Source organism: Centroberyx gerrardi, chromosome 22, assembly GCF_048128805.1.
Source record: "Centroberyx gerrardi isolate f3 chromosome 22, fCenGer3.hap1.cur.20231027, whole genome shotgun sequence".
NCBI lineage: Eukaryota > Metazoa > Chordata > Actinopteri > Beryciformes > Berycidae > Centroberyx > Centroberyx gerrardi.
The window spans coordinates 10,566,573-10,625,858 of record NC_136018.1 but is presented as its reverse complement, the minus strand read 5'-3'; the positions used below and the strand labels follow the sequence as shown (position 1 = coordinate 10,625,858).

The 59,286-nt window shown below is 41.9% G+C and overlaps 5 protein-coding genes across 8 annotated transcripts in view; 2 read left to right on the top strand and 3 right to left on the bottom strand.

Moving 5' to 3' along the window:
• Nucleotides 1-1,559: 1,559 nt before the first annotated feature.
• On the bottom strand, nucleotides 1,560-7,477 carry sec22c (SEC22 homolog C, vesicle trafficking protein). The gene is made up of 7 exons (XM_071913765.2): nucleotides 7,244-7,477; nucleotides 6,771-6,982; nucleotides 6,327-6,490; nucleotides 5,913-6,092; nucleotides 5,629-5,747; nucleotides 5,026-5,091; nucleotides 1,560-4,871 (listed from the first exon to the last, which is right to left on the bottom strand). Exons 2-7 carry the CDS (start codon nucleotides 6,950-6,952, stop codon nucleotides 4,671-4,673), a joined length of 912 nt encoding a protein of 303 aa, XP_071769866.1. The 5' UTR covers nucleotides 6,953-6,982; nucleotides 7,244-7,477; the 3' UTR covers nucleotides 1,560-4,670.
• Nucleotides 7,478-7,562: 85 nt separating this feature from the next.
• nktr (natural killer cell triggering receptor) lies at nucleotides 7,563-24,946 on the top strand. 4 transcript variants are annotated; one of them, XM_071913753.2, is made up of 17 exons: nucleotides 7,563-7,675; nucleotides 10,183-10,261; nucleotides 11,096-11,170; nucleotides 12,644-12,751; nucleotides 13,399-13,443; nucleotides 14,622-14,709; nucleotides 15,703-15,732; nucleotides 15,944-16,089; nucleotides 17,399-17,621; nucleotides 17,902-18,069; nucleotides 18,212-18,299; nucleotides 18,792-18,940; nucleotides 19,053-21,833; nucleotides 22,069-22,152; nucleotides 22,517-22,576; nucleotides 23,250-23,357; nucleotides 23,962-24,946. In XM_071913753.2, exons 2-17 carry the CDS (start codon nucleotides 10,204-10,206, stop codon nucleotides 24,029-24,031), a joined length of 4,281 nt encoding a protein of 1,426 aa, XP_071769854.2. In that variant the 5' UTR covers nucleotides 7,563-7,675; nucleotides 10,183-10,203; the 3' UTR covers nucleotides 24,032-24,946. The 4 variants fall into 4 exon arrangements, with proteins under 4 accessions (XP_071769854.2, XP_071769852.2, XP_078147408.1 ...); XM_071913751.2 differs by having other exon boundaries at nucleotides 19,029-21,833; XM_071913754.2 differs by lacking the exons at nucleotides 7,563-7,675; nucleotides 10,183-10,261; nucleotides 11,096-11,170 and adding an exon at nucleotides 13,769-13,792 and having other exon boundaries at nucleotides 12,692-12,751; nucleotides 19,029-21,833.
• Nucleotides 24,947-27,274: 2,328 nt separating this feature from the next.
• Nucleotides 27,275-44,257, top strand: zbtb47b (zinc finger and BTB domain containing 47b). The gene is made up of 6 exons (XM_071913791.2): nucleotides 27,275-27,387; nucleotides 38,965-40,338; nucleotides 40,989-41,136; nucleotides 42,013-42,128; nucleotides 43,476-43,620; nucleotides 43,812-44,257. Exons 1-6 carry the CDS (start codon nucleotides 27,385-27,387, stop codon nucleotides 44,255-44,257), a joined length of 2,232 nt encoding a protein of 743 aa, XP_071769892.1. The 5' UTR covers nucleotides 27,275-27,384.
• Nucleotides 44,258-49,335: 5,078 nt separating this feature from the next.
• On the bottom strand, nucleotides 49,336-53,533 carry klhl40b (kelch-like family member 40b). Its single transcript, XM_071913747.2, has 7 exons — nucleotides 52,385-53,533; nucleotides 51,831-51,991; nucleotides 51,282-51,389; nucleotides 50,933-51,118; nucleotides 50,594-50,743; nucleotides 49,848-50,434; nucleotides 49,336-49,813 (listed from the first exon to the last, which is right to left on the bottom strand). Exons 1-6 carry the CDS (start codon nucleotides 53,525-53,527, stop codon nucleotides 50,323-50,325), a joined length of 1,860 nt encoding a protein of 619 aa, XP_071769848.2. The 5' UTR covers nucleotides 53,528-53,533; the 3' UTR covers nucleotides 49,336-49,813; nucleotides 49,848-50,322.
• A 1,251-nt stretch (nucleotides 53,534-54,784) lies between these two features.
• Nucleotides 54,785-59,286, bottom strand: part of hhatlb (hedgehog acyltransferase like, b) — an 8,840-nt gene continuing 4,338 nt past the window's right edge. Inside the window, exons 5-12 of the mRNA XM_078291383.1 lie at nucleotides 58,543-58,737; nucleotides 57,723-57,932; nucleotides 56,918-57,089; nucleotides 56,444-56,588; nucleotides 56,283-56,318; nucleotides 55,940-56,141; nucleotides 55,716-55,857; nucleotides 54,785-55,387 (exon numbers count right to left, since the gene is read on the bottom strand). Of these exons, the coding sequence (XP_078147509.1) occupies nucleotides 55,182-55,387; nucleotides 55,716-55,857; nucleotides 55,940-56,141; nucleotides 56,283-56,318; nucleotides 56,444-56,588; nucleotides 56,918-57,089; nucleotides 57,723-57,932; nucleotides 58,543-58,737 (1,308 nt within the window). The 3' untranslated portion in view covers nucleotides 54,785-55,181. The remainder of the gene's footprint in view (nucleotides 55,388-55,715; nucleotides 55,858-55,939; nucleotides 56,142-56,282; nucleotides 56,319-56,443; nucleotides 56,589-56,917; nucleotides 57,090-57,722; nucleotides 57,933-58,542; nucleotides 58,738-59,286) is intronic.

Sequence of the window (59,286 nt, the reverse complement as noted above, 5' to 3'; positions counted from 1 at the left end):
ACTGCACTCATCACACTGCACCACATCAGCTCTTTACCATATCAGCAGCAGCAGACAGTACAGGCAATGTAAATTCAGGCAGAGTGATAAGCTGCTTTCCTCATCCTAACTTTTATCAAAGCCCAAGTCAATCATTTCAGATAAAAAGTCCTTTTCCTGAAAGAAAGCCAAATCAAAACACTCTTACCCTTTTCATATACCCTTTTGAAATATTAGTCATTTGAAAAACCCTTCATGCTTAGTTAGGTGGAGTCTCGGCAGGTTGTAAACAAAACTCGCACTCAATCTCCCAAGGATTCAATCTTACTGACCTGCCTGTCTGCTCTACAGTGTAAACAGTTTATCTGGCAAAGAAAGAGCATTTCTTCTGATCCCACAGAACAACCTACAGTCCTAACTGTAAAAAACAAGCCTGCTGTAAGACCATTATTCCTCTACAATGCTACTTGTCTTGTCTGTTGAACACAGGCTGTAGAGACATGAAATACACTCACACACTGAATAGATGTAGTTATTACGAGACTGTCACCTCGTCAAATCAGATCTCAGACATTTGTCTGGACCACTTGGCTATGAGTGAACCTATACGCCTCAATTCAGGATTTTTTTATCAATTCATATGAATAATGAGATCAGGTTAAGGCAAAAAATTTGACCCTGCTTTATGCAAACTCACCGTTCAAGCTGTTTATACGTCACTGAGTGGCCTATTCAAATCAGGGTCAACAGTACTTGAGGAAAAAACAAAAGTATTTGCCAGTTAATAAAATGTGTCACATAACAAAAAGAACTTTCTATGCTGTGTATTTTATCCCCCCCCCCTCACACCCCATCTTTAGTATCCTGTCCAGTCAGGCTTGATTCAGTCTCAGAAGTTGAGAATCACAGCCACATTAATCAACTTCAATGCCTGCAATGTTGTTCAACACATAACAGAGCTCTTATTATGGTTTTTCATTCATCTGTAAGATTTGTTTGGCCTATAGACTAATGTAAGTTTACTCTGCAGTTGGGCTATATTAAAGTTTAAACTGATAAATGTTATAAACAATAATGTTAAATGATAGCCAGCACAATAACAAAATCTGTGGACAACCACATCAATTCGTATGAACCCCCAGATGACAGTAAGTGGTGTGGTAAGGGCTCCATCTGCTGGCAGAATGCAAAAATACAGTATTGAATTTACATTTGGTGTTATGGTTGTGATGTAAAAGTAACAGCAATGTGTTTTTTTAGTAGCAGTGGTGGTTGGAAGTCTTTTTTTGCCATTTCTTTCATGTCGATCCGTTTTGGTTCTAGTGCAGGTTCCAGCATTAAAACTATTCTTATTTGATTACTTTGTTTATAATGAGAGTTTATAAACACGGGACCTAAACTTGTGGATGCTTTCTGAGGGGAACTGGGCCAAATTGAGATTTTTAGCTAATTTAATATTCTCTATTTCTGTAGTGTCCCATCACTGCTGAATGAATGTAGAGGAGACACTGATTTAGTGCACACACAAATCAAAGACCAGCAAATGAAAAAAAGACACTATTTATTAATGAAATGTCAGTCACCACTGCAGAAAAAAACAAAAAGCCCTGTAATCATCAGTGTATTTGGCAGTTACAATGAATGACATTGTTACATTATTTGCCGTTATTATGAACGGGCTACAGCCAAGAAACCCACTGTATCAACCTTATGTGACAGAATTCAATTACAAACAAATGAGATCCTTCCTGTGCCCGGGCTTTGTATTCAACAAGGGAATGAAACTGGCCTAAGAAACCGACACAACAGGGAAACCTACTTCAGATTGCCCTTCTGAACCTGAATGACTTGCAGAATGCTTTAACTGTATTTAATTCAGACTTATGTTAATAAGTGAAAAATAATGAGATGGTAGCCACAACACGTCCCAATTATACAGTGCAGTTCCACTGTACAGTACATACAATGTATTCATAATCAACACACAATCATCCTTCATTTCCATTTAAGTACTGCAGTCTGCAAGTACAATTTAAGACTAACTAATATCCCCTCCACATTATTTGGTTCTAGATCTTTAGAACATCTATGGCAACAATTTATTACAATTCATTTGGTCAACAACAATAATTATGCACTTCATGTAGTCTACAGTGGCAATGGTGAGTTTGTCAAACCACTTTGTATCAAAAATATTACAGCATCACCAAAGTCCTAATAGACAAAAGATCATGCAGCATAACAAATTATACAAAGAACCCCTTCAACAGAAAACTCATTTAGACTTGTTTTCCTCAGTCCTATGGTGGAATGTGGCATATAAGATTAGCTGACTAATGCCACGCATTATAAGAAAGAAAATCAGCTGAGCCAGTCTTATGTTCCACATTGTGCCAAACTACTGGGTAGCAAAATCTAACTGAGGCCAAATTGAGATTTGAACAATAAGGGTTCACTTATATCATCTGCAGGCACAGGACTTTTTTTGATGATTCATTTGTTGCATAAATTACAGAAATGTAGTATTCTTTTGTAATTAGTTGCTATATCACATCATCTTTTGTCTATAAGCACTAACATGATGAGGAGTTGACAAACGTTGTATTTCCACTGTACTTCTCTACTGAAAACATTTGACTGAAAGAGAAAGCACAATAACCCTCACCCTCTGTAAACTACAAGCTAAAAACTGCATTTCTAAGCTATTGGTACGGTATAGTGAAGGACATGTCTAATACTGGGCTGCGTTTGGATTGTCTGAAATGTAACCGCTTTCCTTCCCTTAAAAATTTCCCTCAACTTCCTTGACAGAATTAGGGAATAGTTACATGGAAAGGACGGACTTTACACAATTCCACTGCAGCCACAATGCTATTTCTTTGACATTAAACTCCACTGTTAACTAAGTTATTTCCCACACTTACTGGACATCAAGTGCATCATTTGGACTACATGTTAAGAACTGAATATTTAAGCAGCTAACTATACAAAATATTAAACTGAACAACAAAAAAAATAAATTAAAGATATATACCTAGCCTATTTATTAGCAGCACTATTATGTTGACATAAGATGTTCTATATTTAATCATGAGAATCCGAGAACTATAGCTAGGGAGCACTATAATAAACCAAAAACAAGAGTGAATGAAAAATCAGCCACCTAAACCTTTTGCAGTATCAATCAATTCTAACAAGGATATAAAAATCACTTCAGCCGAACCTGATATGTAACACGTTTGCAAACAATTGCCGTATCCAAAACAAAAAGAAATCTAGACCTAACAGTAGTGCAGAGTCATCATAATTTGTTCAACAAATGTCAGTATCATCCAACACATCAAAGTCAGTGCTTCCATTCTTATAGCCATAGTAGAAGGCTGAGTATCAGTAGAAACGGTTGGAATAGACTAATTCAAATACCTAGGTTTGTTTTAATTGTACAAAAAAAGCTTAGAATTGGAGTTGCTCTGATTCTACTATTTTCTCATTGAACATAGTGTTGAAAATAGTATACATTTAAAAGGTGATATCAAACATTCTGCCTTACGCGACCATAAGATCAATCACTTTCCTGTCTGTATAGAATGTAATATCTACGAGGTCATGAAACAACAGAGCCCTTAGATTTCAGCGTTTGCAATAAGTAGTCGAGCACTTGCCGGTATATCTGTATATAAGACAAAACAAGTAAACAAACTAAAGATATCGACTATATTTGCATTGTCACACAGTAAGGCATGAAACACCTCATAGATTTACATTTACATCTTTGCATCAGGTTTTTATCTTCTAGCCTAATTAGAAAGGAATTTAACAAAAGCAGCATAACAATCGCTGCATTGTCAACTTTGCTTGACTGCTTCATTTGATCATAAATCAAAATGCTTTGAACCAAGTTGAATAAATAGGATATGTATCACGCTATTTCAAGAAGAGTTTAACTGCCTAATTATTTGCTAATCAGGAATGTATACCTACTTTAAAAGGTATAATTAAATATGTCAGTTTACAATCGTGATACCTCACCTAACGATGTAAACTCTCGTCTTAACCCTTGATTACTTTATGCAAAGATAATCAATAGCCTGTGGTAGCAAAAATAATACTGGGCTAAATGAGAAGAGAAATGCATCCTAATTATAAAATCTTAAGCATAGCCAACTTGAAGACTTAAGCTAGGACAACATTGTTTTCCTGTATGAAAACTTTGGTGAGCATCCTTCAACTGCTTAAAAAACGTTTTGGCCTTTTTCGCCTATTTTTTCCAGACCCTACTGAAATCAATAAAGAATGAAATACCCTGACTGGCCAACATTGTTTTTCCTAAAATAAACATTCCCTTCATCACATCCTAAGCCTCTCAATCAATACCCGATAATTTTTGAGTCGTCAGTCAACCAGAACTGCATTTCGCCCTATGCTCTTTACAGTATTGGAAACAATGTACACAAAGTGCAACTACTTAACGTATGCAAGAAAATATTAACACCGTAATCGTTTAGGTCATTCATGACACAAAATTCATGAATATGTTTTCTCTTAAAAAAAATCCACCGGGCATCTTCATCAAGGTTCTCATGTGAGCCAAGTCGATTGCTTCCCTGTCGTTCTTACCTGCACCGAAAACTGGAGAGACAAGTGGACAAAGAGCTGGGAGTGGTGCAACACACTAAACTGTCCTCCATTCCTCAGACCCCACAGTCATCGGTTCTGTCTTGGAGCTTCCGAGAGAGGATGAGGAGGGTGGAGAGGGAGGCGACAGACATGTGGAAGATCAGCTGCCACATGTTCCTCATGCCAAACAGATAGAAGTTGCATAGGACAATCACACTCAACAGAGTGAAGGACTTCGGTTTCTTCAAAGATGAATGGAACAGGTACAGGTGGCACTGTTGGCATAGAGGTCAATCGAATGGATGGTGATCAGGAAGGGTTGGTTTAGTTAATTCAACTTGCAAGAAAAAATGTGTGGCCAAAATGGACAGAAGAATTACAAAAACAGTTGCGTGTTTGACATGTGAACAACATTTACATGTGCTGTACCTGAAACACACAGCAAACAAAGGCCAGAAGAAATGCCGCAACATTCCATATTCCTTCATAGTCATCCTGTGTAAAAAGAAGGAATTAAAAAAGAAAAAACAAATTAGTGATTCTTCATTCAGGTTAAAGCCCACTTTTTTAAAAAATGTACAAAATTTCGGATCATGAAAAATGCACTCAGGGAAAGCCTTTTAGACAAATAAATTCTATGTTTGGCTGAAAGCATTCCAAGAGTAACAATATTTGCAGTTATATAAACAGATCCCTCATCACTATCATTTTCTGTATGTACACAACCACTGTTTGCACTGCAAAATGCTTAAAGCACTGTAGCCAGTTCCGCCAGCTTTACAAATCATTGTTAGCTTATGCATGACTACTTCCAAACAAAATTCTTCATTCCCAACCACAAAAGTACTTTGTTAGATGTAAATCAACATTCCTATGACCATAGCAAACCTGTTCCAATGATTACAGCACAGCATAAATATACGCTGGAGTCATGAGCCATCAGCATGCTGGATTTCTTTTTAGATTTACCAACTAATGCTGAAAATGATCTATTTAAATGAATTGTGATAAGGGCCTGGCACTGGCTCATACCTGGAATGTGTACTCTATGAGGTGGACGCCCCGGATGAGGTTCAAAGACGCACACATGATGTTAAGGACCAGGGAGAGGATGCCTGGCGCTGTCACTGGTTCCAGTCTCAAATTTTGACCTACGAAACAAAAACATGATCATATAAAATTGTCTAAAATGGTGAAACAATGACAAATTACATGATAACCGTTTCCCAATTCTAGGTCACCTGAGCATGAAACCATCAACCAACATATACAATGTATTGTGCTGTCAAAAGCTGTTAGTCTATGCTAAGTCTTACCAGATCCAGGAACTTGCTCCATATGCCCATTTGCTGTCCCGTTGGTTAGCTCCATCTCCTCCAAGGTAAGAACCTGTGGGGGGTGGATCTTCAGATCCTCCTGAACTTCTGCCAATGTGACCTCCAGGGCCGGACCACCACTCTGGTTGTACTGCTGCTTCAGCTTCTGAATGGTGCTGTCTGTCATTTGGCAGCAGGCATAAGATAAGATAAAAACAGATATACACTAATATATATACATATATATACACAGATAAATCCACTCATTTAGGGAAGGGTCAGCACAAGATAGGAGCTTTGTGTGTCTTTCAACGCATCCTGTTTTTATTTCTAAAAAAAATCCTATGCTCTGCCAAAATGTCAACAGCAAACCTAGTTGGTATCAACACTAACACCATTTCTCTCCTTACTCACCAAATTCCAAAAATGGATACGGCCTGGCTGCCAAGGCAACCACAGTGCTATTGAAGCATGCTGTGAACTCCCAGCGCAGATCTTCCAGGAAGCAGAAGGCCTTAGCAACAGGGAGGCTGCAGTGGCACACGGTCATGTAGGATACACCCTCAGAAGAGACGAAGCTGAACAGGTGAGAGGAGAGAAGGTGTTTAGTAAACAAACAGCCTGGCACAGCTTGACCAGGATGCCCCTCATATCAAATGGACAGTGTTCTGTCCAGCCTCTGCACCACAAAATCTGTCACCACACACACTGAGCCACATACGACTGATTTAACGTGATCTAAAATAAGCCATTGATCTAATGCCTCAGTATCATGGGAACAAATTAATTTGGGATCCTTATACAGTTTCAGAGGGCATATGAAACTGTCCACTGCTGCCTTGTTTCCTGAATCCTTACTATATGTTGAGGTCCTGGCCCTTGACAGTGCCTCTGTCAGGGAACAGGCCCAGTGCCTTGCTGATGGTCCTGAGCTGCTGTTTCCTCTCCTGGAGCTCTCGGTTGTGTTCAAAGTCTGTGGAGGCTGACAGGGGGAGTCCATCCCTGACCCGAACCACGAAGGCAAACAGGATCAGAGACATGATCCACAGGCTCCATGGAGAACACACTGTCTGCACGGGGTAAGAGGAAAGATTAGGACCATCAGTATATATTAGGATACCACCCAATATGATCAACCACATAGATATGTAACGTTATTGTGGCAGTTATTGTATTGTGCAAGTTTTTCTCAAAGTAGAGGGGAGGAGTCAGTGGCACTTGTAAATCAGTACTCACTGGAGTGAAGCTTGTAGTCTTGGTTTAATAATATTATTGTAGTGTAATTATATATACTTGTAGTGTAGTAGCCCCACTACTTGTTTACCCCTTACCTTATTATATTTTGATTCATGCTGCAACTGGTTAAGAGTAGCTAGGTTAGCTGACTAGCTACAACATCATGTGAATGAAACACAGACCAAGTACAGCTAGCTAGCACCAACTTCAGCTGTGCAATACGAATGTAATTACATCTTTTCTAATGTTAGCGATATACAGAAAGTAGAGTAGCCTACTATAACATGTACGTAGTAAGTCAGTCCGATTAGCCGACAGGCTATCTCCCAATCTTCTTCCTGATAGTGCAAACCACAACAAATGTCGCACGGAAAGTCGAGGGGGACAAAATACTCGTAGCTTGCAGCTTCCCATACTAGAGCCGTTCTTGCAGCGCACCAACCTTTTTCACAACCGCTTGAACTTAGCACTAGCTGTTTATCGACCGTCAGTGACTAGCTAGCTACCGGGCTAGCTACTGTATATAGGTTAGTAATAATAAATTACATCATCTATAACTTTGCATGAGCAACACTTTGTTTTCCATTGTTAATTATGGATTGTCATTATTGCGGTTGAGAGACACCTCTAATCTAGCTAACGTTAGCTAGCTACTAGCTCTACCATGTTAGAAGCGCTAAAATTCGCAGTTATCTAGCTATCTAGCCCATACAGATATGCTATTTGTTTTTTGTGAGCCTTGTTTGCAGTACTTTGGTTTGAGACACAACTGAGCCAGCAAGTCACACTGGTGTCGTGCTCACAGTAATCTAGGTCGTGCATCTCGGCATACTCGGGCTAATGAAATGTCGAGTTTGTGATGGACAGCAGTTCCTGGTCTGGTGTCAGGACAGTTGTGATGCATTGTATTTAGCATGCTAGCTAACTTTAGCCTTGCGTTTGCATGCTTTCTCAGGCTTGTTAACTGTTGTGGTCATTGAGGAAAGTATGGTCTGCATTACTTGGTGATATATATAACACATCACTTCTGTTTGATCTAAACTACTTTATATGACTTCTTGCTTTAGCTCTGGGTTCTCCTAAAGTTGAAGGTGATTATTGTTGTCTATAATTAGCAAGGAACCTTTTACAAGCTGACAATGCCTTGCCCAAAGCATCCCACATATTCAAGCTTTGTAATATGATATGAGTTAGGCTATTAATACAATGCACTGCTGATTTTGGGTTAAGGTGTGCTAGCTGACATGATGGGGCCAATAATGTATAGATTCACTATAATAACATCCCATTTTCATTGATAAGGTTTACAGTACTGCCTCTGTCACTGTCCATTTGCTTAAAATTAATTTAGACTACATAAAAAAACAAGAATTTAATTTGAAGCTGGTTTAATACATTAACTTTCCAACAGATTAAGTGTATTGTTTCAAATTTTAATCACATTCCAGATCACAACAATTTTACCTGTGCTGCCCTGCCAGCTACTTTCCTTCAGCAATGACTAGTGGTATTGTTCTTGTCCATCGCTCTATAAGCCCTGTTTGGTACTAAAAGAGAGTCAAGGAGGGTATCTGTATCACTCCAACAATGAGGCCTGTACTGTAGCAGGTGTACATTGAGACTTGTTGCTTCATGTAGGCCAAATGGGCATAGTGTTTGCAGAATTACTTCATTGTACCCGTCTGACACTTGTACCCTTCTGAGCCTGTTTTTCTGTGTCACATTAGTATTATAGTTATGTGTTTGACAACTATTTGCATCAAGTGACAGTCTGGTCCGTTGTGGTGTGAAGCTATCAGTGGGTTGTAATCCTCCCACCCCATGCGAGAGTCTTAACTGTTACATGTAAACATAGAGCCACATTTGTTGAACAATATGTATCCTTCTGCATAAGATGAAACTTGATGATCCCCGTGGTGAAATTGGGGCATTGCAGCAGTAAATAGTAATAGGTTACAGCAATCAAATAGCCGATACAGGAGAATATAGCAAATGAGGGTGATATGCAACCAACCATTTCAACACAACAACATGTTAAGTAGAATGCATGAATAGAAAGCATGACAAAAGTATGCATTACATGTGGATGTGCAAAATAACATCAGTAAGAAAAAATAATGCAGAATATGTACGAATATGGCATGAAAATATACTATTAATGTCAAATATATGCAGTATCAAATACTGTAAGTGGAAAAAAATCAAAATATAAATATATGCAATGTATCGTAATGAGAAGGATATGAGAATGAAGAGAACAAATATGTGAATTTACAGCATATATACAGGTTATGCAAAGATGTTATGCCAATGCACATTTACAGGTTTACAGAAAGGCCATACATATGCACAGAAAGTGTGTACATGTAAAAGAATATAAAAGAATATCCACCTTACCACTTTATTCAAATTACCTATGGGGTAGGTGACATATGTACAGAATGTGCCGATTTGCGGATGTGCATTACCAGCTTAACCTTATCAAAAACTCCTAATGGAGGTAGCATGTGTACAGAAGACGTGACAATGTGCAAGACGTATCATATGGTGCAGTTTCTTAGTTAATGAGAACTTTGACACCGCCGTGGTTTAAGTCTCTGCAACGTCTGTCCATTCCTAGATTCATCATGCCGTTAACCAAGCCCAGTAGTGGCGGTATGTGACATTTCAGTGCCTAAGCTCTGACATAGTGATAACCAGGAGGAATGAGTGGAACGAGAGGGGGGAAAAACAGGCAGCAAGCAGGCTGTGCTATGCTGTGCCTGGATTTGCATAACTAGTCCATTTCCCCATAGACTTCACACGCTCGCTCTCCTCCCTCGTTCTCTCTCCTCCCCCCTCTTTCTCTCCTCCCTCTCTGTTAGTCTCTCTACGGTGTCTTCCAACACACACTTCCTTATATACTCTTCCCCTGTACTAGGCTTACATTGAAAAGAAAAAAGGGAAATTGGACTGGGTGCATACTGCTGCTTTAAGAGAAGACAGCCTTATTATTCTTACCACTCAGTTTTTTTGTACTCTTTGTACATTTCAGGTCACCCAGACTTTGATCACAATGGGGGTGAAAGACCGCCCTCAGTGTTACTTTGATGTGGAGCTCAACCGGGAACCAGGTAAGAGAATTTAAAATCAGAGGAGAGGTGTAAGGATTATTCAGTCATGCATACAGTCTTGCCTTAAAGTCTAATTTCAGAGTCGATTCCTTAGAACCAACATCTTCAGTAAAGATGGTTAAACACTGGGTATGTAGTTTGTTATTGTAGCCTTGGAGCATGTGAATGATTTTCATTGGGGTGTACATTAATTAAAGTGGTACACCCAGTTGCACATGGGCTAGATTGCCTGATTTGATTGTGTTGAAATGTGTCTTATTTGTATTATTTGTCTTATTTGCAAGTCTAACCAAAAGAGGCCACTGGCATTATGTATTTTGCTAGCAGAAACTACAGTATGTACAGCTGATTTCTCTCTTGAATGTAAGAATGACCAGGGCTAGTTTTTCTGCCTCTGGCTGAAAAATACAATTAGCTTATGTTTGGGTAAGGAGGGATAAAATGACACCACACCCCCCACCCGCCCACCACCGCCAACACCAGCACCAACACCAACACCCCCCCCCCTCACCACTCCCGTCTCTCTCTCATGATTTGCCACTGGCCATGGAAAAGTTGCTATAATGTCTGGGTTTCACCACAGGATTCTTCTAATTAGATGTTACAAAACAAACAGTAGTGTAATAACATCAGCATTGCTGGTATAAACTGCTGTTTTACTGTTAATTGTGTCCTTGGCCTATTTATTTATTTTTCTTATAATGATCACCAAGTTGATATTGAACATGCCTTTCAATGTCTGCAAACATTTCCATTTCTCTCTGCTGGCTGGAATGATTCTTCTTTGAGTAACTTTTATTTTATATTTTGTGTGTGTGTTTGTTTGTTTTGCAGTTGGGCGCATAGTCTTTCAACTTTTTTCAGATATTTGTCCCAAGACAAGCAAAAACTTTCTTTGTTTGTGCACTGGTGAGTAATGTTCAGTCCTGTACACGTTTTACTGAAATGTTATTGTGCTTTTCCAACATGTAGTGCATCGTGATGTCAACAAATAATTTAGTTTCACAAAGCCAAAGGACACATCAAAACCTGTGTCAGTGGATAAGATGAAACGAGCCAGCTTTTAAGGATTTTGAATGCTGCTAGGTCTGTGTGTGTACCTTAGAAGTACAACTGACAACTCAAAACTGAGCGTGCCAATATTCCATTCCATTTCCGCTATTTCGAAACAGTCGTGCTGAAAATGTGTTCTTGATTTCTCCAATAAAAGAAGAGAAGTTGGGGGCGTCCTGGTGGCTCAGGTGGACAAGGCGCATAATTCCACAATTCCAACAATTCCATAATACGAAAAAATTCTGTAAAAATAATCTTAAAAAAAAAAAAACGTGACGTGAAAATAATAGCCACAGCACCACCATCCACATCCCTATCAGTAATAGGCATGTCTTTTGTAATATATGTAAAAGCGTTCACATCACATCTTCTCACTTAATGAGGAAAGGAGCCTAAGTCTGTAGGTATGGCTGCAGTGTAAATCGTCTGGTGACAGATGGAGTCACTGGGTGGACTGAGGGCCCTGGTCCGTCTCCCTAGATAGCTCATTCCACTGACCAGAACAGAGTGTACTGTAGTGGTGATGGTCTGCCTAGAGATGGTCATAAATCTGTGAGCAGACGGCAGATCAATCCTCCCTCTCATTTTTCACCCCACCTGGCCAATGGGAATGCGATGCTGGCAAGGGCAGACATGGGAGACGGCTGGTTAGCCTGTCTCTTTTTTGAACACACACACACACACACACACACACACACACACACACACAACACAATGACACACACCGTTCAACTGTGCAGTTTGCTCTGGCTCCTGGCTCTCTGAAAGCTTTCTGGAGCTGCTCAGCTTAGCCCATAGGAAACCAAACCCTTGTAACGCTGCAGGAGCCAGTGAAGTAAAATGCTGGCAGATTAGCAACCTAAGATGCCCAGTTGCACAGCCAGCCCTCTGTCCTCAAAAAGCAACCCAACACACATCTCATAAAAACTCCACCTTCTCTCCTTTTACCAGAGGGGAAGGGAAATACTAGGGGGTAATAGTTTTGGTCCAATATCCTGTCCCCGGTTACTGGAGGGGAAGACCTCTTCGGTTTTAATGAATGTCAGTCCTGCACTGGAGAATTAACGATGAGATGCCTGAACAAAGTCATCTAGTTCATCGAAACCCCTTCCACCCGCTCCCACCCCACCTGTGGTTTCATTGCCATGTTTAGAATAAACCCCATGTGGGAAGTCAACGTGGCAACGTTCAAGAAACACCATTTCTAAACACCTCCCGTCCCTCTTTATCAGGCTTGTGGTATACACAAACGCACATGCTACAGTAGCAGGCCTGTTGTATGTTTCATGTGTTTTGTTTAGGGCTCGGTTAACCCACATCTGTTTGCAGGTGAAAAAGGAACTGGGAAAACCACAGGGAAAAAGCTGTGCTTCAAAGGCTCCACGTTTCACAGAGTTGTAAAGAACTTTATGGTCCAGGGAGGCGACTTCACTGAAGGTTAACCTGCATATTAAAATAATGTCCAACTTATAACCTGTCATTTACTTTTAAAGTGTGTGATTCATAACACATGTATAATAAATTTGACAGAATTGATTTTTTCCCGTACTCAGTTGATTTAGGCCGTGTTCACACTATTCCGCCTTTTTCAAACTGCCAGTGCCGTTTTTACATGGAAGCCAATGGGGAGCAGCTGCTTTGGAAAAACCTGGTTTCTTAGAGCGAAATGCTTTAAGTGAGAGTTTTTAAAGGAGCGCACCTCTTTTCAGGGGTTTCACAGCATGTGACAGTTTATGACGACAATAACGACAACAAGAATTAAAATGGAAAAAGTTGGTAGTAGCTGTTAATCTAATCAATATAGTCAATATAGGAGCCAGCACATTGGCTGTGGTGTGGGAGTTTATGGCAAGCGTCCAAGAAAATGTACCTAAGTACTTTTTCCTGATAATAACAGCCACACAGCTAGTCGTCAGGGAAACAAATTACGCAAGCCGTTTTTTCGTTTTCAGCGCAAAAGGCAGTCACTTTTCTGTAAAAAACAAAACAAAAGCAGAATAGTGTGCACATGCCCTTAGTCTGTCTTTAAATATAATGAGGATGAGTTTTTTTGTTCTGTTGTTTAATGTTTTTAATCTCTGCAGGAAATGGAAGAGGAGGAGAATCTATATATGGTGGCTACTTTGAAGGTAATGGGAAGCTCAAGTTATCTGATAAGCTGTATAGATTGTTGAAGTCTCATTTATATATATATACATCTAAATATCTGTGAACCTGCAACTTAGCTACTTTTGCATGAGCGTAGAGATGCATGTGCCTATTGTGGTAAGCATGGTTTTCCTGCGAATTTACCTATGTATGACTCCCTTGACCTTCACTTTCCATTGTCTAGTTCTGCCTTTAATTTAGTCAAAGTAGTGGGCTTTTTCAAATCAGCATGGAGGGTAGGCATTCTCTTTATTGAAAGCTCCAATCTTCCTGCCTAAAATTTTCAACATATTCTTTTATTTATAGAGTGGTCTTTTGCAAAATGAGAAGGTAAGAGATGTACACGGCTCAGTAACACCATGTCAACATTGTTCCCCACCTTCCTCAATCAGTACAAAGGCTCCAAATGTTTGCAAGGGTGCTGATGGATATCGGTATTGAAGGGATCTTTTAGGATTTTCCATTCATACAGCTACCCTATTAGTTAGACCCCCACCCAAAGCCTTGGGCTGCTCATATTACTGCAAATGTTACCTATATGGTATATATATAGCATAGCTATTCTCACATTGACTGGTATGACATGTAGCCAAATACAGAGTAGTGCTTTCTCTGCTCAATACGAAGACTCCATTATGGGTCATTGTGGAAATAAGAAAATAAGATAGCTTGCTCGCTAGCTAGTTTGATAAAATGTGTGTGATATGGTTTCCTTGGAAAAGTTTATTGCATATAATTATTTATTTTTTAATTGGGACAAAGTCAATACAGGTCTGTAATTTCGGCATTAGGACACATCTTCATTGCCTGTCCATATTTGAATGCTTTTCATATAAGCAAATAGCTTCATAAAGATAAGTTTGTCTGTTATGTTGAGTGCGACACTGAAATGTAATCAATGGCTACTCAGATGCAAATGGTTTGTTTTCTGTCTCATTGGAACAATTTAAAAGTCGAGTAGAAGTCAGTTTTATCCCAAAGATCATTGTAGGTTTAGAAAATGGTTAGCTTGATAGTTGGGCAGGTGGGTGAGGCAAATGTAAGGTTTGATGGATTAAAATACTTATTCTTTTCCCAATCCACCCCTGAACATGTCCTTTATCACTAATCAGGAGACACAGTCTGAGACTTCTCCCCCCTCTTTCTCTGCTCCCAACAGATGAGAACTTCATTCTCAAACACGACAGAGCATTCCTGTTGTCGATGGCCAACCGTGGGAAGGACACCAACGGTTCACAGTTTTTCATGTGAGTATGCATGAGAACATTTAGCAAACCAAATCATGCTGCACTGCTTCCACCTGTACGATTGTACTGCACAGGTCATGAGCATTATTGATTTACTTTTGTGCATGAGAGTCAGTCCTTTATAACATTTTATTTTAGGTCTTGCTTTTTGTCCCTTTTCTCTCTGTTTTGATTCATTAGAGTAGAATTTGTCATTCAGTGTGAGCGTCAACAACCCCCTCTCTGTGTGCAGTTAGAATTCAAAGTGCAGAGAAACATGGATTCATTCTTTTTTACCTACAAATGTGTTACATTTTTTCTCTTGCCGTTTTTGTGTAAAATTTGCAGAAACTCTAGCATCCTGCTCTTCCAAGGTAATGTGTCTCCAAGGCTGTGTTTCTCTCTCTCCTGACTGTATTTATCATTCAGTAGTTTGTATTGGCAAATATGTTGCAGAGTAGGTTGACCATTTTGGGTATATGTAAATGATATTCACCAATGGCTAGCACTGACACATATAATTACACTTTGTAGACTCCCTTTATCACTGTAACAGGTTGTCACCACAACTTAGCAGTGTCACCCATGAATAAAAGCTCAGGTCAAACATCTAGGAGAAAATGTTGATAGACCGGCCTTATTTGCATAATCCAAGCATGATTGCGTAATTGCCCAGTGCCCAGTGTTGTCACAGTGTATGATTTACATACAAGGATACACTGTTCACTGAGATATTTAATTATATATCCACCAACACTCAAAATGTCAAGTGTTTTTTTTTTTTATTTGCTATATAATCGTGTATAATTGAACAATGGGTCTTATAAATTCTTTACTTTTTTAGATACATTTCTCACATCTACACATCTATATACCACGGTAGCACCCGCACTTTGTTTAAGTTACTTGTTTATTCTCATTCTCTTCCTCTGTTTTTCTCCTGTTTCATGACCCCACCATTCCCCTTGTTTGACCCACCCTGGCTTGATTGATTTCTGGCTATTCCACAAACAGCACAACTAAGATGGCACCTCATCTAGATGGGTAGGTTTGACCAGGGATGTACATTCAATTAATACATTGGAGGTTACAGAAGACAGGCCAGTTGATGTTCACAGTTAACACTGACCCTTAATTTCAGTCCTGATTTTCCTGATTTTTTTTTTCCCAACTGAGCACTTGAAGATACTGCAATATTATGCAAGTCCCTGTATAGTTGTGATTCCAGGTATCAATCCTCTCCGCCTCTCTGCAGAGTCCACGTCGTCTTTGGCCTAGTCATCTCCGGCTTCGAAGTGATAAAGAAAATTGAGGGTCTGAAGACTGATTCAGCTAGCAGACCCTATGCTGACGTGAGAGTGGTTGACTGCGGGCAACTCATCACCAAGTCTGCTAATGATGGTAGGTGCTCTCATCATTAACTGATCTTCTTTCTCTTAAATCCACGCTGGAGGAATTTTGACCTATACTATTACATAAAAATATCTCCAATCCAAGACTTTATATGTTTGATTAGTTAGTTATTAATGTAGTTCAACCAATGTTGCCTAATTTAAAGGGGAATTGTATGCAGTTAATGAATTCCTAGATGCTATTCCTATGATTTAGGACAGTGAAATCAATAAATATGATCATGAACGACTCTCCCCCAAAACCAAAAACCAGAGAACTAAGACTCATTTATATCAGTTATGATAAAGTTTGGAGCTGTAGCTGACCATGTGCTCTTCTCTTTCTGTGGAGGAGGGCAAGTGAAAAGAGAATTTTCTTATGGGGATCAATGAAGTGTCATGATACTACAAAAATTCAAACATTTGAGGGTTCACAATATCAGTCACCCATCCACTGTCTGTGGAGCTGCTCAAGGTTTCATACCTGATGGAATCACAGGGTTAGTTCTCTGTGAGTCTTAGTTCTCTGGTTTTGGCTGGAGAGAGTTGTTCATGTTGACAAATTCAGGTTAGATTGTAGTCAATTGTATGTATGTTTCCATTGTATGGAATATACATTATATATTATATGTAATTATAACGTGTGAATTCTTAATTTAAGTGTAAAACTGGGTGTTCTCCTTTCAATTTATCCTACATTTTACTTGCTCTCAGGATTGTAAAACCTTTCATACCTAGCAGAAAGGACTCTTGTTGTCCACAACTGAATGGTTGTATAACAATTGTTTTCACTTTCAGAGACTATAAATAAGCTTACGCCTTTTTTTTATTTTCTCCTTTGTTTTTGTCCCCAGTGGGAAAAAAAACTGTGTTGCCTATCAATGTAACTGGGTCATTTTTTGTACTCATGCTGTAAGAGGTTGGCATTTCAATGCCAGCATTTTCCCCCACTGGCATTAGAACGGGGCATGTAACCTGATCTTCTATTTAATGAGGATCAGCGATGTGATCTGTGTGGAGTTGAGTTGGCAGCTGCCCATCTGACTCTGACAGGCCTGCTTTCATTGCCTCTAACATACCAGGAAGAAGCCTGTGTTGTGGCAGCATAATGCCACCCTGAATATGACTCCTGGCACTTGACTTGTGTGTATATTTTTTCAAACATAGACATTTCTCAGATTCATTTTTGTAACTTTTGGTGTAGACAGCAGATGGGCAAAATGCCAAAAATGTCTTCATCTCATGTGACATGTAGCCTTAAAAATGAGCATTCATTCATTTGTGAAATGACATACATGCTGTCATATTCTTTACTTCAGTACTTGAAGGCAAGAGGAAAAGAACTTCCCATTCTGCAGACTCTTCCCTCAATTCCCATGAGTTGTCCTCTCAGTTCTCCTCTTCCATGGAATCTGAAAGTGAATCTGTTGAAAAGCGCAGACATCGCAAGCACAAGAGACATGCTAAGAGTAAACGGTCAAAAAAGAAAAGGAGAGAGTCAAAGAGGGACAAGCACATTGATGTTCTACCTTCCGACCAAAGGTAATTTCATTGTTCTTCATGGCCACACATTTACTGTACATGCTTACATAATTATTCAGATGCACCTCAAATGTACACTGTCACAGTTGCCTCGAGCAGCAACATTTAATCAGTAGCAAACTCAGATTCTCAGAGACCAGGTTTGATCCAGACTGATCAGTATATCCAAGTATAAATAAAAGCATAATCCAAGCATGAACCAGTGTCTGCCTCAATCGGTTGGTTGTTTACATAACAAAATGATGTTTTCCATTGTGTTTTGTTGGTGCTGCTTTCACAGTCCTGTGGCTGGAGAGATGGCGCAGGGAGAGGGTGACATGGAGGGAGAGAAGGAGCAGGGTGGGAAGAGAGAGAAGCCTGTAGTTCGGCCAGAGGAGATCCCACCTGTGCCAGAGAACCGCTTCCTGCTGAGACGGGACATGCCATCTCAGGAAGATAAAACAGAGATGTCAGTTCTGCTGCTCTGCTATTATTATGTGCCGTTATGTGAGAAATTGGATGTACTGCAATCTTTTTTTTTTTTGTTGGTCTACATATTGAGCGTCATTTTTTGAATAGCACCTAATTAAAATGAAACTTAATCTTTTCAGAACTGAGCAAGAAGAATCATCTCTTACAAGTGATCTGAAACCAGCAGTGACAAAGTCTGGACGGAAAATCAAAGGCAGAGGAACAATGGTATGCTCACCTACCTGAACTGTTATCAAAGATTTGTGACTAAAGGTCTATTCATTTGGTGTTTGATTATGTATTGTAGCTAGTCTGCTTTTAACTCTACCACAGTGATTCCAATGGTGAATGGTGAATTATCTGCACAACACAGTTTCTATTCCATTCTTTAACTAGAACTCTGATGTTTTTACAACAAAGCATGCCTTAAAAGTGAATTATGTAAAGCGTCGACCTACGCATCTCTCAGATTTCTCAAGGACCACAGACACAAACTGAAATTTGTCTCTTTTCTCCTCCCTCATCTCTGCCTGTTTACACCGGTATAACCTTCTGCCACTTATCTGCACTGTGAAATTATTTTTAATCCTCACATAATCAAACTTGAGTCACTTCAGGCACAGAAGGTAATCTATAATCACAGCCTCAGTGAGCTATGTGGAGAGTGTTGAAGTATACTGATAATTGCTGCCATCTTAATTTGTTTTCTTTTTTCGGCAGAGATACCACACTCCCACAAGGTCTAAATCCCGCTCTGCATCTGTGGAAGAGCGCGGCAGCAGTGAAACCCCACCGCACTGGAAAGAAGAGATGAAGAGAACCAAAGTTTATCAACCTCCCAGCGTGGAGAGATGGAGCAAAGGCGACAAGTACGACTGTAACTTAATATTTTACATGGTGAATCCCTTTGTATTATCAGAAGTGTTTTTTTGCTTGATGTGTCTTTTGACTTAACAGATTGAATGACCATTCTTCAAGCAGATGGGACGACAGAAGTGACTCTGCATGGTCCCAGTCAGCAGAGCGCTCTTCAGACCACAGCTCGGAGAGGTCCAGCCTGCACCGCCAAATCAAGAAAGAGAAGAAAAAAGCCAAACACAAGAAGAAGGCCAAAAAACGTAAACATGGCAAGAAGAAGAGCTCCAAGAGCAAGCCGCAAGAGCCTTACCTGTCAGAGGGTGAAAGGTCAGTGTCTTCAGGAAGAAGATCCAAGTTAAGAAGATCTCGTTCCCCATCTCGTTCCTCCTCTAGTCAGCGACGCTCAGCCACTAGCAGGAGACCGCGATCCTCGCTGTCCTCCAGAGACTCACGGTCCTACTCTAGGTCCTATACATCAAGTCAATCCAAGTCTCGAGGGAGGTCCAGGTCCAGATCTTACTCAAGATCCAGGAGCCTGTCTAGGTCTAGAAGTCGGTCCCTGTCTAGATCCAGATCTCAGTCCTTTTCCCCGTCCCGGTCTAGATCCAGGTCCAGGACAAGATCCAGGTACAGATCCAGGTCTTTCTCACGGTCCAGAAAGAGGAATCTATCCAGATCCCCGAGAAAGAGAAAAGTGAGCAAGCCAAAGCCAGATGCTTTGGTCCATGCTCCAGAGAAGGGTCCAGAGAGCAAAGTCGCACCTGTCCCCAGAGTCCCTACTGTCCCAGCCCCTGAAAGTGTCCCTGTGATACCACTGAGTGACAGTCCTCCACCCTCGCGCTGGAAGCCTGGTCAAAAGCCCTGGAAGCCCTCCTACATCCATATTCAGGAAATTAAAGCAAAGCCAGCTTCTAGTACTCTTTCTTCCACTGGACAAGTAGTTGATAATGTTACAGAGAATGTGCAGTCCTTGCCCAATTGCCTTCCAGAGGACTCCCAAAGTGGATATATTTGCACTGACAAGACTCACAGACCTGCACGACGCTCACGCAGTGGGTCCTCCAAAAGCAAGTCCTACAGCCGTTCATACAGTCGCTCAAGGAGTAGAAGTTGTTCTAGGTCCAGGTCGAGATCCCCTCAGCAGTATAATAGCAGGTCTTCCTCCTATAGCAGATCAGACTCTGAAAACTCCCAGAAGAAAAGTAGTATCAAACAGAATTCATTAGACAAGGAATGGAAACAGTATTACAGTTCTCTGAAAAGGATAAAGAATTTAGATAAGTACATTTCACTTCCCAATAGTCAAGAGTCACATTCGGAGTCAGAGGACAGGATGGGCAGTGAGCCTAGTCGTAATCTGAATGGCTCTAGGAGAAGTAGCTCTTTGGGGAACATGAAAGAGAAAGACAACTCTCAGGATCAGGTGACAAAGCATTACAGTTCAAAACCAGTGGAGGACTTCAATAGCAGATCTGAATGGGATAGCGATGGTGATAAAGTGAGCCAAAGCAACAGTGCTAACATGTCTAAAAAACAGAAACCAGCAGTCGAAACAAATGAAATTCTCGACAAGAGGTTATCTGCCCTTGCTGGATGGGATTCTGAAAGTGATTCTGAAAAGGTGCCAGCCAGGATATTGGCCTCTGAGAAAGAGGAAGGGGAGGCCAGTTCAGAATCAGAACATGAGACTAGCAGAAAGACATCAGAGGCAGTGATTGCTGTGGCACAAAGGAATTCTGCTGCTTCTGATCAGTCAGAGGAAAGTCCTGAGAAGAGAGAGCCAGAGAGGCACAAGAGTAAAAAGAAGGCCAAACGGAAGCATAAACACAAGAGGAGAGGTGAGACCAAAACTGGTTCCCATCGCACTAAGGACAAGGCAAAGAGATCTAAGAGGAAACATCAGAAGCTGAAAGAGACTTTTCACTGGCAGCCACCTTTGGAGTTTGGAGAGGAGGAAGATGAAGATGAATCCCAAAAAGAGAAACGAATGGAACAGAAACATAGCCCCGGGAGAGTTGTCAAAGAAAGACCTGGCAGATCCCCAGGTGCTGACAGTATGAATGAGAAGGACCAAAATATCACTTCTTCCCGTAAGAATAGTTCAACACAGGCAGAGCCTCACAGACAGGAATATCACCGACAAATGAGCAATCAACAGAGAACAAAAGAATTTATCCATGAAAACTCAAAACAAACCGAACTTCAAGATCAGTCATCTAACAAAAATGGTGTTAACAAAATGAAATTGCCCAGTATCCAAGATCAAGCAGAGTCGTTAGATGATATGGATATATGTACCCCAGAGCATGACACTGAGACTATTGTTGAACCTCCAGTTACTCAGGATTCTTTCAACAACGCCCCTGAATTCACCCTCAAAACTACCTCTATCTCTTCAAAAATGGCAAATAAAGATAGCAACATTTTCCCTCAACAATCTGCTGCCTCTGTTGCCTTTGCGACAACAACTGGTGGGCTGCAAGATGAAGTAGTCGCTGGCAAATCTAGCGCTGCAATTGACCTAAAATGGAAGCCTCTGAAAGGAATGTCAGCTCTACAGAATGTGAATCTGCCACCTGTCACCATGAAGACCGTCAGACTTCAAGAGAGCCAGAGCCTCAAGACCCAGGGAGTCAGAATGGAGATAAAAAGTAAAAGCCGGGTCCGACCGGGATCTCTGTTCGACGAGGTTCGCAAGACTGCACGGCTCAACCAGAGGCCGAGGAACCAGGAGAGCTCCAGTGAGGAAAAGTCCCCCTCTGTGGTAGGGACCAGGGGTGCATCCCGCACCCGGTCCCCCAGGAAGTCTCGCTCTGCGTCCAGTCACCGGTCCCACTCCAGGGGGCGTTCCCACTCTTACAGCAGGTCCAGAAGTAGATCCCGCAGCTCCAGCTACTCATCCAGGTCAGAGAAACAGCATTTTGATTTAATGAAGTGGATGAAGGCAACATAACTGAATCTTGCTAAATGTTGGATAGGTGTGAAGACTGATGGCTTTAACATGGATCAAGTCTGTTGTGAAGTTATAAAGTTGATAGATGTGGAACATTTTAGTCTAGAAGCTAAATCTGTGTCTGTGAAACTGACCCTTGCTTTAGCTTAGTGAAATGCAATTTGTAACAGAACTTTTCCCTTCTAGGAGTCGCAGCAGAAGTCGGAGGAGACGTGGCAGAGGACGGTCACGCTCCCACAGCAGCACATATCGAAGCTACAGGAGTCACAGGTACACCCTGAAACATTGATTTGATAATCTATTGTGATACTTAATTGATCCCAGTGGGGAAAGTATTTTCAGCTGATTGCAGGGTCAGCCACACAAGGCAGCACCCCTGGACCTCTTGGGGATTCAGTGTCTTGCTCAACATTTCAGCGGGGTAGACACTTGACATCAAGGGGGATCGAACCGGGGCCCCTCCTGACGAACCCCTCTCTGTCATGTAGAAAGCATTTTTAACTGTATAAATTACCTTGCAGAGATTCATCTTTTGTGCCACAATTTGTATGATATATTTTTGTTTTTTATTTGATCTCAGAGGATGATCCAGAACTGTCTGTCTGACTAATTGTCATGATTTTGTTGCCATCAGTCGGACGTACAGCAGAAGCCATTCCAGAAGTCGCTCATATGATCGCCGTAGGAGATCCAGGTCTGTGAGCCTCCTTAATTTATTTACTCAAAGAAATACTCAATGAATTATTCATGTAACGGTCACTGAACATCCTTACTCCAATATAAATACAATTCTGAAAATATTCTGATTAAAACAACTGTATTGTAAATACCATAATCTAATTACGTCTTAATCAAAATAACATAATTAGAATATACATTCTGTGAATAAAACGTGGAGTGCTGCAATATTAATTGGGAATATTGAAAGGACATCTATACACCTGCCAGTTAAGCCTGTCAGTTCTCATAAGCTGTGATACTTGCAAAGTTGGGAGCAATATGACTTCAGTTGAAATGATATGATTGATAGTGAGTAACATACATCAAGGAAAAAAGGCTGGTAGCCTTTTGGTGAAGGGATTATTGATGTCTTCAGGCAATAATTGGAGTATTTGAGATTGCATGAAAACAGGAATATTAACCAAACAACCAGGCAGACAGATGGTCAAATTATTATGATAATCAGAGAAAAGACAACAATTAAATCGATGTGTACATGTAAACAAGTCAGTGACTGGTCTATCATCCAACATGGCAGAGCGTTGCTTTCCTTTTTGTAGATGCCTCTACAAGTTTCAAATCAAACACCATCCTGGTAATATCCCAAAGTAATACTGCTGTTGTCATCTGGCTGTATGGTAATGCAGGTCAGACTCCTCTGACAGCTACTCCAGTCGGAGTCGTAGCCGGAGCGTGAGCAGAAGACGAGGGCGCAGAAGAAGTGACAGCTACAGGAGCTCAGACCGCCGATCCCGGTAAGACATACAGTTCCCTGCTGAACCTACCAGACATCAACAAGGTGGCAAGCCTCGGCTCATCCTTTCCCCTTCACTCTTCTTCTTACTGTGTGGCCCAGAGTTAGATTGCGGTTTTACACCAAAAGCTACACATCATTCAGTCTTTTTATACAGAAGAATTTTGTTATATTTCAGTTCATTTCAATTTGACGCCTCTCCACTCGAGAATGGCACCACTTTCCCCCCTTGCTTCTGATTTCTTTGTGTTTTTTGTTATTTTGGTCCATATCTCTCGCCAAGTAATTTGTGGAGTTGTGAATTCAAGCCGTATGAACTGTGACCATACAAAGTTAGTGACTGCTATTGGAGTGGGATAAAAATTATTTTGAGACCATTCCAATTTCTTGATAAGAACTGGCAGCCTTGTAATGGTTCTGCATAGAGCACTGAATACACACTATTACAGTTATTATACCGACAAACCTCATTAAGTATTCAGCTCATTTTCTTGACTATATGTTCACCTTAACTTTTTTGCACTTGATGTAAGACGCCTCAGATGTGAGAATCTTCTTAATGCCCTAAAAGTTAAATATTGTATCGTTATCTTTCTCCTCTGCAGATCCTACCGCTCCTCCAGCCGCAGTTCTTCCCGGCGCAGAAGTCACAGTCGCAGCAGTAGGTACAGTTGAGCCGCACCTCGGGCAGAGTTGTCGGGTTCACTTCTACTGAGAGGGAAAAGAACCACAAAGTCTGGCCACTGTGCACACAATAGCAGTCGCTTTTTATGGTTCGGTCAGCAAGGAACAAGCATCACAGCTAAGCAATTAAAGCTCAAAGAGGAAAGATTGCACCCTATCTTTTATACTGTTGTAACATGTTCTCCCTGCGTGGCGATACCAGCGCACATAGGCTGACGACACACCGCCGGTCATCGAGGAAAAGAAATGTTCCAGAATGTAAAAATAAGATGAAAGCTGGTTAGAACCACTTTATAAGCTCACATGAAGGCAGAAACAATTATCCCCTCTCCTTCAGGATCTGTCCCAGCTGAGAACAACTGGGGTGAACACTGTCAAAATGGCCACTCTAGAAGGCCTAACAACAATTTTCTATGTGGAATTTATACTTCTTATAGAGGGTAAAGGAAATAAGCTGTAAATATTTTTATGTTCTTGTATATTTGTGTATTCCAAACAGTTTTTTTTATTTTATTTCCATTTTTATACACTGAAATAGCTGAATGTACAATAGTTATGAGTGTCTAATCCTCTGCTCTGAGTTCTGATCATCAGTTGATCATCAGCTGGTTAGGCTGTACAGTACTTAATCATCAGTTTTCATTACTATCACCTCAACATGTGGATATGGGATGGGGATATGCCTTAAACTGGGGGCAAGCAAGGCAGGATTGTTTTCTGGAAAAAAGTTTATTGAATGAAAATAACCTTTGTTGGTTTATTAAGCCGCAATTCTCTGTTCTGTTTGTTTTCTTATTGTATCATGAATGTAATAAATGTACTAAGAGGATGTCTAATTTCGATTTTATTCAAACAGTTGCATTGCTTTTTGAATGTTTAAACTGAATAAATACCATCACATCTTAAGCCTGTGATTTTGGTGCTTCCTTACAATGCATAGTAGTACCATAATGTTTTGAGATGTCACTGTCCTCACATGTACTTGGGGAATTTGAACCAGTCCAATGGCGCCATCTACCTTTAAGAACTGCAGGCAGTGTGTGTGTGTGTGTGTGTGTGTGTGTGTGTGTGCTTTATGTGCGCTATTTTATACATCTACAGTAAATTGCAGGGTAATATCCTTGTCCTGGTCGATTTGAGTCAATGTGTTGTATTTATGATGAAGAATGAACACTCTAAACAGCTGGACTGGTTAAACAGTGAATGCATGTGTCTGATTAAAGGAGCCACTATTCATTTTTTTTTGTTGGATATAATACAATTAGAAGAATCAGATTAATGCATGACTCTAATTCCACTCCCAAAGCTGTGCACTTCATCAGAATAAGAAGAGAGAGAGACAACTGCAGTAAATTATTAATCATGCTCAGAACTAATTGAAAATGTGGTTCCCTCCTTGCCAATATTTGCATACACTTAAAAGCTGTGCTGGTATTTGAGTCCTCATTCTCCTAGGAGTTTTTTTTTTTGGAGAGCTGCATGTGCATTCCAAGAAATCAAGAATTGTCCGTCAGATACAGATCCTATTAAATTGCTACTGCCTATCTCATTTTATCTATGCAGGAGGGTACGCACAGGGAATAAATGTATAAGTCTAATATTAATACAGCACATTTTATATGGACTGCTGCTATCCATAAAAATCAGCACATTTGCAAAGAAGTATTGAGTCTCGATTTACAATGTCCCTTTTTTTACTTTTGCACATTTTGTACATAGGGGGTATTTATGCGATATGTTTTCCTAAAGAGTTTATTCTGTGAAGGTGTAATTAAAATAAGAGAAAAATCGAATTTGTACAAATATTCACCCCCCCGTTTCATTTAAGTTTAAACTGCCTTACAGGCAAACATTCGTTCAACATGTTACTCAGCCCTCACCATTAAGTTGTAGAAAACGGTCTCGAGCAATATTTCCTTGACAGAATTTGTTCTGGCTTTCATGTTAACAAGTCTGATAGCAGGTGTTTTCAGGCTGCAGGATGGCTTCAGAATACTAACGCACGGTGTGGAAGGTTCACTCATGAGTTGGAGTCCAGTGCCTGCGGTTTCATGGGGGAAATCATTACTCTGCTGCCACTTTTTGTGAAAATAGAGGGTTCACTTTTCATTGAGTTTCTCCTCTGCAATTTCCCCGTTGTCTGAAACCCTTAACTACCACATGATATGAAATATTGAAACTTTTTTTTTTTTTCAGCAAATAGATGTTTACTTTTTTTGTTTACACCTTCACATAGCCTAAATGTCAATTACATCCTTTCCGATTATAGCAGAGTGGTGCAGATCTAACAAAAAAAATCCCCAAATGTATTCTTTTAATAATATTTCACCACAACAAATGTTCAAAGTGTAGGAGGTTGAGTCTTTTTATGGGTCCTGGACATGAAGTGATGAATGGGACCTGCTCCAGGTTTTGATCAATTTTTTCCCACCTTGTTATGAGCGAATTGACTCCTGCTCCGTCTAGTCTTTCGTCGTCAAGGAGAAACTCAAATGTGCAGCAATGGCAGTGGTTCCCAAGGTGGGGCCCGAGGACCCTCAGGGGTCCTTTGGGAGGGTCACCCAGCCAAATGAGGAGTGGTTTAAGCTCCCTTTTATTTCATTAGAGGACGAGTCAGTGAGAGAATGCTATAGGAATGTCTATTCTGATTCCTATTTTCCACTCTCTTTCATTATTAAATTCCCACCTGCAGTACAAACAGTTGTCCAGTTCTTTACCGGTCATTCCCAACAACAAAAACCCTCTCAGATATGGATAGGACTAAATATTATCAAACGGGGTTGCCTATAATGTGTTTCTATCTGGAAGGTCTTCACATGAAACCCCTTAGAAACCCTTGATCTATGGCACTCACTTCCAGTAGGTATCTATATATTATGAAGTCAAAAATGACTTCTGCAACATGGAGATATGATTGAACTCCCTGACTAGCGCATCTCTGACGTCATACTCTTGCAGGAGCGCACAGTGAGAGGAAGCGCACCTTGGTTTGCGCTGTATGGCTCTATGCCCTTCCCAATCATTTACATACCAAAATTCAAGTACAGTACAAAGAAATTTGCCTGTCTCGCAACTCCACGTTACACAGTACCGTGTCCCTTTAAAAACGTCTGACAAAAAAGCCCATATGATCCCCGAGCTCCAATCACCAATTCCTTCTGCAAAAGCAGCCTCTGCATTTTTGTCTGTCTGAATGCTACTGTAGCACGGGGGGAAAAAAGATTGAGGATAAGGAAAAAACTGAAGAAATGTGAGAATTCAACGATCATTTTCATGGCGAAGGGAAAACAGATGCGAAAGGAGTTATACTGGGACTCCTTTGAGCCTCGAAACGCTGGATCAAAATGGTAGGCTACAGAAGAGCGCTGCATTTTTGTTTATTTTTTGTCCCTTCTTGATCTCTTGCAAATTTGAGCTACTTAGCAGGCCGATCAAACTTGCCACAGTTCTGCCCCACGATGTTATTGTAGCATTCGCTGTCATAAACGTCTTGTTTGCATTGTATGCTTTATGGTGAAGTTTGTAACTTGCCTACATAGCACAAGTTGGAAATTGAAGCTGCTAAAAGAATGCAAGGGCTACAATAGCTACATTGTTGCAGAGAAAGAGTTAAATTCTTTCATATCAGGGTGCTTCTGCAAGGATCAGGTCGTGACTGGTGCATATGTAGACAGGATGAGTAAGTGAATAGTGAAACTAAACTGCCCCCCCTTTGCACAAGCCAGACTGACAGTGCAGGACAAGTTTGTTATGCTTTGATATTCATGCATAAATTACAGAATCTCCTCACTGTAGTTTTACTCGAGGTGTATGTGCAGTCGAGCTGTTAGTCTGCTTCCATGTCGCTTTAACTTCACTTGCATGACCACAAGTGACAGGCAGAGGTGTCTGAATGGTCCCTGAGGAATCAGCATCTTTCAGTCTTGACTGAGACTGCCAAGTGCAAGTAAATTCAGTCATTACATTCTCTGATGGTAAAACCACAGTGCTGTTGTAAAACTCTTAATGCAAGATTTTATTGGATGGCGTTTTATAATTAATTTAGCAAAAAAGTGTGCTTTGTCTTCTGCATGAAGTTAGTTGATAATCTTTGTTAAATGCTGTCTGATTTTTTTTTTTTTTATGACTTGATATTTTACCAATATTCCTCTGTGATCATGACTAACTTGACTGTATCATTGCACTGTCAACCTGACATTTATCATCTCATAACTTGATGCAAAGTGCACAGGAGCCATGGTATTTTGACTCTTCCTTACAGTAGAAGATTGAGGAAAGGATACATGAAAGAAGACCACACAGGAGAGAGAGAGAGAGAGAGATAGATTGATAGAGAGACAGAGAGGAACAGAGTCAGACAGGCAGCGTTGTCTCCAGGGTCATTTTAGGATGCCTCATTAGGAAAGCATGTGGAGCTTGATGCAGTGGTGGAGTAATCCCAGCGCGCGTTCACATCTGGAGGCTTGGGTTAATATCTGGGTCAGGTCAGTGGGGTTAGCCCTGGTGCTCGCTGGGTGGCTTCTGGTGGGAGCAAAGAGGGAGAGATGTTTGTTGTTGCTGTGTTTTTCTTTCCTTTTCAATTTGCTTTTTTGCACGCATGAGGGTAAGCTGTGATAAACAAAGTGCAAAGTGTGCTTGGCTCATTCTAGAGGCAAATGAAATGTGCCAGTAAACGTGATCAGAGATAGTGTATCTTGACTGTGTTGGTAAACACCGACATGCCCCAGATAATTTCTGCAATTACTTTGTTGACATCAAAAGAGGATTAGGCCTAGCTAATTTTGTGTAAATCAATAGCCTCACCCTATATCCCATGAACCACCTTGTTTGAATATAAATATTTTTATTTGTTGTTCTCTTGTTTGCTGGATTTGTGCAAGTGTAAAGCAGTGTACTCAGTTATAACAGCGATATAAACTGAATATTAAGCATGTATTATAAGCACATTCCATACACAGCAGTGATGTTCATGTATTTTAGGCCTTGTGATACTTTCATATACCAGGCAAGTCATGGCCGGGTCTTGAGTGGCTCCTTCTCTCTGGCCCTGTATCCTCGCAGGGTGCTGTGAGTTTTACGTAACTGCCTATTCAGGGCATTCCTGCCCACCCTTGACTTTGAGGCTTCACTGTCTCTCGGTGCTGAGCAAGGAACTGTCTTTAGTCCTTGTGACAAGTGCAGCCATTCCACAGCCGAGCAACAAACTCCAGCAGACATCTCCGGCCCCCAGTAGGAGGCCACTCTCCTTGGAAACTAAGACCATAGGTGCTGCTAATTTATGCCCCAGAGATTAAGGACATTAGACAAGGCTTTGCAGACAGCAAGGTCAAACTCACTGCGCTTATGTAAGGCTTCTTTTTTTCTTGTTGGTTGAATTGGAAGGAGTTTTTTTGATGTAGCTTGTTGGTTAGGGACATTTTTAAAGTCTCTTTTGGAATAAATGCTGTCAGAAATGTTATTGTTTCTCGCAATCTAGCAACAGTGCAGGTCAGCATTACTGTATTTCATCTGGGGAGAACAGTTACTGTAATTTAACCCCTACTGCACTTTCTTCACATGACTTTGAACTTCTTTATCAAACAGGATAAACAGCTTTCTGCTGTTACACAGCTTGATATGAGGATATTAGCCCTGCTTTGTCAGGCATTGGAAGATGTTATGAGAGTGTAAACATGGTATTCTTATAGCTTTTAGCTGAATTTGGGCCAGTGAGAGAGACTTAGGAGGAGCTTTAGAGCAGATGGGCATGAGTTTTCAGTCTGTTTTCAGAGAATAGCTAGAGGAAAGCGCAGATCCTTGAATTGATTGTCACCACAATTACAAAGTTTGACTTTCAATCACGCACACGTTGTTGAGTGATTTGGTTATACAGGAATGATCATCATTCTCCGTCCATTCATCCATTTTCTAGCTGCTTTCTAGTCGCAGTGGCAACAAATGTTATTCTATATAAGTGTGTTACTACAGTAAAATAAAATAGATAAAATAAAATAAGATAGACTGCTAAGATCCTTACAAATTCATGTAAGGACCCATATTACTTCAGTAGTCCTAATGCTTTGAACAATTCGAACAATGCCCTCCCTGTGTGACCCCAGCGCAGTATCAAACTGCCTGTTGTCGCCATTCACTTCAAACTAATCAATTACCATTTTAGGTTTTCAGCTCATATTCACCAATTCTCAGCCGTCCATTGATTGGTTGGTGGAGTGCGGCTATGGAAAGCTGATGCTCCTCCTCCTCCAGCAGTCAGTTCCTCTCTGTCCTCTCTGACCTTCTCATCAAACATATCAACTCACTCCACACACAGAGTATTACCACACCAGAGAGATTCCTCTGATAAGGAGCTCTTCAGAGCCTTGTATTAGCCTCTTCTCTCTTTGTGTCATGCTATGAAAGGGATAATGAAGATATCACAGTTTCATCCTGTGTAATACCCCCTGGGTCTGTCTTTGTCTGCACCTCCCCTCCACCAGACATCATAATGTTCTTTTGTCTCTAATGTAGTCGCTTCTACATCTTTCGCTCTTGGTGAGATTTCCTTTGGCTATTTTGTGTTTGTGGGGCAGCTGAGTTTTGTCATTTTTAAAAAAAATTGATGGATGTCTTTTAATAATGTCATTTGCATTATACAAATACAAATCTGTATTGTGCCACAGGTATTTGGCTCTGCATCCCTGTTTACTGGTGTCTGAATGCATGCACAGTAGGCGTGTGTGTGTCTGTTTGTGTGTCCATACTGTGCACATGCGTGTACCGCGCTGGTTGGGGAACAGTGTGTTATGACTCCAGCAGAGCGGTGTTGTGTGAAGCGTTGTAACGTGTGTGTGAGGAGGAGATGCCAGCACCACAGGCCCCTCTCTTGGCCAGGCTTCCTGACTCAGCGCTTCCTCTCCCAGCTCATTGGCCCAGACACAAGCTTCCTGGCAGAGCTTCAGTGCGGACGCTCTAACCTCGCCACCGCCCTGCCAGGCAGCACCTTTGATTATCCAACCTCTTGTCAGAGTCATCTCAGGTCCAGTCATCGCTTGACGTCTTCTTTCAACATCACGTCTGTCTGTCCAGCACCCGTCTGTCCCCAGCACAGCCCAACTGATCAAACATAGTCCAGTTTGTTTAAAGGACAACGTGGTAAAAGGACTTTGCAAATCATGCGGCTGAGGCAATCGCGCTCACACTGTCAAATTTTAATGTACTGTACGTCGCTGAGGTGGTGCTCATGCTGTGTTCTCATCCTTATTTTTGTTTGTGAATCCCAATTTCATGCTCGGCTAAACGCATATCAATTGTAGATTGGCTTGTCACCTGTGGTTGCATTAACATATAGATGGAAATGTGTTTTAAATCTCATGGTGAAAGATGGTGTAGCTCCACCAGGGCAAGGCTAGGGCAAGTCCAAACCTCTAGCTTAGCACAGGGAAAAGCCTCATCCTTACAATATGGAGGGGAGATTGGATGGATAGGATTAGGGCAGCATTAATGTTGATAATATTGTCTTTATTAATTGCAGCCGGCAGTGAATGCCGTGGTTTGGAAAGTTTGATGTTTTAATAAGCTGAGGGGAATAAAATAATTAGCTAAGTGATAGAAAAAGAAAACTGAATAACCAGCAGCACATTTTAAAGTACTTTCCAATTAGCCCATTGCTGTATCTGAAATCTGATTGCCGTAAATTTGATCTGAAAACTCATTTGGATGTGACGTGTTTAGGCAGGTCAGATTGTTGGTCGAGTGACATGGAGTTCACTTTGTTTTTCCCTTTTCCGTTTATACAAATTCATCTGGCCTCTGCACAGTTCCCAATTTTACGTCATTATTATAGCTATTACAAATAAATACACAGTTTTAAAATGTAGCACTTTTAACCAAACTTAAATAGTTACGTTTGTGTATAGCACATACTTGCAAGCAAAATATTTAGTTGTATTTGCAAAATGTGGTCCAAATTTAGACTGAAACTCTCCCAAGTATTTTGTAATTCTCTCACCATGCAGCTTGTTGATGATTGATGATTGCTGATTCTCAGTGGAGCATCAATCTATATGCACATGCACCACTTGTTTATTGGACGATATTACACCACAGCCTAATACAACCAGGTGTAACTATCAGCCTCGATGCCTTTATTATCTGATAAAGCAGTGCCATCCCAGAGAGTATTAAACTCCGGTTTAATGTGCCTGTGCATGTGATGGTGCAGTGTGTGACCTCAGTGGCGAGCGTGCTGCCACCCTTTGCTGTGGCTCTCCAGTTAGTCATTGCACATTGATTTTTATGAGCATTTTTTATCATAGCCCCCTGATGATTACTGCAGGGCTTGTAAAAAGCGGCCAAATCTTTACTCTAGCGAGACCTCGTCACTTGTGCTATTACTGATCCAACTGATCTATACAAGCAAGAGCGGCATGTTTGATAACAGGATAATGTGACTCGGAGAAGCCGGTTGTCACATTTTAGATCTGTATTTGTCTGTGTTTGTATGTGTGTTTGCACTGCGATCACGTTTACCAAATTCCTGATTGCGTCTTTATTGTCTGTGTATTGCTGTGGGCACAAATGAATGATTATAATGCATGCATGCCCACATAGGCGTGTGTGTGTTCGGGCTTGCTGGCGTGTCTGGATGCACGTGTGTGGGCGGATGTGCTTGTACATCTGCTACTGTATATGCTTCTTCTACCTCAAGGTCAGTGCTGGGTCTCTGTGCTGATTGGATTTGGAGGAGAGGAGGGAGTGCAGACTGCAGACGGAGGAGAAATCTTCCACTAGGCACAAACACTGAAGGAAGGAGGGGGGGCAACTTGGCACACTGCTTTCTTTGCATGCCAGTCTAGCCCAGCGTATAGCCGAGGCCAGATAACACCCGAGGATTAAACAGCGCCTGCCACGATTCTCACCCAGAGAATCAGAATTCACTTCTTTGGCGCGGCACCTCTGGGACTAACCTGTCTTGTCGTTTGGCGTCAGCGGCAGAGGTTTAGTGAGCGCACGGAGGACACACTGTCTGTCATTACCCTGATGACTTTTTAATGGCTGTCTGATTGGCCTCCCCCAGACATGGCATGCCCTTGTCCTGCTCTGCTCTTCTCCTGCTCTTCGGTTGTGTTTCTTTATGACGGCGATCCATTTCCCCCCGCAATATAAAAGAACTCTCATGTTAAAGAGAGAGGACCAACTTGCTATCGTAATTGGCTGATCTCCTCGTGGAGCATTTGCATTTGGGCCTGTCACACTCTCCTGTCCGCTGCAGTGATGATGACTCAGGAATATGTGTGTGTTTGTGTGTGTGTGTGTGTGTGTGTGTGTGTGTGAGAGCGTAGGGGTGGGCACTCTGCGACGCTGCTCTTCTGGCATCTCGGTGCCAGTGAGTGAGATGAGGGCTGACACGGTGCCCACTCGCCTTCCTCGGGGTGTCAGTCACACGGAGCCCCGCGCCGGGCCCCTCAGCAGGACGCCTCCCTCTGAAGGGGGCTGCTGAGTGCGCTCTTTGCTCAGTGGGTGGAAGTGGCCTCGGCTGTTATGGCATAGCCCTGGCACGTCACACACACACACACACACACCCACCCTCCCCTCCCCCTCCCCGCAGTGTGCCAAGAGGGCCAGGGAATGAGCTCATGGGATTGCTGTCATCATGTCTATGGGAGGTTGGGTGATCTCTCTTTGTTCTCTGTTTGTCATTTCCAAGTGGAGAGACATCACTGTGCATATGGACGTTTTGACATTTTGCTGGTGGCAAGTTGTGCTTGTTTGTAAATTCATTTAATGAGCCTTTTGTGGCCTGAGTGAGGTTTTTAGAAGTAGAATGAAGCCAGATTTGATTGAGAAAACTGCCTTGCAATATCGTGGGGAATAGTATTTAGAGAACTTCTACAATAGAAAAAGTCCAATATAAATTGGACATAAGGCTGGTCAATAATTTAATGTTATTTTTATTGTCTTTAAATAGAAAATATTGTGATGAAACAATATTGAGTTATTGTAATACACAATTCTATTGTCTAAATTAATAAAAAGCAGATAGAAAAAAAGCATACAATACAAATTAAAATCTCTCACAATCTGAATCTGAAACAAATTAAGAAATATTTATTACTTTTATAGTTTTATTATACTTTATAGTACCATGCAGTTCAATGCAATGAAGATCAATTTGGTTATTTAACATGTGATTTTGCATGTTAGCAGACATTATATATTGATATCAAAATATTTCGTTGGATTATCATAATAGTAATTTTATCCATATCACCCAGCTGTAGTTAGATGTAGGTTAGTCTGAAAAGTGAAAGATATGAGAGTTGGGAGTTAATGCAAGAGGACACTGGGTTCAGTCTCAGCAGTCCTGACAGGGTCTGTGGAGGAGAGAGACAGACAGAGAGAAAGCTTTAAACCCCCGCAGTGTCTCCCCCCGGGACTCCCTCCTGTCTGAATACAGCCTGCCCTCCCTCGCACTATTGATGTGTCCATGACTCTGTGCTGTGCTCTGACATTGGCCCCTGCTAATGGCTCAGTCTGTTCACTGGTCAGCGCCCAAACAAGACAGTCAAGATACAGTAGATGCTTTTTAGTTCCCAGCTCATAAATCTGCCGTGATATGTAAGAAGTGTCAACTTCTTACACTCAGTAAGTACACTTTGAAGAGATTGTGAGCATTTAAGGCAATGTTGAAATATTTTTTTGCCCAGGTCTGTGTGATACAAAATGTAGCCTGCAAAAAGTAGGTATGTTCTGTTACCCAGGAAACAGTAAAAAAGGAAGGATATTACTGCATAAGATTGAAATATTTTATAGCTACATGTGCTTCCCTTACAGGGGGCCTCGGCTCTTTTTACAGATAAGCGTCCACTACACCGCAGTGAACAGACAAGGGAACTTTTAAAATGGCAGCTCTGGGGAGGTCATGGCACATCCACAGTGTGCGGTTGAGCTGTACAGTGAAGGAAACGCAGACTTTATAGAGTAGTAAATCTACCCGGCCCGTCCTGTGCGAGAGTGTGGGAGAGAAAGGGCATTTTCACCAGTGAAAGTCAAATTAGAAGAGGGATTTCATTCCTGCGTCTGCTAAATGCTCAGACTCTGCTCTGTCTGGCTCGGCTCCAGCAGTCGGGTCCCTGCCAAGTGCATACCACCAGCCTCGGCATGGCTGAACTGTGTGAGGATTCACCACTTACTTATAGAACCAACTAGAAGCTTTGATCACCATATTGACTGTGAGCTTGACTTTGTCCACTGGCACTGACTGTCACTGGAGATGGCTGAAATAATAGCTATTCACTAATAATAATAAGTGAAACATGTCATACCCCACAAACAATGCAGGAACCCCTTGGGCCAATCAGTAACAAGATGCATCATCCCTCCAAGTTTCATCAAAATCAGACCAGTGGTGTAGCAGTTATGGCCTTTGTAAGTTTACAATTTTGACCTTTAATTATAGCGCCCCCATCAGGCCAAACGGTGCAGTGTTTCTAAATGCCACAACACAGTGCCAAAATGCATTATCCCTCCAAATTTTATAAAAATTGGACGTTATGTATGAGATGTCTTGAGTTAAAAATTTTGACCTTTAATTATAGCGCCCCCCTTGAGCCAACAGTGTAATTTGTAAGGACAGCTGGATTTGTGTAGCAAGTTTTGTGTCAGTCGGACTTTAAAGGTTTGAAAATTTGACTTTTAATTATAGCGCCCCCATCAGGCCAATAAGTGGATTTTGTTAAATGCTGGAATACAATCTAAAGACATATTTATTGCCATGATTTCATTGTTTGAGGGACAAATAATACAAACTTTATTCATGCAGCGCTTATCTAAAAGCTGAATTCACTGTCTTTTACAAAAACGTATGAAATACCAAAATACAAAGGAGAAACTCATTCAAAAGTGGTTAAAACAACAATAATAGATAAACTAAAATAAAAACATAAGAGACAAAAATAGAATTGGATCAAAACACATTAACACTGAGATGAGTTACTATGTAAAATGGGTCCTCTGAAGTCACTACAGTGCAAGAGTATCCCCTCCCTCACATGTTGTGTTTGGCGGATGATGGAGTGATCTGTCTGTAAAGGCTGCACAGAGCTTTGATTGAGGCCTGTTTAAATGACACCTCTTGTTGGGTGTGTCAGTAATCCCCCCGCGGCGTGTTTGTCACGGGTCAGGCCAAATATGAATAATGTATTGGGAGACATCTGATTGAGAGGGTGGTTAAAGGTGGCGCTCCCTCTAATGACAGCAAACAAGCTCTCTGCCTGACATTTTGAAAGAAAGGGAGAGGCGGGGGTGAAAGGGGGTGAGAGAGATAATGACAGACAGAGGTCGAGAGAGTTGGACGGGCTCTTTCTATCCAAAGTAGTCACTCGATTTGTTTGGCTTCAGTCTGTGATGAAATGTGACAAGATGCCCTCCTCTTTATTTGTATCGCATATTGTGACAGACACAGCCGCCACATCATTACTACAGCTAACTGCTGTGGGATGAAATAGTTCTGAAGCATCAGTCTGGATGAAAATAATGCTATCATTCACCGTCAGAGATCGCTTTGTCATTCAGCGGTGTACAGGTGAAGTTTTAGAGCGTCTGCATTTGAATGTGATTGCTGTTTTATTAGATAAGAGGACAAACGGCGTACAGGGCACAGTCAACATAACTGCAACACCACCATTAAGACGAATTAAGACTAATTTCCTAGAGTGCAGTGTCAATGTTTACCATTGCTAATACATGTATTTCAATTCTAAGTGATCACCCGGGCCTCCCAACTTGAAGGCAGTGGTGGAAAACACCATCCCAGACATCTTTTCAGAATTCCCCACAATTGCTCATATGGGATCCGATGTTAGTTGCATACGGCTAACATCATTATCATGCTTTTCAAATCCCTATGTTCAAATCCCTAGGATCAAATTTTCTAATCCCAGAGTAATGGACCGGACATTGCCATCCTGGAAGACATGGCTGTGCCATCAGGAAAGAAAAAGCATCAGGGGATGAAGGTGATCACGCACAATTGTTTTGTTAGCGATGAGCCTTATGCTGTAAGGAATAATAACTAAAGCTAAAACTAAAAGTAAACCAGGCCAGCAAATATACCCCACACTAAAACCTTTAAACTTATATGAATAGTACCCCAAAATGAAAATTATCTACTCACCCTCATGTCATTGAAACACTGGTGAAGTTCGTATGTCAGTGTAACACACAGCGAATCTGCTAGCGCTGCTTTTCCAAAAACAATTTCTCTTTTCTTAAACAACTGGAATGAATGGAGGCCCTTTCTTTAGAGTTCCAAAAAGGGCAAAAAATGACCATAAAATGACTCCAAGCCAAACGATTACACCATGGGTCCAAAGGTCCAATATTTACCTCATCAGTAGGTAATTTTTAGGTGAAGTATCCCTTTAATGTTGACTTTATTTTGACCACAAGCTGTACATGGTGATGTGCATTTATTATATAAGTCTGCATATTAATCATTCGTTCATATTCATCCTGTAGAATTTAGTCTTTGACAACGTTGTCTATTTGAATCACCAGTGAAGAAGCTGATCATTATCACCAAAGGAGCATAACTTCCAGTCGGCAACTTATATTGGATCTGATTGAGGCTGCTGCGTGTTGCCCTTGGGCAATGTCTGCAGCCTTGCACAGAAAGATAACCCAATCTACGCTCTTCTCTGGCTCCGAGTACAAATAAGAAGCTCAAAACTATGAATAAATCTAACATTCGATAATTGAATTCTTCAAACAGGCCACATTTTCAAGGTTAGGTCCAAATGCAAATCCATTTTCCAGCCTGAACAATGCAAGGGCATTTTCATTGATCTTAAAGAGAAAATACTGATATTTTATTGTTTAAAGGACAGGTCTTGGTGGTGTGAATCATACTCATTTAGAGTCTAGAGTCTATTGGATGCCACAATGATTGTTGTCCCAAACCAAATTAATTGTTAATTGAATCTCTTGCCTGTTTTCTTTTTTCTTTCTTTGTTGTGTGTGTCCCATCTCCGGTCCAGTACAAGCAACAGCGTATGCTCAGAAATAAGAGATGCAAAAACAGCAGATGTAATTATGCCTTATAGCTATATCATCTCCAGCAACACGCTACTAACATTAGCCAGAACAGGCTTGTATCAATATTCTTCCTATTCTGCCTTCACGGAAGGGCCTAGAATGATAAATTCCATTAATTGTTTGGAGGGTTAGTTAGTATTTATTCGGCATGGTTTCCCTAATTATTTCTCCGGACGTGTTTTGTCTTGTGCATAATTCTCTGTTCCTCAGGGACGGTGTAGTGAGTGGGTGTGCTGAGAGAGCCAGCTAATGGAGGGGAGATGGCACTGAATACCAATGCACAGACCAGTCAGACCTTGTAGAGAGACACTGTGTTTGTGTTTGTGTGTGTCTGTGTTTTGTGCGCGTGGATGCACATGTGCGCATGTGTATGTACATTTGTGTGTGTGTGTGTGGGTGTGTGTGCGCGTGTGTGTGCTGTTTGCTGCTCTGTCCCCACTCACATCCCGTTTGGATCGAAACCCTGCCCTTCCTGTGCTAAAATAAACCCACCTTGGGAAGTTGAGGACCTTGCACAGAGCGCTGAGTGTTATACCTTTTGATTTTTCAATGACTCCTACTGTGCAGCATGCTTGAAGCCTATGACTTTGCGCTGTGCACTTAACAGACTGAAGCTGATGTGCAAGACAATTATGATAATTACTTTAGGACATCTTTATTCAGCATTTATTTCAGCATTATTTATGTCTCTTCTTCTTTGATGCAATGCCACAAAATTGTTATTTTTCTTAACAATGTCTTGTGATTGAAATCAGTGGCTATTGAATTACTGCATGGTAATCAACTCTTCCCTCCCCCAACCCCTCTCTCTGTCTCTCTCCCTCCATCACTTTCTCTTTCTCTGCCTTCAGCTCATAGTGGAGAAGACCACAGACTTCCCCTCTACTGAGTTCTCTCTGGTGGAGGATGTGGCTCTGCACTTCACCTGTTTGATGGACAGGCTGAACGAGCAACGCCTCTTCCAGCCTGACCTGTGCGACGTCGACATCGTTCTGGTGCGTCAGCACAGCACCTTCCCGGCCCACAAGGGGGTGCTGGCGGCCTACAGCCCTTTCTTCCACTCCCTTTTTGCCCAGAGCAAGCAGCTGCGACGGGTGGACCTGTCACTGGACGCCCTGACCTCCCAGGGCCTGCAGCAAATCCTCAACTTTATTTACACCTCCAAACTGCTGGTGAGCAGCCGCACTGTCCGCGACGTGCTCAACGCTGCCACCCTGCTTCAGATGAGCGACATCGCAGCCTCCTGTCGCGACCTCATCAGCAGCCACTCGCTGAGAACCACCTCCGCAGATATGGCCAATCAGGAAGGGCTCGGCAGCGGCGACCCAGCCGCTGTAGCGATGCCCCCCAGCCAGCTGTACCGGGAGATCAAACAGGAGTCGGAGCTGGGCAGGGTGTACACGCGGGAGGGCAGCAGTCCGTTCTCTGTGAGAGTGGAGGAGGGTCCAGGGAAGACGGCCGCCCAGCCCAAGCAATACTACCAGAAGGAGGAGGGGTCAGGGGGCGGGGCTGTCGGGGGTGTGGCTGCTCTGTGCAAAGTGGAGGGCAATGGGGAGGAGTCAAAGACCACCTCCTTCAACAGAGATCAGATCATCGTTGAGGTCAACCTCAACAACCAGACCCTCAATGTGTCCAAGGGATCAGAGGGCAAATCCACAATCGCTACAGAGACGGCCACCATGTTTGGTCGTTGCCACGACAACGAGAGAGATTCAGAGGACGAGGAGGAGAACGAGGAGGAGAACGAGGACGCGGTTGGGGAAGAGGACGACGACGATCTGAAAGGGGAGGACATGCTGGGGCCGAGCAGCGAAGAGGAGGACGAAGAGGAGGATGAGGAAGAGGAGGAAAACACCCTGAACATTCCAGGCTTGGAGCAGCCGGCCATGATGGATCGACCTCGCCGGGGCACCAGAGCCTTGACCATGGCGGGCACCACCGCCTCCATGCGGCAGACCCTCGCGGAGGCAACGCTGGCCAACCAGCGCCGCGGCCGCAAGAGGACGCTGGACCCGGAGAGCCTGGGCCAGAAGGTGAGGCTGGAGGAGAAGCAGCACTTCCCCTGTAAGAAGTGCCCGCGCGTCTTCAACAACCGCTGGTACTTGGAAAAGCACATGAACGTCACTCACAACCGCATGCAGATCTGCAACAACTGTGGCAAACGCTTCCTGCTGGAGAGTGAGCTGCTGCTGCACCATCAGACCGACTGTGAGAAGAGCATTCAGGTATGATGATGGTGATGATGGTGATGGTGATGATGGTGATGATGGTGATGATGGTGATGGTGATGATGGTGATGGTGATGGTGATGGTGATGATGGTGATGGTGATGATGATGATGATGATGATGATGGTGATGATGATGGTTACAGAAGTAGTTTCAATAATTAAAAAATATGTCATTTTTTGGATACTTTGGATAATATAGTTAATCAATATAGTATACATTCTTCTTGATTATTTACATACTATGTATAAGATTACTTGTGTGTATATTATATAATATACATGACCATATTTGTGCAAATATTAAATTGGACACAGTCAGTAAGTCAGTCTAACTGGCTATCAGTAATGATAAAGTCTGAAATCTCCCAGTACCTCCACTATTCCACCCTCTGCAGTGAGCAGCTGGATCCGTTTTGAAGATCATTTGCTGATTTAATCTACTGACTCTAATTACTTTTTTGGTACAGTGCACGCTTAAGTGTCTGTATGAGCACACACACCTGGATTCATGTGTATTTGTTAAATGGTAGCCTGTTCAAGATAATGAACTCCTAAAATGATGGTTTCATGACACCTTGTATCCAAATAGTGCCAGTAGTCGCGTTATCTTGGTCATAGCTCATCTTTTTTTTTCTTTTTCTTTCAGTGTGTAACATGCGGCAAGGCCTTCAAGAAGCTGTGGTCGTTACATGAGCATAACAAGATCGTCCATGGCTATGCGGAGAAAAAGTTTTCCTGCGAGATCTGTGAGAAGAAGTTCTACACCATGGCCCATGTCAGGAAGCACATGGTCGGTGAGTGGCAGAGAAATGAAGGATCCTGGGAGTTGTGGTGGTTGGTTGTTTCCGTCAGTTACTGCCTCTGTAATTTCATGCAGCTGTGGTGCTTGGGAGGATAATGCTAGTTTTGTCCCATATCTGTCTCTGTTTGGGTCTAAGTTGTGTTTCAAATTGAGGTTGTAGTGCTAAAAATGTTTTTTAATCATATTCAAATCATTACTTCTAAAACATTTGACTACACTTATTTTAGTTTTAGGTGATAGTAAGACAAAATTACAATGCTAATTTTTATTTCACATTTTCTCTAGCACACAGAGGAAACACTGAGTTAGTTATTTGTGTTCTCTCTAGGCTTCCTCTTCTGTGTCCCTCTGATTGTGTGGGATTTTTTTGGGGGGGGTGGTGTTGCTTTCCTCTTCCCTTTTTTGGGGAGATAAGCATCTTATTTTTTTTCCCAGACAGGCTTACTTCATTCCCAGTGTAGCATAATTGATACACACACCCATGCTTCAACAATAAAAAAGGATTTATTTATATTGCCTCAGTGGGTACCACAGTTGTCCTTTGTACCGCAGCAGTTGCTTGAGAGCTGGATGTGGAAATTTATAAAAGCATTGTTTAATATCGCAGGACACAACAGAGGAAATGGCTTGTCCTGGAAATACTTCCAACTAGATCAGACACATCCATTGTCTTCAGCATATTAATTAGCCAGTGAGCAGGATGTCATGGCTGCTGTCTTTCCAGTGTTATTCTGTCATACGTTTCACCACTATTATAAGGAAGCAGTTGTCCTGCTACTGCAATTTGATCAGGAGTGGTTCTCTATGGAACACCATTAGCTAATATTTTGCATTGTGTGTGTGTGTGTGTGTGTGTGTGTGTGTGTAGCCCATACGAAGGACATGCCATTCACCTGTGAGACGTGTGGGAAGTCGTTCAAGCGCAGCATGTCCCTGAAGGTTCACTCTCTGCAGCACTCAGGAGAGAAGCCCTTCAAGTGTGAGGTTTGAGCTCCCTTTATAAACTACTCTCCACCTGCCGTACTCGCATAGTTTCATTCCACAATGACATTTCCGCCATTTCAAAAGCATGACACCTACTCTCATGAAATTATTGGTGACGTGTAAAGCGCATTATGGTGTTTTTTTTCAATTTATGAGTCTCTTTATGACCTTTAGTTGCAAAATAGTCATGTTTGGGAGTCCAGGGGTGTAACGATTATCCAGTTTGAATCAGGGAGACGGGGCCAGCAGCGTAAGATCCGGCTGCACCGATTCAAACACACAGGACTGGGTGAAATATGAGCGGTCATTAGTAGATAGTATTGGCTGTCTCTTTACCCAGGGAACCCCATTAGACAGTAAAAATCGTGAATATTGATTTCTCTATTAGCGTTTCTTTCTTTTGCATTTGTCTCCCTCCGTGTCACACTCTTCTACGACTACAGCCACATCCCTTCCTCTGTGGATGTGGCTGTAGCTTTTGCTGCGTTCGTGTGATGTGGGAGTGTTTGTCAGGACTTGACGGCTCAAAGCAAAGGCTTGGAAGTGTTTGAGCATTCAAACTCGTTTGAAGCCGTCAAACGCCATGACTTGACAAGTCGCTGTGACAGATTTTCTGAAGACTTTGGTTTGCCCATGATTCTGTAATTGTTCTCATATTTTTCACATATGCACTAAGTGAGTGATACATTTGAGTTAATGTTTTACAGCAGACGATACATGGCAATGTCAGCCACAAACAAACAAAAAAGCAGTTGTGTCCTGCCATTGAATTTTATTCTATCATTCTATCAATCTGTCAGAATCTGTTTTGCAGAAACACTGGCACTTCCACAGTGGTTGTATTTCGGTGCTTCATGTTACAAGGGCTCATGAGACCCATCTCTTGTTTCTTTATTTTTGGTGTGGTGAGAATGGAAGATTTTAATATTTCTTTCAGCAAGTCACGTTTTCCCACAGTCAAAATAAAGACATCATAAGTGTACTCTGCATTGTTCCTAATGGCACTGAATCAAATTGAGTCATATCGTAACATATTGGATCGTATCATATCAGATCTAATCAAAAATGAATGCAGTTGTATTGAATTGTTGACAAACTCAAAAATATCTTTCCTAGATTGAATCACTAACTACATGTCGAGATTCTTATTGAATTTATCTAAAAAGGAGAGATTCCCCTCCCTAACAGAATCTTCTGTGTTTTTAAGATATTGACTGATTCATTTCAGGTTGTATTGTTTTTTCCCACAGAGATGGAATAAAACCCTCCTTGTACTCTACTGTATACTGACCAGATATGACTATACAGTGTGTGAGAAATATTATGATTCATTGTTTGCCATTTCAGAACTGCAGTGAGCGCTTTCAGTATAAGTACCAACTGCGTTCCCACATGAGCATCCACATCGGACACAAGCAGTTCATGTGCCAGTGGTGCGGAAAGGACTTCAACATGAAACAGTACTTTGATGAACACATGAAGACACACACTGGTAAGGACTTTCGATGCTTTTCAAGGGTGTGTGTGTGGATGCTGAATCCCGGTACAGCAATGCCTGTTTTTAAATGTTATGATGTACGTTGAAATTCCTTTGTACAGACAAGGTGAGGTTCTCAAGAGTGTGAGCTCTTTCCGTCCCATAACCCCCCCCACCCTCCCACCCCTCTCTCCGTCTGCCTGCAGGAGAGAAGCCGTACATCTGTGAGATCTGCGGGAAAAGCTTCACGAGCCGGCCCAACATGAAGCGCCACCGCCGCACCCACACGGGGGAGAAGCCGTACCCCTGCGAGGTGTGCGGCCAGCGCTTCCGCTTCTCCAACATGCTCAAGGCCCACAAGGAGAAATGCTTCCGCGTCAGCAACCCCATGGTCGCCGACGGCAACGACCCGCTCGGCCTCGACCGGCCCCTGGCCTCGCCCGCCGCGGACTCTACCGGTCAGGTCCAGCTGGGCGCGGCGCTGCCCGCCACGTCCGCCACCACGCCCGCTGCTGCCTCCAGCCCCCGCCCCCACCATGGCACCCAGCTGTCCCTCCCCCTGCTACACTCCATGGGGGGGCTGCCTCCCGCCCCGCATTTACCCCCGCCGCCGCCCCTGTTCTCTGCCGGTAGGATGAACTCCAACAACTAACGGATCTCCTGTAGCATCGAAAGCACTTTGTTACTTTTGTTGTTTTTTTTTTTGTTTGTTTGTTTTTTTTCCTTTAAGCTTGGACTTTTCAGAAGACTCCTGTACGGGAGAGTGATGCACCTCAGTGACATTTGCACGGAGGGAACAACTGCCATGTGAAGGCCGCGGCGACGACATGTTGTGTGTCGGCCGTCGGTTTCCACTGTTTAGTCTTGCAGTTTGAGTGAAGGCTAAATGGAGGCTTCTTGTGGCATATAAACACATACACCAACCACAATAAGAAATAGTTATTTTATACTCTGTTGAATACAATAGATAACCTCAGAGTCCAGTAGGACGCGTCGTCACCATACATCTCCTCATCAGTTTCACAAGTCTGTTTTGGTTTCATTTGGGATTCTCAGATGCCACACACACACACATCTACAGAGCCTTGCTCCATGCACAATGCATTGATTGTAGCATCTCTTACTGAATGGGAGCTAATGAACATTTTCCCTAAATCTTCACTCATACAGGGGTCATCAGTCGAATGAGAGCTGCTTATGAGAACCACACTATGAAGAGAAACATGATTTATTTTTGATCGTTCTCTGCCAAGATGTAGCCAGTGGTTCTGATCCGACCCAGCAATAACCAAATGCTGATTTGTCTTTGAGCATATACCTGTATATGGCATTGCCAATAACCAAATCCTGTTAGCTCACCTGCTATAGTTAGGTAATGTTATACAGCATTTATAATCAATCCTGCACCTTATCTTTAACCCTAGTGATATTTAAAATGTACTCTTAATTGTCTTCATTTTTTAAATTGTGATAGTGTGTAATTTGTGGCACGTTATGTCGTTCGTAAGGATGCAAGAGAGGTTGTGACACGTAAGAGTCGGCTGTGCAATGCAGTGTGGTGTTTGTGACGGTGTGCGTGTGCGAGATGTGAAGCGGAGAAGAGGAAAGGTGCTGTGGGAGATAGGGATCCTCAGATCTACAATCAGCCAACCACCGCTTGAGATTCCCCAAGTCAGGAGATGGAATTATTTGTTGACTCTCATCTGTTGCTTACATTAAGCAATCGCTATCCTCTCCTGTAGATCTGGCTTTGAGACGATATGGCACTTTTTTGTGACTTGTTAGTAAAACCTAATATACTCATGCCTATATTTGTAGGTTTAAATCTTTTAAATTGTGGGATACTCGTCGATCTTGCATAGTGTTACATAAATGCAGCTCACCTCCCAACTAAATCATTAAACCTGATCTATGTAATTAGTTTGCAGAATGCCAAGAGCATAGGAATAGAAATATTCACTTCAACCTGCCTTCGTAGCTGAATTAACTGTGTGCATTTCATCATGTGACCCATAGTGTTAAACGATAAGCACTGCATTATATGCCTATGTCTGATTCTCCTAAAGAGCATTGGACAGTGATTATTATTGGCACACTAGAGCTCATCACTAATAGAGCTCATCACTAATACTTAGCTGTTATCAACTAGTGTATTTCTTTTTATGACTGTGATCTAACCAAGCTAAAGGAAGTTAGGGACATATGTAATACCCCCTTCAAAAAAATGTGTGGCTCTACATGCACTTTTGACAATTGTTTGTCACACTGACATTTAAATCTACTTTAAGGAGTAGAACTGATAGAATTGTAATTGTATCCGTCAGCAAAATCTCTTGAATCTGATCATTCAATCGATTCCTTGTCCAAAAAGAGGCTCTGTGCACTATTGATGCACTCCTGCTCACTTTATCTATAGATAACCTACTTATAGTGTAGCATTAACTTGTAAATATTGTAAGATGTGTTCCTTGTGATTAATTCCCCATGTTTACATTTGGAGAGTCAATCGAATGTGCCCCCACATGTGTCTTGGCTGGTACTACCGAAAGTTGGAAGTTGTGGATAAGCTTTTGTAAATGTAATAAGCTGTTTAATGTTTTTGTTTATTTAAAAGAAAAGTTTAAGCACCTTAGCGTAGCCTGTGTCTTAGCTCACCCCAGTTATATGCGTTTATAGTAATTGCCATAATTAAATGGCAAGGGCCACATAATTGATTAACTGTTATTTGATAATGGTACGTTTAAAACTTCTGTTTTCTCAGTGTGTCAAACACGTTTTGTTCTTTGATTTGCTGCTTGTGTACAGGTTTCAGTTTGAGACTGCCCTTTAGATGAGAGTCTAGAGCTGTTGAACTGTTACACTTTGAATTGAATATTTTCTGGCTGTGCTAAATCCAATTGAGCCTTATTGGAAAATGAGCTCTAGGGTCAGTCACTGCTGCCAGAAATTAGGTAAGCCCCTTCCACTGATACACTTATACAAATCAGATATTTGGAGAGGTTTAAGGAGGTAACTGCCAACATTTTATGCCTATCTAAGGCTTAATCTTGTCATTGGTATATGTGGGTTTGTGAATGTTGACACAGCAAGGACTAAAGGCAACCTGTCAATGTCACACAACTATAAGGACTGGTGCCCTCTTGTGGCAACTTAGTAAACTGCACTCTGTTAGAAAACCAACACAAAAGGAAGAGAAAGGAGAAAAAGCCTGCTCAGTCTTCCCCGAATACACGGGTCTGATAATGCTCTTTAGGACACATTATCATTCATAGTGTGTCTCTGGTTCTTATAGAAGAAGCCCACAGTAGTTTTGGGATCAAAAGAACATTCACCAAGTATTTTCCTACTTGATTGTTTTGAGAAGCACTAGCCCAAGAGACAATACTGAGATATTGTGGTTATAGTTGGATCCATTGTGACACTTAATCGTATTTTGCCTTATACTTCGATATGGAGAGGATATGCCATGGAACTGAATGTTTTTGATATGGATAGTGGTAGTAGACGATGGTAAGGGAGGAGGAATAGTAGTTAATACTACTGATATATGCACTTTGAATTTGATTGCCACACTAGCCCCTAATGGGGACATGTATGCAGTTACAAGGTGAACAATATGCAGCATAGATCTTTACTCATTTCCACAAGTTCCAACATTTTCAGAAAACAGTACAGCCTAAATCCCCAGGCATGCCATTTTGTATTTAAATGTACCTTGTGCATTTTGATATTCATAAATGTTTTTGGTCATGATTAACAAAATGTGTAAATCACAATCAATTTCTTTGGAATATTTGGACAAAGTTGGGTAGAGATGGTGGGATGTCTATGTAAGTCAATGGCAATGCTGAAGCGGTGTGGCGGACCTGGGCCTGACCTGTGTTTTATTTCCTAGAATAACTCTGTGAACCATTTTGCTGTGGTGTGTCAAACTGTACACTGAGGAACACTCAGCTGTGAGGAATCAGTATACGTCACTCTGGAGCTAAACTGGTGTTATTGTACAGTATGCCTGCCTTGCACTGTGCCCCTCTTTAACAAGTATTTGTGACCCCTCCCTACATAAAGCTGTGGCTTTTCTGATTGGTTTCCATTCAACTGGCTACCATAATCAATATCTCAAGAGAAATGAGATTGAGGTGTTTCCAGATTGGTCCGAATGGAAGGGCTTAATATGCGATTGTGATGTAAATGCTGTTTGAAAATGTTAAGGAAAGTGTCACAGCAGTTGCCCAGTTGATTAATGCAAAAGATATTTGTTATTGTGAGCACTTTATACTATAGGGTTCGACCGATGGGGGTTTTTGAAGGCCGATACCAATTTTCTTGGTTTGAAGCTGCCGATATTTTGTGCTGATATTCAGTATCTTTAAATTTGACCATTTCCATGCCAAACATTTCTAAAAGATTACAAAAATTCTGTCACCGCCAGAATTTAATTCTTGTCCGGGTGTACAAGCCTCTGAAACAGCAAACCAGGATAATAAAAATAACATTCATGCATACTTGTGTAGTATCCAATCAGAATGTCACATTAGAATCTATTCAAGTTAAGGGCTTCAGATTAACCAGTGTAGTGTTAATCAATCATACAATAGATATGTAATCAAACAAACTGCATCATATCCAGATGTTGGAGGTGGATGACACTGACCAGCACTGGGCATCTGATATCTGAAAACCAATATATCGGTCTTACCCTACTTTATATACAGATCTAGTGCATGGCACAGCGCTCAAAGGAAGTGTAGAGAATGGTCTGGCTACAAAAGACTAAGCAGAATTTGTATATTAATCCTTTGTCTTGGATTATTTAGTGAGAAAGTCTTTCTTCAATCCAGCAGCAAGACTCATCTGTGACAACGTCAAGCAACACTTTATGGAGCTGCATGTTGAAATGTATCAGAGACAGATTTGTGGACACTGACAGCACCCAGATCACAGAATATAACATATGTCATTTCTATTTTAGTGTGGATTTTTTATTTTAATGTTATATTGTTAAATGGCAGTAAAGCTGAGATTCTGTTAATTGAGAAGGGAAATTTTGCACAGTGTCTATTTAGGTGTCCTATCTTCTAGGCAGGTAGGCTTCATGTTGTCTTGTAAGTAGCCAAATTCTACAAATTCTCCTTTACTAAGGCTAGCAGCCAAAGGCTTGTATTAGATTAGGCAAAGGTGGACCCGCCCTTGTCCCTAAATGAGGGTATGTCAGTGATTAATTGGGTGCTTAGCTACCATAGTGATTGTGCATTCTGCATTGCACCTAAGGCAAATGTTTGTCACATAATGAAACATTGAGAATGGAGGTTGGTTCGAAGCAGAGCGCTCATGGGATTGCCAAGTTGGGTCCCTTTTGGGACTTGTAGTTCTTTGGTTCAGCTGCTAGAGCGGAAGTGGTATATCCAATAGGATTTGATTCTGTGGCCTTCTTCAGCTTGAAGAAAAGTGTTGGGAATTTCAACCTTGCTATTATTTTAGTAGTACTTACTAATGTTCCACGAGGACGGTGGAGAGAAAGTATGTATGTAAGGATTTTAAAGAAATGTATTGCTCTTTGAAGAGAAAGAACTGTTTTTATTTTCAGAATGGAGGAACAATTTTGTTTTTAATCTGCCCTTATTTTGGGTGCAAAGTAGAATATGAAATTGGAAATCAACTGAGAATAAGTTGTTGGTTATTTTGCATGTGAAAGTTTGGTTAGCTGTTCTAATCTTGTTCGATGGTGACTTTTCCCCTTTTGGGCAAAGATATATGTGGTAACCATAGACACCAATGCCATAGTCAATTCAAAGATGTATTAGAATTATCCATATACCCTCTACATTTCTCATACTTACTCATATTGCAGCTGTGTTAAAGAAATCATAATGTGTACTGTTATTTGCCGATTCTCTACTTTATAATGTAAACACAATGTCTTAGTTAACTCTGTGTACAAAGACCATGTGTAGGCAGTAGTTGTCAACTATATAAAAAAATATTAAAACAATACAAGGACAATAGTGTCTAGAGGTGCTAATAACATTAGACTGTATTTTCTGTCTTTTATTGTATTATTGACTAGTGTTTACTGTCTGTAACACAGCAGAGCGTAATGAAATCATTTCAATATTAAACAGTATAGATATATTATTGCAAATGTAGATGTGTGCTGTGTTTTTGTTTCTGTGCAGAGAAATTGAAAGAATCAAATTTCATCGTTATTCTTTTGTGCCCCATCAAGTTATCAAGTCACAGACTGTAAGGGCAACTACATAATGACTTTGCTGCCATCTATTGGGAAATGTTTTTGAATGGTGTTAATAAGAAGATGACTGAAGACACATTGCTTAATGTTATTCCACACAGTGCAAAAAAAAAGTTCATTAGACTAACAGGTTGTTTACATTTCACAGTTTCAATCAATTAAAACCTTTGGAACACATAAATATAAAAATCAAGGGATCAATCTAGAAAGAAAATGATGCATTATATTAAGCCAGCAGCACACACAGTTACACAATTAGAACAACTATAGCGTTGAGTAAAATAAAACCAACTGATATTTGTTCCAGTTGACAAATCAATGAACCTCAAACACACTGGGGAGATTTCTTCAAGACAGTCTCCATGTATGTTTGCTGACATTAGATGTATTCTATCAACCCTTGTGACCCTGGACTCCTAGGAACTACTGTGGACTCCAGTCAACCAGCATGGACACTAGAGGGGCGGTTACATCTTGGTGAGACGCAGGGTGTTGAGGCGGACCCCCAGGATAGTGGCCCCTGAAGCGTACTGGATCTCTCTGAGGATCCCACTCCACTTCTTCTCGCTCTCATTATACCTGAAGAGGTCAACAGACTGTTGTCAACAAAGGATAAACTGGGATACTGACCAGTCTGTTGACAGTAATCCATAGCCATAGCTCATTTTACACTACAAATGGATGAATGAATGAATGAATGAATGAATTGGGTGTGTGATTTTTTTTTTTTTTACACACCTCCAGATGTCATTCATCTCTTTGGGGACGATCTCATCACTGTCCTCCACAGGCATCATGGCAAAACCGCCTACAGCGTATAGAAAGCCGGCCAAAGACACCAGGCTCAGAGAGCTGCGCTCATGGGGAAACTCCACAAAGTCTGACCACCTGGAACATGTGAACACACACACGCACACACACACACACACACACACACACACACACACACACACACACACACAGAGGTACACTTCAGTAAAGTAGAATACACTTTAAGAGAGACTCAAGTAGATTTCTAGGGAATGGAATATTTCTGTGACACCAACATCCACTTATAGCGAATGTTGAGGAACTCACTCGTTGGTAGCGATGTCGTACACCTCCATAGTGTTTGTCAGGCCCGTGTCAGTGACTCCTGCTGCCACATATATCTTGTCCTTGTGAACGGTGGCTCCAAACAGGGAGCGTGCAGACTTCATAGGAGCCAGCTCCTTCCATTCAAAATGCTTGGCGTCGTACGCACACACTCTCTTCAGACAGCTCCTTCACACAGGAGAGTCACAGTATCAGATAATATCTCCTCTGAGGTCTGGTTTCTTTACATTACTATTATAAAGTAAAGGCTTGAAATGAATGAAAATGCAGGTTTGAAACGTCACACTTGCCAAGGATGGATGTTAATGTTTTGCTCACACTGTATACTCACTTGTCGTCTTCCTTTCCTCCAATCACATAAACAACATCATTGTGGGACACAGTTGCATGTCCGTAGACTGGGTAGGGAAGTGGGTCTGACTCACCCCATTTGAAAGATCTATGAATGAGAAATACATGTCCATGTGAACAGATAACATGAAATCCACTTCTATCAAAGCAGACTGTGTTGCCTTTGTTATAAATTCACATATTGCAGCGTGTTCTCTGCATATTGGCAGGTGTTGGAAACCCAAAATAATTGGAACATGGTTGTGGCTTTTCTTTAAATCTCTGTGCTAAATTAGTGGTTTGCTTTCAAGCTGGGTGAAACTTTCAAAAAGAGCAATTCTGCCTGCTGCACATGAAAGCCACAGACATCCAGTCAGTCAGGATCAAGGCGATGTAAGACAACACATTGTGAATTCATGTACAAAGAATTAATTTGGATCCCTGCCGTCACGATTCAATCCTCAGCGCTGTAGTTGATCAAATTATTATTCCAGTACATTGAGCATCCTATTGCCTAAGATCTGAAACATTAATGTGAAGCCGTACTCACTCTCTGTCGTAGACCAGAACAGAATCCAGTGTGTGGTCCTGCTCCTTCAGCTCCTTCCCTCCCAACACAAAGATGGAGTTCTCAGCCTCAGCCAGCCCAAACAGGAAGCGGGGAGACGGGATGGGAGGCATCCCCAGCCAATCAGCACTGACCAGGTCATACTGAGAAGATGCAGGATTCAAACATTTGTGAACGGGAGGTGCCTACACTCTGTTGTATACATAGTATATGCATATAGAAACAAACAGTGTACAAACACAACGTACACTGAGGGCAAATGCAAATATCTAGCATAAGATCCAGGAGTAGGGGATCATGTCATCATTGCTGTATCATGTTGCATCATATCTTAAATACAAATGTTTGTTATTTTGTTAATCCAACATTGGCACAGATGCTGTAGGCCTTGCATTAATAATGTGTCTAAGAATAGGCGTGCTGAACTGAGATCAGTTTCTGTAATCATCGCAAAGTTAATATGGGCCATGTGACCTCACCTGTCATCTTAGATCAGTTTGCTATTCTTGGAAAACTGTATTTACACCCCTGCCTACCTGTAGGAAGTAGGAGCTCAGTGGGTCTTCTTTATTCTGTTCATCAAAGAATAATCCTCCTGCCACAAAGATCTGATTCTCCTTGGTCACCAGGCTGGCGTGGTTCTTAGGAATCTGTGTGGAGAGTGATGCTACAAAGCAGTCGTTTCCTGTGGGGTCATAAGCCACTGCGCCTGCATCATTCACCATGAACATCAAGTCCCTGAGGAACATGCCAAATCGCAGGTTATCATTCAGGATGCCTGGAAGCAGAGCTTCCTCCTCCTCTTCTTCCTCATTCTCACCATCTTTCTCTGCTCCACCATCCTGCTCTGTCTTTTTCTCCGTCTTGCTTTTGTTTTTTTTGACCTCCGGCAGTTTCCCAGCATGAGCGTCCCTAACCAGCTGCAGTTTCTGCTGTATGTCAGGATTGAAAGAGATTAGTTCGTGTTTCTCCACCTTCTCTTTCAGGTAATCCTCAGTGACCAGACGCAGACGAACACAATCCAGCAGGCCTGGCAGCTCTTTCTCTCTATTGTCTGTGTCCCGGGACACCCAGTTCATCAAAGCCTCAAACACTGCCTCCTCTGTCTCTACATTCAGAGTGTCAGACGTTAAGATGGCTGCCAACTCACTGGGGCCCAGCTGGAGGAAGTCCTCGTCTCTGGCGATGAGCTGGAAGCGCTCGCAGGCGTAGTTCCGGGCAGAGACAGCCAACCTGGGGCAGTCCAGCATCAGGCCCAGCCTGAAGATAGCCAGACAGTTGCTAAGGCTCAGTCGCTTCTGTAGGAAAGAGACACATACAGTGAAAATAGAGGGGATCTGGAACATGTTGGCCACAGCAAAGATGTCCTGAACATTCTGCTCGGTCACGTTGATGTTGGAGGTGTACAGGTACTTGAGGATCAGGCCCATCACGCCCGGCTCCACATCCTCCAAGACAATCTCCTTCTTTTTGCTCTCATCCAGGTCAGACAGAAAGATGGCCCGGAAGTAGGAGCTGCAGGCACACAGGACCAGCCGGTGGCAGGGGAACTCCTTGTCTTTGATCTTCAGGACGCAGTCAACAAGCTTGTCGTTCTCCAGCAGGTCGTACAGGCCGTCCTGGAGCAGCGTCTGCTGGTACATCCTGGGCTCGTCCATAGGGTTTATTGGTAGAGCCATTGTTCCTGGCAGGGGGAGAACCGTGGGCACGAGGCAAGGTTTGAGGAGCCTTCCTACGGTTGCAGATCAAACAAAAGTTGGGTAGTTTTTGGTTCTTGGTGGATCTTCTTTCTACAGCTGAGCTCAGGCTCTGCGACTTTCTAGCCCGGAAAGAGGAGGCAGAGACACGGTCAGTCTGCTATTAGCCCACAGCAGCTGAACCCCGGGACGGCCCACTACCTCAGCTGTCCTGAGCATTCAGCTCCAACTGGTAGGTTATTTATAGGCTGGGCACTTGGTGTGGAGCTATGGACTCCATTCTAGAACATGCGAAATGCAATATCCACTCCTCATCCCCTCTCCCACCCCATGCCACTGCCACCCCCACCTCCCAGAAACCTCTAGCACTCTCAGCCACCCTCAGACAGCTGACACATGGCTTCATGGGAAATATGTCCTTCCTGAGTCATGAGGAGGTTTGTTGTAGACTGTTCAGGAGAGCGCCCCCTTGTGGTCCTTTGTGCCCGAGTCATCATACCAACATGGAAACGTTCTCATTCTTTCCATTCATTATGTTACATTATTACATTTATATTATATTTACATTATAGTGGGATACATTTTGTTTATAGTTCTAAAGCTTAAGAACTGATACAGGAAATATCAAAACATTGTTCATTGTACAAAACGTTGTAATATGGTTGCTGATTGCCTAGTTTTCTCCTCATGCATACTCTACCTGTGTTGTCAAGGAGTTCAGATCATTTTCCAGACCTCACTAAACACCTTTTGTTACATTATTCTAGTCCAGGCACTTTCAGCCTAGGTGTGCCAGAGCCATTCCAGAGGACAGGAGTTTCCAGTGTGGATGCATTGAACAGGAATCAGGCTGCAAACTGGTTACGTAACTCTACAGAAATACCTCTTACCAAACAAACAGTCTCTCATGACAAGACTCACATATTGACTCAGACATATTTATAGCGTAGAAAGCCCCTCTCTCATCCAGTAATTCAAACAGTCCCGTCAGAGAGCATGCGTTCAAAAACTCTTCATAAAGATTTTTCTCCTTTCTCCTTTCTTATTAATGCCAGTATGATAAGCATCTCACAAAAGGATGTTTAACTTCTTCTCTTAGGCAAAACATAACACTTTGAACAATTATAGTTGCAGTTTATTTTTGCATTAACAGTAATGGCTGATAAAACAGTGTGACAACAGAAGTTTGTTTGTCGATTTGGAATTTCAGAGTAATGAGATTTAGTTCTGACGTCCCTACAGTGTTGTTATACAGTTTAAGAGTAACTTTTCATAAAACAGAAGGCACATTAAAGTCTTTTTTTCCTCTTTAGATGAAAACATATTTCTCTTCTATCTTAAAATGGTGGTTAAACTTATTTACAATTAAGGCAGTTTTTCTAAATCAGCAGAAACAGAGCCTCCACTTAAAACACATTATAAAATCTAGACTGGTGGTAATACTGTATGCTCACTACTTGGCTGTATACATCATTCTAGCACCGTGATGTGAACAGCAAATACCTCCAATATAACTTATACTGAATACAACTAAAATTGCATTGTTTATTGTGGCCTTCTGTGTAATATAGCAGAAACTATGACTCAGAAAGATATTTTCGACTTTGACAGACGTGCAAACTTTGACGTCCATCCCCTACTCTGCTTTCTCCTTGCCAGGCTCCACGACTGGCTGAGCTGCAGCGGGTGAGGCTGCGGTAGCTGTGCCGCTGACGGGGGCGGGTGGAGGAACAGGGGCAGGGTCAGGGTCATCGATAAGGGCCTGCCTCCTCTCGCTCTCCTTTATCACTTGAATCAAGCAGTAGGTCACAAACATGACGACGATGGTGGTTATAGGGAAGCCTGGGAAAGAAAGGATACACATGACCTCATTGTTAAAAAATGTACACAATTTCAAATTTTCAGTAGTGGACAAAAACAGAAGGGAAGGAGCGCTGCATTGAGTCCTTAGTGTGGAATGGACAGGTGCTCTTTGGATGTAGGAAGGCTTGACTAGGCCACAATGTGTTGATGCAATGTTTTTAATCTATTCTTGCCATGTGAAATACAAATATTTAAATTTTTGCAATGAGACAGAGTGCATTAGGACAATTTTTTGCTTAGAACTGGATCATGATGTATATTTACAAAGACTTCCCATGCATTGACTTATTGTAACGAAACTGATCACCTTTGAGAAGCAGTCGTTTGGCTACCAACTTGGCAAAGTCCAAACTGTTCAAGGCCAGAATGTTGTACAACACAATGGTCCAGAAGTTGAACATATTGAAGATTGCTCTGATCCGGCGAGACATTGCCTCTGACATCGCCATCTGTTAGAAACAGACCAACAGATATTCAATTAACAAAAAGCTCTTTGTGTCTAGATCCGAATGACAACCTTCATTAACCAACCTCAAAGGAAGCAAAAGGCTCCATGGAGAAGAACTTGGCGGTCCACAGCTCAAAGTTGAGGCCAAAACAGTTGAAGAAAGCCCAGATCAGCACCACCTCGCAGGGTCCCAGCCAGAGGATGGTGACGCCAAAGGTGCACAGTGAAGCCACCAGCTCCTCCAGCACATTATCATGCTTTCCTCCCAGGTAATTATACACATACCTGTGGATAGTGACACAGATCTCTGGGATGATTTACATTATATTCTTGTAGTAGCAGAACATCTAAATTTATCAGGATTAACAAGACTTATCAGGATTAACAAGACAAGATTTAATTCAATGGTTTTTCTGAGACACTCACTTGCACAGCCAATCATTAATTCCTCTGTCAAAGTGGCTGCAGAAGGAGACAAAGTTAAGAACGGGTTTAGTATTACAGGTATTACAGGTAGGTATACCATGAGTATAGAATTGTGATGACCAAATATATGAATGAGTTCAAGCTGTGTAAACTTTACTCACGTTTCAGCAAACACATAGAGCATGGTGATGCATTTTGGGGGCTTGGGCGGGTCCAGATGATCCAGTCTGGATACTGTGTTGATGACTCCAAACATGATGGCTGCTTTCACCCAGTCGTACACCAGGTTAGAGTAGGCAAGACCCACTGTAAGACACAACCACACCAGTTCTGGAGTCAATGCACTTTCACGTCAATTAATTCAACATATAAGTACAACCTGCATCCATTTGATGTTAACATGTTAACGTTAAAAACGAATTGAAAGCAGCCCCAAACAACACACAAATCAACAGACACTTGAGGTATTAGTACTGGCAGTGTGCATCACATCAAAGAAACATTTAGGTAGATCGTGTTAATTTGTAGTACCAAGCATGTCAATTAACACTCTGGTAATCAATCCAACATTTCATTTATCACCACCCACATGCCACAGCATCAACAGGAAGGAATGTCGGGGAGGTTGCACAGACCTACAGCCCAGTCAGAGAGGTGCTTCAGCAGCTTCATGTCAGCGGGGATGGTGAGGATGTACATGAAATGGAAGAGGATGTCCACGACAATGATGGCCGCCAGGTAGATCAGGCCCTGCAGACTGATATTCCACATCTCCCTCTCTTTCCTGGTCAAGTCTGACTTGTTGGCCTGCAGGGGGCAGCAGACACATGGCACAGCTACCTCACATACTCCAGACTCAGAGGTTTTACTAAAGAGACCTCCGACTTCTGCACTGCAGTGTAGCTCATGAACAGAAATCAAAGGAATATAATGTCCTCATCCTCTGCTTGTACTCCAATAGTAGTTGTCTTGGGGTCAGGGCTGACCCTATATATCCTGTATCAGAATGATTTTGTTAAATTCAGAAATAAATTCAATATGGATGTCTTAAGACTGCTGAAGCTATCCTTCAGATGAACACAGCGGTCAGTGTAACTTTAATTACGATTGCCTGTCACTCCGCTCACTTATTCTCACATTCTTGCAGACCAAATAGTCTTTCTCAGCTCATTGTGAAGGCTTGGCCACAACAAAAAAAATCCAATTGACATGATTCCCCAACCTCAAAAACTTCAAGGCATCCACTAATACAAAATACCAAATAGTGCACTAAATAGACCAGAATCAGCCCTGCTCATTAATGATACTATGTACAGTATGCAATGAGTTAATCTCTGTTTCCCTAATACATCAGCATCTGCTACGCTGATCTGAGAATCAGTAGGTGTCTCTATTATTTGGATTAGAAATGTTTATGTACTGAAACAAAGTATAACTTACTTGAACATAATATTTATCAAAGGTCATGATGGGCCCAAAGTAGAAGAAGGGGAGGTAGAAGTTGTACTTGAGCAGCTCCAGGATGCTGTAGTTTCCCTCTTTCCGCTCACAGTTCTCCAGAGCAAAGCTCATGCAGCGCATGATAGTAAACCCACAACCTCCGTAGAACAGAATGTGGCGCAGCTCAAAGTCCCCCTCCACAAAACCAGCCTATATGGAGAAGATAGAGGGAGGGTAAAGTATGGATTTGAATTCATAACAACTCATAAAGAGAGATATTTTTTCTATTAAGCTGAGGGAACTTGGGACACTGACTACAAATTTGCTCTTGCTTCAGGAAACACTCCCTTATGATATAACGTGACGGGAATATATGCAGCACAGCCCGACACATTTGCTTCTTTTACCTGAATTTCCTTCAGCAGTGGCAGTCTTCTAAGCGCTTTGCACACTCTCTTTAAAGCTGCCCTAGGCAACTTCGCACAGTGTTGGCTCCAAATGGCAGCAAGAGACAACTGCTTTAAAAATTTGAATGTGTAATGTAACGTGGCATCAGTAAAGTGGACCATCACACCAACCCAACCGGTCTGTGATCAATGGGATGAGAGAAGCAAAATATCTAACAGTGGTGAGTCAAGCTTTCTTTTGTGGTAGTCTCCCTGCTGTTTTGATTTGTCACTTAATGTGGGCACAGAAGCGTCCATACCCAACACCAGAATTTCATTTGGGCAAATACAGCGAGTCCACAGCGTCTCAGTTAGGGAGGATAGGACACTTGTCTCTTTGGCTGATAAAATGGGTGTATTTTTTACCAGGTTACCTGCCAGGACACGAAGGGTTCACACTTGAAGGTAGCAAGGGTAGCAAGGCCAGTGACGAAGCAGAGCCAGCGGAGTTTCACTAAGGAGATGCTGTACAGCAGGATACAGTGGGACAGAATGAGGGTGACGTAGGTCCAGCCCATACTGGTCCAGACAGCCAGCAGGCCGTACGCCATGTACACCAAGGACCTGTGCTGTGGGAGAGAAAAACAGTGTCAGTACTGGGTCCATACCCATTCCATCTCCACCTGTATACAACTCTCTCCTAGAGATGCAGTCAAAAGGTAATGTGTTGATATTTCCTATTTGATGTGGCAGATTAAAAATCAATGTGATGATTGAGCTGAGAGACTGTGGATGCAGTTCTATCAGTATGATTTGTGCCTGGCAAAAGCAAATCCAAACTCCAAAGTACTGCAGATAACGACAGCCATTTACAGCCCTTTGATGTGTATGAACCACAGTTACACTCTGTCACACTGTACCACATCAAGTCTTGTTCAAGTCCTGTTAATCACCAGGCCTTCCTGTGGTATTTTTGTATCAACCAAACAACATGAAAAATATGTTTGTATATACACAAAGCAACACAGGCTGGCTATTTTAAGACAGAATTATACACTAAAGGATTGTCTTTCACATTAGGAGACTCTGCTGACACATGACACATGGTCCAGTGATGCTAGCCAAACCAAACTTTCACATATAACTCTCGCTCTCCCTCTCTCCATCCCTCCATCTCA

What these genes read in the sequence shown, in the direction of transcription:
- sec22c (XM_071913765.2), bottom strand. Translation starts at nt 6,952, where the DNA reads ATGTCTCTGATCCTGTTTGCCTTCGTGGTTCGGGTCAGGGATGGACTC. An exon ending in GGCCAGGACCTCAACATATA is followed by an intron (nt 6,491 to 6,770) that starts GTAAGGATTCAG and finishes TCACCTGTTCAG; the next exon opens with CTTCGTCTCTTCTGAGGGTG. An exon ending in TCATAGAGTACACATTCCAG is followed by an intron (nt 5,092 to 5,628) that starts GTATGAGCCAGT and finishes CTTTTTACACAG; the next exon opens with GATGACTATGAAGGAATATG.
- klhl40b (XM_071913747.2), bottom strand. Translation starts at nt 53,527, where the DNA reads ATGGCTCTACCAATAAACCCTATGGACGAGCCCAGGATGTACCAGCAG. An exon ending in GGAGGAAAGGAAGACGACAA is followed by an intron (nt 51,119 to 51,281) that starts GTGAGTATACAG and finishes TCCTGTGTGAAG; the next exon opens with GAGCTGTCTGAAGAGAGTGT. An exon ending in TACGACATCGCTACCAACGA is followed by an intron (nt 50,744 to 50,932) that starts GTGAGTTCCTCA and finishes CACATGTTCCAG; the next exon opens with GTGGTCAGACTTTGTGGAGT.
- nktr (XM_071913751.2), top strand. Translation starts at nt 10,204, where the DNA reads ATGGGGGTGAAAGACCGCCCTCAGTGTTACTTTGATGTGGAGCTCAAC. An exon ending in ATATGGTGGCTACTTTGAAG is followed by an intron (nt 13,444 to 14,621) that starts GTAATGGGAAGC and finishes TGCTCCCAACAG; the next exon opens with ATGAGAACTTCATTCTCAAA. An exon ending in GTTCTACCTTCCGACCAAAG is followed by an intron (nt 17,622 to 17,901) that starts GTAATTTCATTG and finishes CTGCTTTCACAG; the next exon opens with TCCTGTGGCTGGAGAGATGG.
- zbtb47b (XM_071913791.2), top strand. An exon ending in ACTGTGAGAAGAGCATTCAG is followed by an intron (nt 40,339 to 40,988) that starts GTATGATGATGG and finishes TTTTTCTTTCAG; the next exon opens with TGTGTAACATGCGGCAAGGC. An exon ending in AGAAGCCCTTCAAGTGTGAG is followed by an intron (nt 42,129 to 43,475) that starts GTTTGAGCTCCC and finishes TTGCCATTTCAG; the next exon opens with AACTGCAGTGAGCGCTTTCA.